The sequence below is a fragment of the Homarus americanus genome, unplaced genomic scaffold, assembly GCF_018991925.1.
Source record: "Homarus americanus isolate GMGI-L3 unplaced genomic scaffold, GMGI_Hamer_2.0 scaffold25827, whole genome shotgun sequence".
Classification (NCBI taxonomy): domain Eukaryota; kingdom Metazoa; phylum Arthropoda; class Malacostraca; order Decapoda; family Nephropidae; genus Homarus; species Homarus americanus.
The window spans coordinates 10,836,282-10,908,370 of NW_024738300.1; the positions used below are offsets into that span (position 1 = coordinate 10,836,282).

General features: G+C 42.6%; 2 protein-coding genes and 1 non-coding gene across 5 annotated transcripts; 2 read left to right on the forward strand and 1 right to left on the reverse strand.

The window, feature by feature from the left end:
- The first annotated feature begins 3,662 nt into the window (after window positions 1-3,662).
- Window positions 3,663-34,993, forward strand: LOC121873859. 3 transcript variants are annotated; one of them, XM_042377666.1, is made up of 13 exons: window positions 3,663-3,746; window positions 21,316-21,366; window positions 24,386-24,579; window positions 24,734-24,791; window positions 26,234-26,381; window positions 26,916-27,013; window positions 27,633-27,731; window positions 28,152-28,236; window positions 28,813-28,909; window positions 29,504-29,673; window positions 30,994-31,151; window positions 32,001-32,112; window positions 33,160-34,993. In XM_042377666.1, exons 1-13 carry the CDS (start codon window positions 3,736-3,738, stop codon window positions 34,576-34,578), a joined length of 2,700 nt encoding a protein of 899 aa, XP_042233600.1. In that variant the 5' UTR covers window positions 3,663-3,735; the 3' UTR covers window positions 34,579-34,993. The 3 variants fall into 3 exon arrangements, with proteins under 3 accessions (XP_042233600.1, XP_042233602.1, XP_042233601.1); XM_042377668.1 differs by lacking the exon at window positions 3,663-3,746 and adding an exon at window positions 10,999-11,167; XM_042377667.1 differs by lacking the exons at window positions 3,663-3,746; window positions 21,316-21,366 and adding an exon at window positions 22,749-22,864.
- Trnae-uuc lies at window positions 5,265-5,336 on the reverse strand. Its single transcript has one exon. It is a non-coding gene; the product is annotated as a tRNA-Glu (tRNA).
- A 2,197-nt stretch (window positions 34,994-37,190) lies between the features above and the next one.
- LOC121873860 (protein O-linked-mannose beta-1,2-N-acetylglucosaminyltransferase 1-like) lies at window positions 37,191-45,879 on the forward strand. The gene is made up of 16 exons (XM_042377669.1): window positions 37,191-37,225; window positions 39,295-39,486; window positions 39,719-39,912; window positions 40,327-40,454; window positions 40,679-40,772; window positions 41,136-41,364; window positions 41,499-41,629; window positions 41,971-42,041; window positions 42,667-42,772; window positions 43,041-43,198; window positions 43,352-43,550; window positions 43,733-43,923; window positions 44,176-44,290; window positions 44,731-44,802; window positions 45,192-45,301; window positions 45,627-45,879. The coding sequence occupies exons 2-16, from the start codon at window positions 39,297-39,299 to the stop codon at window positions 45,781-45,783; spliced, it is 2,145 nt and encodes a 714-aa protein (XP_042233603.1). The 5' UTR covers window positions 37,191-37,225; window positions 39,295-39,296; the 3' UTR covers window positions 45,784-45,879.
- The last annotated feature ends 26,210 nt before the right edge of the window (window positions 45,880-72,089 follow it).

Sequence of the window (72,089 nt, forward strand, 5' to 3'; positions counted from 1 at the left end):
TATGGTGCCTCGTGTTTCATACCAGCTGGATTCGGTAAAATGCTACTGACATCCACATAATCGGCACGGGCAGTTCCTAATGGTATGATCACGGCGACATCAGCTCGATGAACAGGCTTTGTGTGAAATATAACATAGTCTAGGACTACTTTTAGTGTCCTTATGGCATGATCGGTAACGTTCCCTGGTCCCACGCTGTAGGTCGAGGGTTCGAGTCCTGGCTGGTGAGGTCGTTGATTATATATATATATATATATATATATATATATATATATATATATATATATATATATATATTTTTTTTTTTTTTTTTTTTTTGCCAAAAAGAACCGAGGGGAGAAATTCCTTTAAGTAGACAAATAATTATCTTTTACTGCAAAATAATCAATGTGTGGCTTTGAGAAATTATCCCTAGATATCTAAAGTTTTGTCAATAACCTACTGGCTATATATAATTTTATTTTATTTAATAATCTGGTGTTATCCCACAATATCATGTAGGCGCAAAAGGATTAATGTTTTTGCCATTCCCCAACTGCTCGGCGTTGCCACCGTCGTTGCAGAGGATAAAAAATTTAACAGGGAGCAAACCTTCCTTCTCTAGTACCTGTAATGCATTAGAATTATTGGTAGTAACCAGCGCCTCAAGTGGCAGGTGAGAGTACCTACCGCGGAAATGTAACAAAGTGTCAGTCTGCAGTGCGATAAACTTTTTTCGTGTTTCCTAAAAAGTGGCCATGGCATTCTTTAATCCTTAACATTTGCTGCAGTAATACAAAATTTCTAGCACATCAGGAGCAACAATAAATGAAAGTAGTGGAGTGAATTTATCACAATATGGAAACATAACTGGTGCATATTCTTCGTTGTTTTTAGTCTGGTTCCATCTACCAGACTACAGGTAGTAGGCAGCTACCAAACAGGGAGGTACTTTCGCTTGGGAAGATATTGGAAGCAAAATGTATTGTCTAATGGTAGACCCTGCAGTCATATGGCATCACAAAAATTGTGACCAAGTCCCAGGTTGCTGATCTGACTTTCTGCCTCATTTACACACAATTGCAGGGTCTCAGTTGTTTTTCTTACTTTGACAACGCAACATACATACTGTGTATCATTTCTCACTCTTGAGTTTTTTTAATTTTTGTATTTATTTATGGTTATTATTATTTGTATTATTATTTTATTTTTAGTTTTTATATTACAATTTTCGCCCCAGGCCCTGATGTGGGTCAGTTAACCATGGGCGCACCCAGAAATTGAGTAGGGGGGGGTTTCCAAATTACTGAGAAGTCTGGCGAGCGTAGCGAGCCCTTTCAGCCCATTCCTTCCTCGAGAATCTAAATCTTGAGTACAAGTATATTATTTCAAATGTTATCGCGTAACTTTCGGTATGGTAACGTTAACCACTGTGTGGCAGAGGATATCGCTACGACAGAAGAACATTAACTGTACAGGAAGTGAGGGAGTGTTTGCAGGAAATTACAGTAATCAAAATGCTTGGGAATCTTCGAGAGGTTAGTTTGTTATGGTATACTTTTATACTTTTCTTAAAGTGTCTTGTTGACTGGAAACGACCAGTGGGAAGTAATGGACGCTAACTGGAACTTCTGCCGATTTTTTGCTTCAATTGTCTACGTTTTGGAGGAATTCTGGGTTACTTTAGGTCAAGTTTGTTGTCGGTTGATTACTTAATGTGGCAATGTTCTACTATAATATCTGACTCAGCTCTTACGCTTTTATAGCGATATGTTGTTGTTATGATATTGTGATTTTCTGTTAAACTTTCGTCATATTGTTAACGCGAGCTGTGAAACAACAAATACCAAGCTATCACATGTGAAACGACTAATTTGATTTCTAAATTTATTCCTACAGTAATCAGATCACAGATGAGGCTCACATCATCTTGGACAATACGTTTTGATAGGTCAGTCTCTCGGAAATCACAAGACAAATAAATGAGGCGACTTGTAAATATCAACGTTGTTTGTTCTGTGTAGCCTACTCACCGTAACTTTCTAAACTTTACTTAACTTAACAATTCTAAATAGGCTGATTTTTACTTTTAACGTTTTTTATCTGTTGGCAAATAATAAGAACTGATGATCTCACAATCAAGCTTAGAGTTGTGAACGCGTCTTCCACTATTGACTACTCTCACACGCAGTGAGTTTGTCTTAAATAATTTGTAATTTCACCGTCTCCGTGTCCGCAGAGGCACGATTGGACAAACACTGAGCATATTAAAATTTGTATGATTGCCATGTACAGCACAGTGTTTTGGATATACTGTATGTAGTAAAACCACTACCCTGGACGTCATAGTATCGATTAGTGGTATACAAACTGTGAATCCGTCATCCAGAGTTAACGTAAGTAGGAAATATAATTGTTTCCACCTGTTATAAGACTGCCTACCAATGATGAATATATATAGAAATGTATATCTCTGTTTACCGGTACCGGCCTAAACTTAATATTTCACTGTTTCTGGTGAATACTGTCTATACGGTATACAGTAGTTATTTAAAAAAAATAAGTCTCATATGAAGATTGGCCCTTCGTACCTTATTTCACCTTAAGATTAACCACCGTAACCCTAACCTATCCTAATTGCCTTCGCCCCCTCCCCGCCCCGTAACCTAAGGAGGTTTAATCATCGGGTGGGGGGCTAATTTTCGTATGCTCAAAAATCAAATATTACGTGTTCCCGCCCGGCCCAAACACTACTGATAGACTTATTCACTGTATTATACACCTACAAGATACGGTGCTAATAATTTTAAAGTACACCGCCCTTCCCTCCCCGATTCTGACTACAGGTACAGTTTGTTGAAATTTTTTATTTGTATTTTGTTCATAGTAATTCATGTCGACGATGTACACAGTTCGTATAACTCTTATTTGTTATTCTTATTATTGTTATTAATCTGATAACTCTATTCTGCTTTATCAGTTTACCTTATTGTTGATATTTATCAATTAATCTTGTTATGGTCTATCAGTGAATCATTTTACTACAATTTATTCATTATCCTAATTATTGTTATCTTAATCAGTTTTTCCTGTTACAATTATCATTTCAGTCATTTTTAGTTATCATATATATGAGCCAGTTATCATTTTTAGTTATGTGTTGCGAATTATCATTTATTTCCTTTACGATTTATCAACGATTCCAATTATTACGGATTATCAGTTATTCCTATTACTACAAGGGGAAAAAGTTAAGAATATAGACACAACAGGAACGCGCTTCACTGAGTAACACGAAGCGGACAGTGCGTGTGCAAAAGTCACCTTCACAAATCCTCCGCTACAGTCTACACTTTTAAGTACTGTTAACTGTGATTACCTGGGGTGTGTCTGAATTTTGAATGTTGGTTTAAAGTGTCCGTGAAAAGTGTGTGATTTTGTGTATGTTTGTGTGTGTGTGCCTGTGCATTTTGGTGTGTGTGTGTGTGTGTGTGTGTGTTCAATTCGTAACAGTAGTATCCATAGATATTTTTGGGGGGTTAATTCCCACAGCTTATATTATTTATTGTCAGCGAATCCCAGATAAAGAAAAGCCAGTTAGACTTATTTTAATGTTTTGGTATTTTTATCTGAATCGCTTTACAGCTGTGTGTGTATTTTTTTTTATCAGTGATGTTGCCAGCGGTACGACACTCACTTGGACGGGACGGGTCAGCCTCAGCCAGCCAGCTCCTCATCATTACCTGCCCAGCCACCATGGAGCATAGGTGAGTCGACCAGCCCTCCTTAACATAGGAAAATATATCCTCTTCCATTTATTTTTTGGTGATTCACACATTTTTCTAGAGGGAATTATTATTATTATTATTGGTGTGTTAAGTTATATTTATGTACATACACTGAAACTGATATACTTGTCATAAATTCATATTATTTAACGTAAAGTGTTGTGCTTAAATTGTAGGAAAAAAAACTTTTATTGTGTATTAATAGCTCCCACGTCAGGTACTGGGTGAGACTTGTACCCGTGTCTCGTTTTTTCACCGTTTGAAAATACAAGAAAAAAAAATCGATAGCTTGAGAGGTCGTCGCCAAACTTGTTATTAGAGTAGTCTTCAGTAACTTGTACACGTGTATTATTTTTAGGGTTAGGTGTGTTGTGGGATAGATAGACTGTAACCAACCCTAACCTACTCCCAACCAAACCTACTCCCAACCAAACCTACTTTTAACTTAACCAAACCTACTTCTATCCTATCCGATCCGACTCTAGCCTAACATAACTTACTTCTGACTTGACCTGACCTACTTCTAGCGACCTAACTTTCTTCTAACCTAACCTAACCATTACATTAGTCTTGATGCTCTGTAAGACGAGGTTACATGAGAATTATCGCCCAGTCCTTGAATAATTTGATTGAAATATCCCTTGGGCCCATTTGATCAGGTACCGAGAGGTCACCGAGGTCACTGATCAAGGTCACAGGTCACCAGATACAGAATACACAGGTTGGGTTTACGGTGTTTCCGGTCGGTGTCTTCTGGCTGTGTCCCCCCCGTCCCTTCCTCCTTCATGTAGTTACTGTTGTCTCTCCTTCCTTACTTACTCCGTCATTTTCCTTCCCTCCTCTCTTCTCTCTCCCGCTCCTTCTTCTTTCCCTTCCCTCCCTCCGTTCTTTCTTCTTTACTCCCTTCCTTCCTGCCGTCCTTCCTTCTTTACTCCCGTCCTTCCTTCTATCCTTCCTTCCTTCCCCATGTAACATACAGTTAATATTAATGTTGTAAATAATATATTACTGCGCCTTAACATTTCACATCTCCCAGTGCGGATCACCTGAAGTTTAGGCACCCCCAACTTATTTCACTAGATGATTAAAACACTCACGCTACCTGGAGGGGGTTAGGTTAGGTTCGTATGGGTGCTTAATCTTCAGGTGATCCTTAAGACCCGTATGCTGAGAGAGTATATACACGAATCATCAGCTATTTTACGTGTTTTCCAGCTTTTGTTTACTGTGTGTGTGACGGAGACATGTTAGCGGTGACATATTGTTTGTTTACACGCGTCTCAATCATCACCTGAAGAAACTATTTGACATTTTGATTTAGAGGTTACCTCCTTGTGAGCGAGTGTAGCGGCCCTGGTGTGTGGGCGTGGACCGTGGGGTGACGTGGGCTATGTGCAGTGGGGTGAACCCAGGAGACCAAGGTACTAACAATGTACCCAAAATACATATAAACGTATTCACTGTTCAGTTGTACTAAATCCGAATTCTGAAAATTAATTCCCATGCCGGGAATCGAACCCGGGCCTCCTGGGTGAAAGCCAGGTATCCTAGCCACTAGACCACATGGGATATTTAAATGAAGGTCTTTTTGGTTAGATTAAACATTATGACAACATCGGTGAGCTTATGTTGCAGTGTTATATAGCGTTAAGTAAGAATTAACTTGTTTTGATGGATTCAGCTACGTCATGTTGTTTACTCCGAGGGTTGACTGCAGCGTTATGTTGATGATTGGCTGTAATGCTCGGTCATTGTTGAGGAGGCAGACTTATGTTACCTCAGTACGGTACACATTATGCTATATTCCAGGAGTGACTGTCTTATGCTAGGTTAAGGTAAGTTGTATTGTGTTGGGGTTAAGGTCGACCAGTAGGGATACTGTGGTCGACCAGGATGGCTATAGTAGGGTGTGGTGTGTTGGGTTAAAGTAGACCAGGATGGCTATAGTAGGGTGTAGTGTGTTGGGTTAAAGTAGACCGGGATGGCTATAGTAGGGTGTAGTGTGTTGGGTTAAAGTAGACCAGGATGGCTATAGTCGAGTGTGGTGGTTAAAGTCGACCATGATGGGTTTAGTAGGACAATGCACCCAGGCGGACGTTTATCATGGCATTGAGTGTCAATTACCCAGAGTCTGTATACCGCCCCTCACAACACCCATACAACACCCTCACAACTTCCGCCCAGGTGTTGTACTTCCGTTGTTACCTGTAATATATATCATTCTCTTCTTATTCATCCGGGAACAACAATACCGATATAGGGGCGTGGAGTCTTACCGATACTGGACGTTTATATAATATATATCTCTTAGCTGCAGGTTTCTGTGTTATAACCGACCAAATTAATGAGTGACTTTCAGATGCGAAATTACACTACGCAAACATGTTAGAATCACTGCTGTTTGTTTTGTGTCATTGTCTAGTATGCATAGAGACGTGTCTGCCATTGTAGTCATCAGAGGGACAATGCTGCTATTAAGTGAAAAAAAATACTAATTTAGAGCCAGAGCTGAAATATTGGAACATTTAGGAGAGATTAATTTACTACCACTACAGAAAGAACGTTATATTTACAAGGCATAAATATACAAAAGTACCACTGCTAAAAATTGGAATATTTAGAAGACCCTAAATTTACTAATAGCGTAAAAGTATGGGAACTTTTACAGGAATTTACGAACGCTGGTGAAAATATTGACACGACTGGTACGCAATATTGTCTAGGACTCTAGGTACATAAGTGTTGGAAACGAAAAGGAAATGCGTTAGAAGTCTGTATATTATCTGTTTCTCTTGTGTGGAATTTCCCGCGGAAATGGCTGAGGATGGCAACTGTGTGTGTGTGTGTGTGTGTGTGTCCACCTGGTTGAACAGTAAAAAAATCGACAAGAAAAAGATGACGAGAAACTGTGAAAAGATAAGAAAAGATTACCATGTGTTGCCATTCATTAGATGACAAAGGAGTGTTGACTTGATAACCAACCCGTGTACAAGGTCGACTGTCTTTCTTATCTCGTAATTACTGGAAATAATGACAGCTGCCTAACGATATTGTCTGTGGGAAATATGGCATCATGTTAATGTTAGTGTTTAAGAAATGAGACTGATATTATAATGAGTTGGGGGGGAATGTTTATGGTTTAAGACAATGTACTGGTAAACAAAACCTTTTCCTTTGTCTCCGTTGTCTTAAGTTTTAGTTTCTTTCCTTAAATTATCGTTACATTTTATTCCTTTACTTGAATCATCGAAAGATTTTCCCCGTTTACACCTACTTTGTGTTTGTTTCTCTATTATGTAATTTCCAATACATAGATTATTATCGTAAGATTTTTTCCCACGTCACTTTGTAAATTGAAAGGGAAACAATTGATATAGCCAGAGTAATTCAACTCCAAAGTGAAAGACGGCAATGTTAACACGATTGAGTCTGTTGTGTGAAGGTATTGGGTACAACACAACTCTGATATATTGAAAGAAAGTGTGTGTGTGTGATTGGGGCCACGTTCCCGGCAGAGGTTAGCAGATCTGATCGTCTGCGTCCGTCCGTCAGTGGGTCGTGATGAACTGGACGCTTTGTGAAGGTCTTGACCTCTGTCTGGTTTGTTGCTTGTTATCATATTGTGTGTGTGTGTGTGTGTAGTGCATTTGTTTGTAGATGTGTGTCAATGATCAGCCATATCGATGAACTATCATAAGTCTAATGTCATTGGTTAACAGCAGTGATGACGTATGAATGGACTCGCCTTTCTCTGGTCTAGCTGTGTCATTGGTCAACTGTGTTAATGATGCAGAAAAATGTATTCTAACTTTCCCGTATTGTGGTGCATAACTAATTGTCAGCTCTGGTGATGTGGCAAGATGGAGATGTGTTTTCATTGGTCTAAGGTACTGACGACGTAGCAAAGTCATCCTGTTTCATGGGTCAGAGGTTCTGATGACGTAGAAGCCACCCTGTGTCATTGGTCAAAATTAGTGATTATAAACAAATACCGTACTATCATTGGTCAAAGGTACTGATGACGTAAGAGAGTCATCCTGTATCATTGGTCAGCAGGTGGTCAACAGTAATCATGATAGGGCAGTGGTGGCGTAGGGGGAATGGACACGTGGCGCACCTGGTAGACATAAAGGCCGGAAGATAGGGCTACTTAAGGCTGGTATTATGTGGTCAGTAACATCACAAGGCTGGTTAGTACTCCGTCATTATCGTAAACAAGGACGTTACTCAACACTACTGAAGGAGGGAGTTGGTTATGTTGTAGTGCTGGCGGGCGGTCACCACAGTAACTCCCAGCGGCTCATCGTAGTAATTATCTTCCTTTACCATGTTTTGCCCACGACGCTTCACTCCTCCAGGGTGGTCACGACACGAGAGCCTCCAGTCCTCCCTATCATTAAGTACATCTTATGTCCTCACTCTTCCCTGTATCTCCTCCTCTGTTGTTCTCTCCTTAAGGTATTGCTCCACCTACCCCAGCCATGGTCCAACTGGTCATAATAATATTTATCATTATTCACATTACTGTTATTGTTTGGTGTGTGTGTGTAGGTCGGCTGGACAGTCAGTCATATCCCAACAAAGGCATGAAAGGGAGGATGATTTGGTGTAATAATTAGTCAAGGTAACCAGGTATTGTGTTGTGTGCTGGTTGTTGTCAGTGTTTGGTCAGTCGGCCTGGGATAAACAAACTACTCACATCCGGACACACAAACATAGTAAAGTTGATAAAGTTGGGGTTTAATTAAAGAATAAGGAGTCAAGGTTACCCACCAGGTGCACAGGTAATTGACGTTATTGTTCTAATGGTCATTGGTACACCTTGAAAGTATACGTGTGTTGGGATTAAAAGAAGGACTTAGATGTCAAGGTAAGCCAAGTATTTACCTGGGTATAAACTGCTTCGTATTTTGCCCCTAAACGAGTTGGTGTGCGTACCTGTATACTTGCATCTGGACCTGTATTTGTATAAGTACCTGCACCTGTAGTTGTACCTGTCCCTGTACCTTGACTTGTATTTGAATCTGAACTTATTTATGATTCAGTACGTGTCTATCCATATACTGTACCTGTAGCTGCACCTGTACTTGTTGCTGTACCTGCACGGTTATTCGTACCACAGATCTTATTAAATTAGTCAAACGAGATTCAATTTACAACAGGACAGGTACAGTAGCAGTGACGGGCCATCATGATCTCACGTGTTTTGGTACCACTCCTTGAGACAACTCCCACTCCCCTTTTACGGCAACCCTCCCCTCTCCACCTCCTCCCTTCCCACTCCCAAACAAGGGCCACAACCCACTCCATTTCCCCACGTACGTCTCGCCCACACGACCAGGACGTTGGCGACATCCTGTGAGGGCCAGACACACGGGTGTAGGTCAAATGGGCCCCTGAACCTTGATAAACCTATCCATTAGGGTTGGGGCCTGTTCGGACTCTCTCTCTCATATGATTTAACCCCGTAACTGGTTGGTCTGACCTCTGGGTGTCAGGTGGTGTGAAGACGGATAGGTTATAGATTTGTTTTTCGTGGGCAAAGGGCTAAAGATGGCTCAGTTAGTGTTTACATTCGCCGTCGATATTCATTTGTTTTCACAGATTTGTTTAGATTCGACTCACACATTAAGGACTATGACGGGTTTGTTCTGATTCACCCACATTCTGATCAACCCGAAATCTGATCCACCCACATTATGATACACCCACATTCTGATCAACCCGAAATCTGTTCCACCCACATTCTGATCCACCCACATTCTGATCCACCCACATTATGATACACCCACATTCTGATCAACCCGAAATCTGTTCCACCCACATTATGATACGCCCACATTCTTTTCCACCATAAATCTGTTCCGCACAGATTTTAACACTTATGCAAATCCTGAAGGACATTTTGGGTGGTGTACAGGGTGAGAGTGAAAGGATATTACCCGAAGGATGGTATGTAGGACGCGACAGACGGCGTAGAAGAAGGAAGAACAAGTGAAAGTTTAGGAGAAGGAAGAGAAAGAGATGGCGGGGAAGGAGGAGGAAGACGAATGGGTGGAGAGGGAAGAAGACGAAGGGATGGGGAAAGAGGAGGAGGAGGAGGAAGATGCTAATGAAAGAGAATGTTGTGAAGTAGAAGGATGAGGGGGATAAGGAGGAGGTGGTTGTGAGGATGAATGAGGAGGAGGAGGAGGAATGAGGAAGAAGGAGGAGGTGGTGATGAAGGAGAGATTTCAACGAATGATTGCAATATCGTGTCTTTCTTTCACGATCAAATTTCTTATAGAGTGGGGGGGGGGGTGGTGAATCTCCCCTGTGGTCGTCCCTCAACCCCCTCTACCCCATCAACCCCCTCTACCCCATCAACCCTTCTGAGAGCTGTTGTTATTGTGGTGTGTATTGGTCACCACGGCTTCATCACGCCACCCACCCACCCACCTATCCGCACGCCGCCACGCATTCTCCTGTCGCAATCATAGAGCCGTTAGCTGGCAGTTGGGACTGAGTGAGGTAGAGGAAGGGAGGAGGCATGACCACAGCCCCCGGGGAGAGAGAAAGAGAGAGGGGGGGGGGAGGAGGATATACACAACCACAGAGTCTTGTAAGTGGTTTAAGAGAGTGTATTACCACCACTGTATCATCACAAGTTCATATATCCATCCGTCTTGCCTCGTCCCTGATCGTAGCCAGAGTCTCATTTTCATGTGAGTGGAGGGATTTTCTTGAAACTTGAGCAAGAATATCGGTTCCTCCCCTCCCCACTCCCCTCCATCGGGTAACTGAGACAACGGGAGTGTATTATGTGTTTGGGTTGAGGTAGAGACGGTAGAGGAACAAAGGCAGGTGACTTTACGGTAGTTCTTAAGTGCAGGTGTGTGTGTGTGTGTGGTGAGAGGGGAAGAGGGCATAGTCCTTATAGGTTCTGACGCAGTTAATTGTTTACCGTCGCGTCGCCTCTCTACCGGATGACTCACCACCACCATCACCACCTCACACGGGGGCTGACATTCACACACCTCTATGTTCACTCTTTCTCACCCTCTGCCTCCACCAACCACGGCCTCTCTTCTTCATCTTAAGTAGACTAGTTATCATCTACTTTCTACTTCTACCTTTAATTAATGCAACATCCACCTCATCCTAAGTAGATGTCCCCTGTTTTCTACTTCTACCCTTAACCAATATAGCATCCACTTTCTACTACTCAGCTGACACACTGTATAGCATCTGAGTATACGACGACCACGACGGTCTATACTTTCTATCTGTAGATGGCTCTCCTGGACCCCAGCAGTGGCCACAGAGAGCCAGGCAGCAGCAGCGGGAGTAGAGCCAGAACTAGTATACCCGGCCAGTTCTCACAAGACGATTTCACACAGCACAGGAGTCAGTTTTTTGAGGTGCTATAAATACGCCAGGTGACTTTCAACCGTCTCTTATAGCCTGACGTTAGTTTCAGTGCGGGGGGCATTGGTATGTTTCCTGGTGATTTTATTAATGGTGTGTGTGTGTGTGTGCGCGCGTGTGTGTGTGTGTGTGGAATTAGCGGATCTCATGAAAATTAGACATTCCAGTTTATTTCACCCGAAGATTAACCTCACCTGACCTAACCTAACTTATTTTACCCTGCCCTAACTCTCCCTTAAATATAGCATTAGGGTGATTAATCTTCAGGTCAAATAAGCTGTGAGGGAGGGGCTAATCTTCAGGTGCTCCAAGTTAGGTGTTGACTATAAAGTGTGATGTGTGTGTGCGTCATTGTCTTATCGTGGGAATTATGTTCACCGTGTTTCTTAAGTGTTGTAATAAATAAAAGGAATTATCAAATCTATTTACACTTAATATTATTTGAATGATAATTACGTCTTAGAAATAATATTAAAGTATATATTTATTAAGATATTTCAATGTTTGTTTGTTTTTTATATTGAGCAAGACAGTCTATTGCACTATAAGGACAATAGCTAAGACAACATTTAGTCCCGTTGTCAATAAGATTATTTTATGATAACAAAATTCAACTAAACAAACATGGTAATAGACCTTTAGTGACGTCATTCCTCTTTATTAACCAATCAGCGTGTCAGGTATAGTGCTTAGAGACCCCCTTTATAACGTTAATATTAACCAATCAGCGTGTAAGAAACTGGAATGAAGTTTTATTACGTCATCCCTTTATGTGACCAACGAGCGAACGTGTTGCCCTTAGCATATAAACATGAACTGTAAATGTTAATAATAGTTTTTGTGTATTTTCTAAGGCACGTAGTTGTGATACTGTACCCCAAACCTTGTCGAAAATAACAATGTGTATGTATGTATATAAGTGTGTGTGTATGTATGTATGTATGTATGTATGTGTGTGTGTGTGAGTGTACGTATGTATGTGGGTAGGTGTGGGTGTTTAAAGAAGACACTACAAACTTCTGTTTTACACACACACACTCACACGTTTCCAGTAAGTGCCAAGGAAGTGACTAATGGTTTCAGTAATGTTGGCTGAATCCCTGATGATACATTGGACTAGTAAGGGCTTAACTTAATGCCCTGAAAACTCAAGTAAATAAGTGTTGAGTACATTGTGACGATAGCCCTTTGAGTACAATGTCACGATAGCCCATTGAGTACAGTGTCACGATAGTTCCTTGAGTATATTGTGACGATAACCCCTTGAGTACATTTTAATAGTCCTTTGAGTACATTGTGGTAGCTCCTTCAGTACATTGTGACTATAACCCCTTGAGTACATTGTGAACTTTAATGAAGAGAAGTGTTCAACTGCTTAAGACATCGTACTACAAGTTGTCTTATTCACTGGACTAAATCATCGTACTCAAGTGGACTAAATCATTGCACTCAAGGGGGGTAACACATCGTACTCAAGGGGGGGTAAGACATCGTACTCAAGGGGGTGGTAAGACATCGTACTCAAGGGGGGGTAACACATCGTACTCAAGGGGATTTAATAGTCTTATTCATTGGGCTTATTCATAGTACTCAAGGGGGTAAGACATGGTACTCTAGGGGTTGAATATGTCAGGAAAACTGTATATAACAATTTATTTTCGAGAGCTCTTGCGCCAGACGAACATATACGCCCGTGCTGGAAGAGGCTGTGACAAGACTAAACTTTCGGTCTGTCTTATCTTGTCTGGAGAGAAAGTTATGTGTGTGTGTGTGTGTGTGTGTGTGTGTGTGTGTGTGTGTGTGTGTGTGTGTGTGTGTGTGTGTGTGTGTGTGTGTGCGTTTGCTGGCACACTTATTGACTACTTTTCTGGCTGGTGTGAACTCCGAGAAAGAATCGACTCGTGAAGGGAGGATGAAGGAAGGAGGGAGGGAGGGAGGGAAGGAGGTACTTGGCAAGGAGGTAAGAAGGGGTGGGGGAGGGGGTGAGGTACTAGGTAGGAGGGATAAGTACTAGGCAGGGAGAGGGAGGGAGGTACCCGATAAATGGTTGCCAGGAGATAAAGAAGATGAGACCAGGAGGGAAAGTGAGGCAAGAAGAGTAAGGGGTAAGAGTAAGGGGGGGTCAAGTGAGGGCAAAGAAGTAGGGGGAGGGGGGGCACGTGAGGCAAGAGAAGTAGGGGAGGGGGGCAAGTGAGGCAAGAAGTAGGGAGGGGGCAAGTGAGGCAAGAAGTGGGGGAGGGGGAAGTCAGAGAAGTGGGGGAGGGGGGCAAGTGAGGCAAGAGAAGTAGGGGAGGGGTGAAGTGAGGCAAGAGAAGTAGGGGAGGGGGCACGTGAGGCAAGAGAAGTGGGGGAGGGGGCAAGTGAGGCAAGAGAAGTAGGGGGGCAAGTGGAGGCAAAGAAGTGGGGAGGGCACGTGGGGCAGAAGTAGGGAGGGGAGTGGGGCAAGAGAAGTAGGGGAGGGTGGGCAAGTGGGGAGGCAAAGAGGCAAGAGAAGGGCAAGTGAGGCAGAGAAGTAAGGGAGGGGGCACGTGAGGCAAGAGAAGTAGGGGAGGGGGTCAAGTGAGGCAAGAGAAGTTATGGGGGGACCAGGTATGAGCTCGTGGCCGGGGGCTAGGATGAGAGGGAGGATGGACACCAGGTAAGTCCAGGTAGGGAATTTAAGGTCGGTCCAACAGGTAGCAGGGACCCCAGATCTCGTTGACCTTGGCAAGACGCGTTGACACTGAGGAGCTCCGTCAAGGTCAAGCTCACGAGAATTCTTGGGACCGTTGTTATTTATTGACCGTCCTAAAGAATTGATCTGCTGGGAGCCTTATGGGGAGGGGGTAAGAGGGAAGGGAGGAGAGGGAATGAGAGGGAAGAGGGGTGGTGAGAGGGTAGGGAGGAGAGGGAATGAGAGGGAAGGGGGCGAGAGAAAAGGGGGTGGTGGTGAGGGGGCGAGACGGGATTTGGGGTTTTTAAGTGAGGGAATTTGTGGTTATCTTTTTTTTTATAAGTTAAGGATTTTGTTGTATTAAACCTATATATCAGGAAGCTGTTCTCTTGTCTGTTTGTCTGTTTTTATTCAGGTGGGTTTGTCTTCTTCCCCCCCCCCCAAAAAAAAAAAATTCAATCTTATGAATAATATGAAGTGAGTTTTTTATTCTTTATTGTTTTCTTCTCTTGTGTCATTTTCTTTAGTTGTCGTGTCATTTTCTCCACCTATCGTGTCATCTGTGTCATTTTCTTCACCACCTGTCGTGTCAGCACTCGAATCTCCTCATCTTTGCACCTGATATGTCATGGGTCGACTTGGGTGAGAGAGAGAGAGTGAGTGAAAGTGTGGTGTTGGGTCTTAGAGAGAGAGAGGTAATGACTTCTACAGAGAGAGAGAGAGAGAGAGAGAGAGAGAGAGAGAGGGAGAGGTAATGACTTCTACAGAGAGAGAGGGAGAGAGATATTAACTACTACAGGAAGAGAAAGTAATCTGCACTACAGTTAAGGAAAGAGAATGACTTACTGTCTAGAAAGTCAGATGCCGTCCACTACAATAAGAAAGTAAAGTACTGTCTCCTTAGTGAAAGTAATACCCGACACTTACAACTCACTCACTTAATTACTTACTTAACTTAACGGACTTAACCTCACCTAACCATTGGAACTGGGCCCCAATAGTAATGCTTTAGTTATGTTAGATTGGGAACTTATTTAGTACTGGGGCCCATTAGAACTGGGTCCCTTTAGCACGGGACCCCATTTCTAATGCTTAGGTTTCGTTAGGAATGGAATTGTTAGGAGTGTGACCCATTAAAACTAGGACCTATTAACTCTCGCCATTAGATTTGGGACCTATTAGCTTGACCCAACATCCATTGCTATGTTAGGATTGAGAGTTTGAGACTATTGGTACTGGGACCCAATAGGACTTAGCCCCATAACACAACATCCTTTACCAACACACACACTTGGTATTATTCACCCTCTGCACAAACAGGTTCCTTCCACGGCGCACTACTTACACTCAACGGCTTGTACCTGGAGAAGGGGGAGGGAGGGACGGACAGAGGGGTCATTCACGTTCAATGTCAAGGAGGCGTCCGTTCATCCTGCGTCGTCCTGAAGGTGAAGGGCGTCCTGTCTGACTCCTGGAGGTGAGGACGCCCGCAGGTAGTCAGTCCCTCAATAGGAGTCCCAAGTCCCGTCATTTTCACGGTTCACTGACACACAATACACTTCCAGCCCAAGAAGGGAACAGGCGTGTCACTGGATGGCTTAGGGTGACGTCATCTCCTTGTTCCGTGTTATTGGATGGATTTTTGTGACGTCATCTCCTTGTTCCGTGTTATTGGGTGGATTTTAGGGACGTCATCTCGTTATTATCTATCACTGGACGGTTTATAGCGACGTCAGCTCCTTAGTCTGTGTTGCTGGGTAGATTTTAGTGAAGTCACCTCGTTATTCCGTGTCATTTGGTGTTTTTCGTGACGTCAGTTCAGTGTTCCCTATTGTTGGATGGATTTAAGTGACATCATTTCAGTGTTACACGTGCCAATGGACGGGATTTATCGGAAATCGTGTAGGCCAGCACGAGCGAACACCAGCGCTTGTAGTTCATCAACACCTCGCAGTAACACACTAATTAAGGCTTGTTTTTATTACGTCATGGTCCTACTGCGCCAGACGACTGTTCGCTCGCCTTCCTCCTCCACCAACTTACCTCCTACCTTCTCTCGCTCCTTCCTTCCTCCCTCCCTGTTTACCTCTTTCTCCCCACCTCTCCCTCCTTCCCTACTCACCTCTTTCTCTCCTTCCCACATGCCCTGTCAAGTTCTTTTCATTCTCCCTCCCCTCCCCCCTCCCTCCTCCCTCCCTCCCCCTCCCTCACCTCCCGCCTCTTCTCTCCCTCCCCCCCTCCCTCCCTCCCTCACCCTACCCCCCTCCTTCTCTCCCTCCCCCTCCCTCCCCCCTCCCTCTCCCTCCCTCACCTATCCCCTCCTTCTCTCCCTCTCCCCCCCCCTCCTCTCCCTCTCTCTACCCTTGGGTCATTGGCTCAGGTTCCTCTATGTGGGGCTGCTGGACTAGCCTGTCTTATGATTGTGGTGTACGTCCTCCCTCCTCCCCCCTCCTCCTGCTCCCCTCCCCTCCCCTCCCTCCTGTCCCCCTCCCTCCTCCTCCCCCCCTCCCTTGTCCTCATCTCATCCTTGTGTCTTTCGTCACTGCCTCGTTATCTGTCATTCCTCCTTGTCTCCTTTATCTTCGTTTTCCTATGTCATCATCTGTCATGTCAGGCCTTTCTTATACCATCATCTGTGTGTGTGTGTGTGTGTGTGTGTGTGTGTGTGTGTGTGTAATAATGTGTGTGTGTGTGTGTGTGTGTGTGTGTGTGTGTGTGTGTCAGTATTACTCGGGTCATTCACACATATATCCAGGTCACTAATCAGGGGATTACCCTAACTACACCCCTTCCTCCCCCCTCTCCTCCCCCTCCTACATCTGCCTCCTACACCCTCCTCCCCCCTCCTACACTCTTTCCTCCCCCTCCCTACCCCCTCCCCCCTTCACCTCTCCTTCCTCTCCCTCTCTACCTCCCTCATCTTGTTGTCGCATCCATTCTCGCTATCACACTTACACTTTCACAATCATTCACACTATTACACACTATTACACACACTATTACTACACACTGTTACACACTATTACACAGTCAAAAGAATGGAGGAGACTGCAGCTGGCCCATACTAGGCAGTCCCGTTTACAACCCAGCCCCTATTGCTTATATATCCGTCCAACTCACTTTCACTCTCACTATAACACTCACTATAAAGCTCACTTTCGCTCACTTAACACACTCACTATAACACACTCACTATAACACACTCACTTTCACTCACTATAACACACACTATAACACTCACTTTCACTCACTATAACACACTCACTTTCACTCACTATAACACACACTATAACACTCACTTTCACTCACTATAACATGCTCACTATAACACACTCACTATAAGACACTCACTTTCACTCGTAAACGTAGTAATTTGGGGGCCATGGCCTAGTGAACCCTAACCCTGACTACCCCTAACCTAATGATATGGGAGGTGAGGAGGTACTGAGAGAAGAAGGAAGGAAGAGAAGTAAGGAGGTACAGAAGAAGGAAGGAAGAGAAGTAAGGAGGTACAGAAGAAGGAAGGAAGAGAAGTAAGGAGGTACAGAAGAAGGAAGGAAGAGAAGTAAGGAGGTACAGAAGAAGGAAGGAAGAGAAGTAAGGAGGTACAGAAGAAGGAAGGAAGGGAGGAGGTAAGGAGGTACAGAAGAAGGAAGGAAGAGAAGTAAGGAGGTACAGCAGAAGGAAGGAAGAGAAGTAAGGAGGTACAGAAGAAGGAATAAAGGCTAAGGTCGATGAGTTAGTATTGTGGTCAGGGTTTATGAATGCGTGGTCAAAGGTTCTGACACTCACAAGGTTTTACCCCGAGTTGAGACCACAGGCAGCTGGTGAGAACATTCTTGGGATAGGGGTAAAGAGGGGGGGGGGCAGGGGGGTAGTGTTGGGGGTTGGCAGGGGGGTAGTGTTGGGGGGCAGGGAGGTAGTGTTGGGGGGGGATTTGTTATCAGTACAGTATTCACACAAGCAGGTAAATATGGCCGTGAAAATGATGATGATGAGTTATACCTGATAGTGTCATTATTCGTATTACTGTTATTCGTGGAAAATGTCCGTAAAAACAATGAAGATGATGATGATGATGAGTTATCTGATAGTGTCATTATTTGTATTACTATTATCCATGTTATTAAGACTTATTAATACTAAAAAAAATGAATAGTTTAGTTTACAAGTAGGAAGTAATAATTTCAAGTAGAAGGAGTTATCAGCTTTTGTTAGGTGATAAGGCCATCAATGTGTGTTATCTATCAAAAGACTTAGTTATCAGTGTGAGAGACAGACACACGGACACAACCAGATATTTGTCTTTCTACGATGTTAATTGATTTTTTTCTCCGTTAGTGAGGCAGAAAGATAGTCAGTAGTTGATTAGGTTAGGTTAGGTTAGACTAGGACAGGTTAGGTTAGATTAGGTCAGGTTAGGTTAATTTATGATTCGTATAGATCAATTTAATCCTCACATATCACTGTATACAACCTTTATTGACGTGTTTTTTAAAGCCTGGCCATGAAAATATTGGAACCTGTTCTTTGTTTATGTCGGTGAGGGAACCAGTCCGCACCGCAGGTCCTTGCTCCGCTCTAGGCTGAGAGTGGTGAGGGGGTGGGGGCGAGAGTGGTGTGGTGGTGAGAGGGAGTGGGAGGGTGGGGGCGAGTGGTGAGGGGTGGGAGGGTGGGGGGCGAGTGGTGAGGGGGAGGGTGGGGGGTGGGGGCAGAGTGGTGAGGTGGGAGGGTGGGGGCAGTGGTGAGAGGGGTGGGAGGGTGGGGGCGAGTGGTGGGAGTGGGAGGGTGGGGGCGAGTGGTGAGAGGAGGGTGAGAGTGGGAAGGGGGAGTTGAACAAGTTGTAATAAGAACAATTCATTTAGACAGACAGAGAGGTTAGGTTAGGCTAGTTAGGTTAGGTCAGGTCAGGTTAGCAATCGGGTGGTTAATCTGATGGTGAAATAAACTGACGGGGGGGGGTGGGAGCAAATAACGAATGAAGTGCAGGGGGACCTCGTGAGTGTGTTGATTATGTTATTATATTGAGTGTGTTTACATCTGCTCAGGTGGTCATCAGTAAAGGGCCTCAGTACTCATTTACGGACTTATTTCCAACACACAACGGAACAAGTCAGAGTAGTTGTCCCTCACTTTATTTCACCTGAAGGTTAATCAGGACCAATGGGGTGTGAGGGGTAGAGGGAGTGGGGGGCAGGAGCAAGGCGTGGGGGTAGACTGGTAGAGGGAGTGGGGGGCAGGAGCAAGGCGTGGGGGTAGACTGGTAGAGGGAGTGGGGGGAGGGGGCAGAAGCAAGGTGTGTGGGGGGCGGGGTCGCCATCCCTACCAGGATACGCCCGAGGGAAGGCCCGGTTGAGACTCCCACCTCCTGCCGGCCTAACCCAGGCTGTCTGTGACTAGTTAAATGGGCTCCAGCTTAACCTAAACTCACCTAAACTAAGCTGACCTAACCTAACCTGAACTGATCTGCCTGACTTCATCTAACGTATCCTAACCTTAGGAATGGGACCCAGAGAGTGAGGGAGTTAAGTACCTGGAATTTAGATGGTTTTAAAGGTGATGGTGGTGGAGGAGGAGGTGGTGGAGTGGGTATCAAGTGGTGGAGGTGGAGTTGGTGACAGGGTAACACGTGAAGGTCACCCCCAGAAGCGAGACACAACTAAGTGACTCTCACCAAACATAATCCATAACATCACCACAGATTCACTCGGTTATTTGGCTCAATAAATCTAACCTTGATTACACGTCGGCCAAGATATAATTATAATAATACCTAAAACTCAACAATGTTATATAATTGGTTAGTTGGATTATACGTTTCCAAGGTAAAATAATTGTAATCATAACCGACCCCCACAAAAAAAATAGAGAGAAAAATAATAACACAGGATTTAAACTTATTTGTAAAGTGAGAAAAAATATGATAGAACATAATTTTATTCTCTCGAGGAACATTTGGTCCACTTGTATGAACATTACAAATGAAGAGTAAAGTGACCTCCTATTCATTCTCAGGGTCATCCAAGGTGTTGATAATGACCTTTGACCCGAATCTCACACCTATACAGTTTGGGATTACTTAAAATTATAATAATCATATAGCATATACTGCAGTACATAAAGTAAACTACATTATATCACATAACAACAGACGATATACTGCGTAAGGGCAAAAAGTTGAGGGTACCTGAGACTTGCCCAACAGCACATTCAGATTATAACCGGATTGACTCGTCCTGATCGTATAAAAAAAACTATCACGTAATCCAGTCCCTTGTTTGTGAATCTTGTGGGTCAAGAGTAGATTTTTGTCGTGATAGGGAATTCTTAATAGTTTCTCTCCCAGGTGTTCAGATTTCCCCTTACCAGTGTATAATGTAGGTAATTATTCAGTAAAAGTTCTCATTAAAATTCAAGTTAATTTAGCATGTACAGTGGAGGGATATAAACATTAGCTAGCAGTAAGTTCATTGAAGCATGGATAGCCCTAGCAAGCAGCCTTTTAAAAGCAGCTGACTTCGGATCACGTGAAGAGTAAGCACACCCAGCTTATTTTTACCTGATGATTAAACACCCTATTATTAACTTAATCTAACCCCCAGGTAGCGTTAAGGTGTTTAATCATCAGGTGAAATAAACTGGGGTGGTTAATCTTCAGGTGATTCCTTAATTCCCAAGGTGTTCTTAAACGGTGGATGGGTGACTAATCAAATGACGAAACAGAAAAAAAATCCACCTGTTTGAAATAACTTATTTTTTTTCTTGTGTTTGTGTATTAATAGCCAGTGTTTTTCTTGTTTTTATTTATTTATTTTTTTTTTTATGTTTTTTAATTAACTTCGTCGTAGTAACAACCTGAGTGTGAGACTGTGAGTGTAACTGGCACAAGACATTTTATACACTGCATCACCTCGGGGGCACGTAATTGGGGCTTGAAAATTGCATCGATATGTTTGATAATATCTTACTTGTACTTGAGGGTGCATTCAGGAGCCGGTGCATGACCAGTACTTTCCAACAGTACTTGCCCAAGCGACTAACGAGCCGATCAGTGGTGAAGAGGATAAAAGAAACGAAATCTAGAGGGAAACAGTTAGGCGGGCTTGGAATTTCAACGCATTTACTTAGATTTTTCTCTTCACTATCTCTAAATTAGCCACAAACATGACTCAAGTACCTGACATGATTTATATTGACAAAGTAACGTTCACTATTTATAAATTAGTCACGTTTACAGGTTATGCCCTACTAGTTTATGCCAGATATGGACAGGTGTCGAGGGAATTTTGGTCGTAACTGTATATGCTCAGGGCCTGTCAAGTGCGCATCAGCATCAGAGAACAGACAGACCACCTGACCTGCTATTAAGTTGACAAGTGGCACAGAGGATAAATAAGCCAGTTAATATGTAAAAGCATTCATATTGTTGTTATTTCCTTACTGTTTTCTATGACTGTTGGAGTAACTATAGTAAATGTATTCTTACAGGCGAAGTATGGGCGTTCTCCTCTTGGTGCTGTTGTACGCGGCCTCCACCAGGTAAGTTTTTATTCATGTTTTGGGAAAGTGTTTTTGTCGACCTCTATGATGATGCTAGGGTGCGGTGGCCCAGTGGATACAACGCTCACCGCCAATTCTAAGGTTCACAGGTTTGTATCGGACACACTGTATAGAGAAGACTTGAGGAATTTAATATATCTACACTGTCGACTTATACCTAATTTCACACCGATGAAGGACACGTGATAACACACGAGTTTTGTGGCTTGAATGACAAAAAAAAGTTCTATCAGCCATCCATTACATTTGATGATTTATATCTTAAAATCATGATGAATTTGGCCTCCCTCTCCCATTTTTTTTACGAATATAAACGCCCTCATTGCATTAACTTAACCGAACACGTCATTGCCAGGCTTATATATTCTATGTCAGTCGTAACTCCTAAATCTATTCATTTGTACTTATATTCCTCTCGCCAGCATCAAGTTTATTTATACATATATTCTACGGCAAGGATAGATTATTTTATTTATTAGTACGGTATGAGGTCATCCACTGACTTGTGTGTTGTGGAGTGTGCGTTACTGAGGGAAGAGCCGTGTGTGTGTGTGTGTGTTTGTAAGTTGCCAGGTGTTTGAAGTCCTCACCACACCTGGGTCTCAGCTCAGGGCTCGGTCACCAACAGTCGCTTACATCTGCAAGCACACCCACGTTTACACATACACCCTTGTTTACACATACACCCTCGTTTACACACACACACACACACCCACGTTTACACATACACCCTTGTTTACACATACACCCTCGTTTACACATACACCAATGTTTACAAGTACACCCACACTTACAAATTACAATACAGGTACACCTACACTTACAGGTACATCCACGTCTACAAGTACACCCACTAGATAAACTTAAAGTCAGGAAGTACAGGATAATTTTAGACCTACGTCTTTTACAGCGGCGGTGTTCACATTGAGATAAGTTTGTGTATGTTTTAGTAAATTACGCCCATTGTTTGATAACATGTCTCTTCATGCCAGTTTGTACATATTTTCTGTTTCGTAAAGTATTAAACGGTAATTTAATCTGAATATGTTGCGTTCAAACTGCATTAATTATGATATATATTAAAGTAGAAACATTTGATAGAATACACTGTATTTGGTGAATTAATCGTCATTGTCAATATAAGAAGATTAATGCATCTCTGGCAACATCCCGGCAGCCCTTATCACAACATTGAGAAATTAACTGTGGAAGACATAAAATATTCATTCCTTTCTATGACTGCAAAACACATGTAGAGTCAAATAAAGATTGGCTTAAACATGTAAAGACTATTCTGTGTATAAGGAATTTCAATAACCGTATACAAACATTAATTTATCCTTATATGTTCAATTTTGGTACGAGTTCGCGTCCTGTATGCAAACACTTGTTGCCCCCGGACTGCAGCCTATCCTTGTTGTGGCACCATTCGTCATCATCGTTAATCATACAGCTGTTAAGACGTGTAATGCAGTATGTGAGTAAATCCAAGACTCTCTTTGTCATCTGCGCTGTCTATACATTTATTCATCAACCTTTTCTGATTGAGGTTTATCTTTTTCCTTTCGTTATCGTTTGTAATATTTTCGTGACATATCTTTTATTAATTCTCCCCTACTTATTCATTATTATTTTTGTTTATTGACGAGGACACTGTAAGTTGTTGGTTACCAGAGCCATTTGATGGTTTTGTTACATCAAACGTCACCAACTGTTATTTTGCTCGGCACAGTTTGTTTATTTACCCGTAAGAGTAAAAGATGTGTTGCCCGTGTTAATTTAAATGGTCATTTATTTACGTATCAACCTGTGATGCTTGGTAGGGTCACATTGGGATAACACCTTTCCCAGGCGTGTCCCAAAAGACTGGAACCCAGGAAATAGTTTGCATTGTCCTTAAAATTTTCCAATAATGATGAAAATAATACTAAAATGCATGTAAACAAACAAATACTCTCCTTCCAGAGCAGGACTTTGTGTTCATCACAGCGAGACTAAAGTTTACTAGTTTTGATTGAACATAACTAGTTAAAGTCTCTGTGTATTTTTATCGTATTTTTGGATGTTTTATTTGGGTTGCAGCCTGAGGTTACCCCAACCAATTTTGATGTATTCTCACATCTTCACTGTCCATGAATATTCAGCCTAGGAACCTTCAAGAATCTGAACCTTGGTTTTGTTATCACATAGAAATAAAGGCAGTATATATCTGATGTAGCTTTCTGCCTCACACTATTTTGTGTTTACTGTATTTATATTATCATGTGTTGAATATGCCCTCGGGGAGCTTTGGAGCCACTGTAATTACTGAGGGCTGCAGTAAATGCTCCAAGCTTACCCAGCCAATGCCATATGCTTTTTTTTTATTAGTGAAAACTTGTATATTTTAATGGTAGTAGTACTGCAGTCATACTTGTTATTATAGTTCGCATTTCGCTATAATCACTAAAAGCAGTAGGAAGCTTAAACCACAATACTGTAATTTGGCTTGTACAAAAATCAACAGTCAGGTGATATGATATTTTGTACACTTGTACAGTATAATGATCACAAAGAAAGGGTAAGGTGACTCAGGTTCATAGAGGGTGCATTAAATGACCTCTGTATATATATATAATATTAATAATAACAATAATAATAACAAACAATAATGATAACAATGCAGGTAATAATAAAATCCTTTTTTTATAAAGGGTTAAAATGACCAGCTTATATCGTTGACATAGTAGTAGATGACACTGTCCTTATCTCACTCATGTATTGCCCCCTATACTGTCTACTGTACCTTATGTGATAATTGTGAACACATTTTGTTTAAGTGGATGACATTGTAGGTAATTACAGTGTAATGTTTACTGAATATGAATACGTATATAGATTAAAAAAAACTAATTTTGATAGTCAATACAGCAATTTCTCATGGAAAATAATTTGTCGTGGATTTTTTTCCATTCAGCTCGCTAATTTCCTAAATATCATTTTAATTTCCCATGTGCAGGGCTGCTAAGACATACACCATCACCACCACCTGGAACGGGGGAGCCATCGACCATAAGCCCGTGCAGTTGACGCTCTCCCCCAGCAGCGACCAGCAGTACCTGGAGTTGAGTATTGATGCCCCCTTCTTCAACGACCCCCCATCGCCCCCAGGACCTGCAGGACAAGCATTCTATGGACTTTGGAATTATGAAGGTCCGTGATACATGAATTAGCTCAGTATAAGTTGATTGACTATAAGTTAAGGAAATAATGTACTGTTCACTACGAGTTTTGTCTATTATAAATTAATGTATTGGAGTTTTATCTAGTATGTTGCTGACCTCTTCCTTTGTCTCTCCTTGGACAGTGGTGGAGGCGTTCTTCCTTAACGATGACAACCAGTACTTGGAGGTGGAGGTGTGCCCGTGAGTATACTGTACTATACTTGCCAGGGCCTACATGACCTGGCAGAGTACAGAGATATATTATGAAGTTTTATGGGTTCAGAAGTGTTGGTACTATCCTGTTTTTAGGATGGATGTGTGTGTGTGTGTGTGTGTGTGTGTGTGTGTGTGTGTGTGTGTGTGTGGGTGGGTGATGATGTTTATCATTGGCTATGGGCTGAAAAATTTGTATGTCGATCCAACTTGGAACTTCAGAGCTTAAACGTTGAGTAATACGACATTGTGGTTGGCTGGAAAGGTATCCATGTTCTGTACTCACCAGAATTGTTGAGAGGTCAGGTAGGTGTCCCAAGATGGCTTAGTGCTGATTTTTGGGGACCATAGATACATTAATCTTTTTCTGCAACACATTAGGATTAGCTCTCACTTATTTTACCTTAAGTTTAACCTAAGCTAATCATAAGCTTATATACAATACACATGACATCACCTCACAATCACATCACAGTGGCGATGAGTCTGATGGGGATGGGGTCAGGTGATGTGATTGTGAGGTGATGTCATGTGCACTGTATATAATAAGTTTATATAGTGATGAATGTGCCAGTACTGTACTTGTCTGTAACTTTACTTAAGAAGGGGACGGTTGTTGCTGAAACTGTTTGGAATAAACATTTTGTCTGCCGTCGTGGGTTTCTTCTCACATGATCTCTTAAACTTGGATCACTTGTAACCCCTTACAATGCTGTTGTTGTCAGATATTTAGTATGGACAGCTATTACTGACATTGGTATTCATGTTCTCAAGGTCATGGTGTTTTATTAGGATATTCAGGTAGTCTTAAGGTGGGTTGGCAATAGGCAGTGCATCCAGCTGTAAAACATATTTTAAATTGACCTGATGGCAACTTTCATTATCTGGTGTCACTGGATAACAAAGGTTGTAACAAAACAGATCAACCACCTTAACTGATAGTGGTAGAAATGGTAAATTAAAAGAAATATGCCATCAGGTAATCACAATATTATTATGTTTAAAAAATTTCTAAATACAGTACATAGTCATAACTTGAAGCAAGAGGTCACGTTTCTTGACCTCTGGTTACCTCTAAATACCTAAGCAAAATAGTGATGTTCTCCTCAGCCAGGGACATCATACAGTACTGTATTTTGAATTAATTTAATGCCTCCAGTATGAATACAGTAACTAATAAAAATGTAGCCTTGAGATTGAAACATCATAACCTAAGCTTGTGTAATGCCTTTTACACAAATAATGTTTACAATGTTGAGGTTGCAACAACATTTTATGAGTTTATTGTTTGCTTGTACAGTACAAATGTTTGCAATTTTGTCATGAGTACAAAAACATTATATATAGTGTGTGTGTGTGTGTGTCTATATATGTACAGTATTTTAATTGTGTGCTAGAACAGGATGTAACATGTCCCATACTTTTTACAGGTGGGGGCAACACATTGTACTGATGTTGAGTGAACAGAGGGTCACTATCCGTCACTCGTTGCCTCTGGAGGTCACCACCCAGAGGAACCCCACAACCAAATCCTGGACTGGCCTGGCCAAGATTCCCATCACCTATTTACCTCCTACAGTAGGTTGATTCACTACCTCCCTTTATCCCTTTATCAAACTTCTCATACAGTATTGATATTGAAAAGCTGCATATTTGTAACAGCCAGATCTGAGACACTTTTGGTTGAGGTCTTTGTGAGGGAGTGTTATGTTATAAGGGGTGAGGTGCCCAAATGAATGCAATGCTCATTTGCCCGAAGGGTAGTTGGTGCATGACTGGGGTATCCCCAGTCCACTCAGATGTAATTAGGTAGCTAACTCTACAATTTGGTAATGAAGGGAGGCAAGTGAAGTGCCAGCTGCACATACTCTGTATTCTGAAGGCTTAGTATTTATTGTGTTGTATTTACACTGCCCCTAATAGGTCATCAGGTGTCTGAGACCAACTTTCACTAGTGTTGTAGTTACTTGGTGTTTGTGTTGTTGAGCTATCTGATGTTAGTTTTATGATTTATTTTGTGTTTGAAGGAGTGTTCGTATTACAGGAATTACAGCAGGACATTTACCAGTTTGCCAGTTTGTTATTGCACACTAACTAACCTTCATATTGCAGGTGACAAAGTTCAATGCATACGCTATCCATGGATCAGGCAAGGACCGAATGTACGAGAGCCTCTACCCAGCTCCGGAAAATGCATCCAACCCAGACTTGTGTGTATACCAGGCCTCTTAGTGTTGCACATATGGATAGGTAGATAGATAAATTTAGCTTGGCTTGTGCATATGCCAGTCCAAATACCTATCTACTTGTTTCTATATATATGGATAGATAGATATATTTACTTGCACTTGTGTTCTGTATATGGTCCTCCTGATTAACTACTTATTATGTAAAGGGATGGAAAGATAGAAGTAGATTTACCTGTACTGTATCATCCTCCAGGGTAACCACTTGCTGCTACTGGTATGGTAGATTTTTTCTTACTGAGGACTCGTAATTAAAATGTTGATTTCTATCTGTTATAGGCACTTTCTTATTCCTCTGGCAGAATAAAAGATACTGTATATTATAACTGCACATGTCCATAGGTAGAGGTGGGTAGATTTTTTTACAGGATAATTTTTATGGGAAACTAGATTGGCATATTGTTCTTTCATTAAAAAAGATATATTATATATGGGTTAAATATCCTTCTGTCTCAATAAATATAATAATGAAAGGGTAGGACAACATTTAGGTATAGTAATTAAGGTCAAAATTTTTAACTTAAAAAAAAGCATTCCCATCAGAGGATTTTAGGACTGTAGCAACATTTCTTTACCCTTCCAGCCATGCCCTCCAGTACTTCCAGCCAATCAACATGTCAGAACTACTCCCAGACCAACCCAATGCTCCCATGAGTGAACTCTGGGAAGATGCTCTGCAGGGGTGAGTAACACTTACCATGGTGTGAGATACCTTGATGGGGTGATGGTGATAGGTACCATAATGTGAAAGACAGTGTTAGTTGCCATGGTGGAGACAATAATACAGCCATATTCCATCATGGGAGAGATAGAATAAAAATTTATTTATAAATATGGCGCCAATTATGAGGTGCTTGGAAGAGGTGGGTGGAGGGCAGATGTATCCTCAAACTTTCATGCTTTAAATACAGTGACTTATCCCTTGAATATAATGATACTGCACTCAAGGGTTAATCTGAAATTTTTGACCCATCCCTTCCATTTGTTGAATAAGGTGAATTATTCAACATTGGTATGACTCAAGTTAGATGGTGTTTTGAAGGTGCTATATTATGCTTTGCCTTAAACTCATAACGTTGTAACAAAAGGAATATTTTTACAGAGTGTTCCCGTACAATATTACAACAACATGGAACAACTTGCCTGTGCCCAACACTCCAGTCCAGTTTACTCTCCAGGGCTTCCAGGTGTGTATGTGAGAGAATGAGAAAGAGATGAATATCATGCTGGTTTGGTGGTTCTCTAATTCCCATAGATAATCACAGTTCCATTTGGGTTAGTATTGGTTGAGTGATTAACCCTCCAAGGATAGTCAAACCCACTAAATTGTAATTTTCTTGGCTACTAAGCAGTTGAGCTTGGTCTCCTGTGAGCATTCCATGGAACAATTTCCTTAGCACTGAAGAAGGCTGTCATCCAGGAACAAACTGATAATTGCTGGGTAGGAGGGAGCATTGTGCAGTCTAGATCAGAAAGCATTGTGTCAATTAGTAGCTTTATGTGTGATTCTTTTGTGTAGTAGGAAGCGAGAGTGATAAAATAAAAGATAACTTCGGTCATGATGTGGAAGTTGAACATTAGTTTACTATACAACTGGTAAGATACTTAAAAAGGAACCAATAAAAGTGAATGATAGGAGAATTTAGTCATTTTCACTTCAGCCATCGTGAGCTGAAATGGAAAAGACTAAGTTAAGTAGATCCAAGAGTGAGAAAGTGGTTGGAGAATGGGTGCATAGTTACTATCACTTTGTGAGCTTACAGGCTGGAGTGGAGTTGAACGTGACGGCTCCCTTTTACAACGACCCTGCCCCTAATGGTACTGCAGGCCAGCCATTCTATGGTCTGTGGGATTATGAAGGTAAGTCTCTCTCTCTCTCTCTCTCTCTCTCTCTCTCTCTCTCTCTCTCTCTCTTTTACAAAATCCTCACCACAAAATACACTTGTTGACATTATGGCACTTTCACTCATATATAATGATGATATTGTAATGTTACTCACAGTAATAATGGCCATGCACTATAGCCATGGTGTAATAAGGTTGAAAACAATAACAATCCTAATATTTAGATAAAATACCTTACTTTAATTATAGTACAGTGTATGTATTGACCAAACCATTGAAGACATTAAGTTGGTACACACATGAGAAGTCATTATGGTATGGCACGCCAAAAATTCAAAAAATTCTAAATTAGCCTATAATTAATAAATATCATAACTCACACCTATAACATTTACTAGTGCTCTGTCTATCATGTACAGAGCAATTTGACATGATTAAGGTATTTTATGACTCGAGAGAACTAGACTATGTACTGGTATTATGTATTAATGCCCTACTGCATATGAACAAGATGGCTCTTTAAAATACTGTACGTACTTTGACAATTGCAGATGATGAAATTTGAATTTTGTTTTTTGGTGACATGTTGTGAAGAGTTTTTCTATGCAGTGGTGGAGATGTTCTTCCTAAACGACAACGACGAGTACCTGGAGGTGGAGTTGGGACCCTGGGGCGAACACCTTCTGCTTCTCTTAAAGGGAGAAAGGAATACCATCAAGCACTCCCTCCCTCTTGATTTCCTTGTCACAGAGAGAACCATGCCCATTGAAAATAAGCCAGTGAGTATACCCCTATGGAAGGCTGTTTAATGTGCCCCATGGAAGGTGGTTTAACATTCCCCATGAGAGATGGTTTAATGTACCCCATGTGAGTTAGTTTAACATACCCAATGAGAGGTATTGGAAGTAGTTTTATCCCATGGGAGGTAATTTGGTGATGGGTGTACAGTATTACACTTGGTGGGCATCTGTTCATGACATACATTCATTCTTTCTTGAGTCTACTTAACTCTAGGTGTAGCATTTAGTGAGTGAGATTCATGTACACCAAATAGATGTTCCATTACCTGCTTGGCTAAAATTCTAAACACTTAAGAAGCCATATTAACTTGTAGGTGCTCATGAAAATTAGTTCCTACTCTTGCTAAGAGGCTTCAGACTTATATACTAGTTATGCATTCCAGTTCCTGATTAATTAAAGTTGTAAACACAATAGAAACCATATTAAGTAATGGATTTCAGTGGTAGACTTAATATTAATTCTTCTTTGATGCCTTGAGATGTCTATAAATGGTGTGATACCACTTGAAATCTGTGTGTGTGTGTGTGTGTGTATATAGAGTAGACATTTCTGGTAAACCTGTGGACTCAAACATGTTGGGGAAAGGTTTATCACCCCAGTGTCTCTCTCTCTCTCTTAGGGTATATTCAGGAAGAAAAGGAGACAGAAAGATAAAGTTAAAGTTAAAGAGTAAGAGAGAGAGAAAAAAAGAAAGAAAATTTTGAAAAATTTATTAAGCATTACATCTCTCAGTTTCTACAATTAAACTTTTGGAAATTCAGAATAATCTTTGTGGGTAATACTGTTGTATATAATATACTATAGGACTAGCCGTGTGTCTGTCTGTCTGTTCTGGGCAGCCGAAATGGCACAATTGTTTTTCATCAAACTTGGTGAAAAAATCGCAAAAAATTTGTAGAGTGGAGCAAACCTGGTCCTATGTCGATGGTTTCTTTAGGAAGGCATTAATTAACCATTTTATTTACAATGGAAAACGATGCAAGTCTACAGACTTGGCGCACCCTAATTAACCATGCAAGTCTACGGACTTGGCGAACCCTCATTCGCTGTGCGCTGTCACGAGCGTTCATACTTTCACAAGGGCACGAAGGGCCCGTGATCACTTGCATTAAGCTATAAGATATGCTGTAAAAGGGTAACACCTTTGTTCAATATAACTGTTATGGGAATGAATGAGTGAATGAAGGGAGAGGCTGTGTTCACATTTGATTCCATCTGCATTACATCATACAGTAATGGGAAAAGACTTGTAAGGAGGAAGAAGAAGGAATGCTTATTTTATCCTGTTATTTCTTTAGGGTATATGGAAAGGGTCAGCCATGATCCCCCCAGGTTACTTCCCACCCAATGTGACGCGCATGAATGCGTACGCCATCCACGGTGTAGATGATGCCAGGGACTACCAGGCCCTCCATCCCGCCCCCAACAATGACCCAGACTACCCTCAGCCCGACTTGTGAGTTATCTTCCTCACCCTTATCCTGTTTTCTGTCCTTTCCTTCCTCTTCTCCATTCTTTTTATTCCCTTCCTTTAGTCTTCCATTGTTTCTTTTCAGGTCCTTCTCACTCTGTATTTCTCATTGTATTTCTCCTGGTCTATTGTTTCCTCTCTGTCTGTCTGTCTCATATCCACCTCTTCATGTCATTTTGAATAAGCACTATTTTCTATAGCATCACTCTTCCTAAGGGTTGTATGTCAGTACATTAACCTAAGTTAAGCTACTTTATCCTTTACTCAGCTGAAAATCCATAGCTTGGTCCAATTGTTCCCTAATTCAATGTGTTAATTTCTGATTTGCCCTGTTGGGACTTGAATTTTGGAGCAAATAATGAGAAAATTCTTTAATATGAGACAAATCTGATCACTAGGAGATAGACTCCGGTTTAATTTACCTTAAGATTACCCACCCTAATCCAAGCCTAAACTAACCCCCCAGGTGGCAATGTGTTTAATCATCAGGTGAAATAAGCTGGGTTTCTAATCTTCAGGTCATCTTACAAATTAATCCTCATTATAAAGTAAAAAAAAAGATATTGCAGTATGTTGAATATTTCTGATACTTTTTTGTATATCAGGGCTTACAATTTTTAGTCATATTAAAAGATGGTTAGTGTTAGGATGAGCCTTTCTACATTGTGGTGTGTCACTTGTGTAGTACTGTATTGTGTGATATACTCAGTAGTGATCCTTGTCTAGTGTACTTTATACTCAACCTTTTGTAGTTCACTCAGTACTTATCCTTGTGTAATTTACTATGTACTTATTCTTGTGTAGCTTATGCAGTGTTTCTTCCTATGTCCACAGCCACCGACTCAGTCTCTTCAGGGCCATCGACTTTGAGTTCCAATTGTCGAACAACAGTGAATATTCAGATGTGTGGCTGGACGCGATGGCCTCCAGTAGCACCACGATCTCGGTGGGTTCTGGACACAAGGCCCTGCTGGTGGCACTCCTGTCGTTGACGGTGGTGGGGGCAGCATGGTTCGCGGGGAGCTGGTGAGGGGCCCCTCCCCGTGTGGTGGTGGTGATGGTGGTGGTAGTGTAGAGGGAGGCGAATGTTGATGATGAAGATGGTAGGTGGTGGGTGTTATGGTCTGCCTGTGGTTTTTAATCCAACTGTTTTATATGCATCATTGAGACTTGGCTTTGTATTCCATTGAGTATATCTTTTTGCTCTCACACACACACGTACGTACGTTTATGTTCCTTTTCCTTTCTGTAATAAAAGCTTTTATAAAATGACCCACATCCCCCATGTCACTGTATGTAGTAAGGCATTTCTGTCCATTATTTATCGTAAGCAAGCCATTTGGCGGCTTTACTTTTCCAATAAGCCATTATTAAAAAGTCAGTAACTTACAGTAGAGTTTCAGTGATGCAATTATTTGTGTTTATCGTAATTATATGTCTTTTGTGTCTAATAAGTGACAAACCTCAACAGTATTTTAGTTCTAAGCTAGTCTTATAGTTCCTAATTTCTTTTGATATTGATGCTAACAACTAAACCATAGTACTGCCTGATATTACAAGATATTATGTTATATGGCTAAGGTTTGCATGCATATTATCATGGCTAACATAGGTTTGCCTGCACCTTATTGAGGTTAGGGTAGGTTGGATTAGGCTTGCATGAACATTACCAAAGTAGAAGGTACGGGAAACAAATCTAATGTTGCAGGTTCTTGGAAGATATTAATATGTGCAATGTCTCTGTTTTCAGAGTTAACAAGAAGATGATTAACCAACTTCACTAATTCTATAAGTAAACTCATTTACTAACAACAGTGATTCTGGTTATGTATACAACAAATGTGACAAGTATTTTGTGTATCTACCCAATTGATATTGTTGAAATATATGACTGATTAAGATTTACTTATTTTTTCATGTGTGACAAGTTTTGTTAGACTTAATGAAATAGATATATAAAGACACACTATATTATGTTTTGCTGAATGTGCAGCCGGAGTTTGAGACTGAGGCGGCGATGGAAACTGTAACACTTTTGGGGCTAGCTGAAACTACGCCCGAACCAACTCCAACCCCAACAACACCTCCCCAACAAGAGGAGGAACCTGTGAACAAGACTGTATTCAGGCAAGATGCAGCAACAATAAGAAGAAGGCATCGGCCTCAGCCTCAGAGGGTGTTGAGCACTGATATCCGTGGCCAGCGTCGGGATGAGGATCACCTGTCTACACAGACATCTCGTCAAGGACCTCGTCCAGTACCAACACCCCAACGTGTCACGTCCGGTATTGACCAGTTCCAGCGTCGTCGGCTGCAGCAGCCTGGAGTTCAGCCCCCAAGTCAAAGTCTCACAGAGGGCCAACAAATCACACCTCAAAATGAGCAGGAATCTGGTCAGGTGTTCCAGGATAAAAGATTTTCACAACATCAACAAACTGAAATCCCCCAAAAGTTCTCTCAAGGTGATCCACATTTCCAAGAAGAAAGATTCCCGCAGCAGACACCTCAGTTCCAGGATCAAAGGCAGTCTTCTCAAGGGGAATCACCATCCCATGACCAGAGATTCTCACAACAAGCACCGAATTTGCAAAATGAAAGACCCCGTGAAGAGCACCCAGAGATACCCAACCAACATTTCCAGCAACAGGTCCCTGACCGTAGATTCCAGCTACAAGGTCAACAGGCCCCTAACCAAAGAGTCCAACAAGAAGGTCAACAGGTCCCTGACCAAAGATTCCAGCTACAAGGTCAACAGGTCCCTGACCAACGATTCCAGCAACAAGGTCAACAGGTCCAGGACCAGAGATTCCAGCAACAAGGTCAACAGGTCCATGACCAGAGATTCCAGCAACAAGGTCAACAGGTCCAGGACCAGAGATTCCAGCAACAAGGTCAACAGGTCCAGGACCAGAGATTCCAGCAACAAGGTCAACAGGTCCATGATCAGAGATTCCAGCAACAAGGTCAACAGGTCCAGGACCAGAGATTCCAGCAACAAGATCAACAGGTCCAGGACCAGAGATTCCAGCAACAAGGTCAACAGGTCCAGGACCAGAGATTCCAGCAACAAGGTCAACAGGTCATTGATCAGACTGATAGTGTTCTAGGCTCAGAACCAAGTCTAACCACACTTCCAGAGATTGACTTGGAAACAGACACCACTATCCCTGATGTGGAAGCTGCTATGGAAACTTTGGCTGAGCAAACTGCTGCCTTACCACCCCCGCACCCTGTCTGTTTTGAACCAGGCCTGGTGGTTGACCAAAGTCGGTGCTACGTATTCCATGAGTGTGTGCTGGAGGATGGTGTTTGGCAGATGTATTCTTGGAGGTGCCAAAGAGGACATGTGTACGACCCCATCAATGTGGCTTGTGTCCGTGGAAGGTGCCAGAGGCGGCGTAGAGGAAGGTAAAGCCATTGGTCATGTTTATGTCTGCAGAGGTTGAATGATGAGACAGCTGTAATGTGATGATGAGAATTGGATTGAATATTACAGTACAGAGTTTGTATTGAAGACAGTTAAAAAAATTACTCATTAAAGTGCCTGAATTTTTTTGTGTGGGTTGAAGTGCCTGATTTTGTCTCAAAGTGCCTGACTTTATGATTGTATCTTTTTGTGTATGTCTATGTGAGAGTGGAAGCGAGGATGTTTAAAATAGTGTAAAATGTGTGTCAAATACATATTAGAAGGCTTTAATTCACTGTTCTTTATCTTGATAATGATGTCGAAATAATGGAAATAAGAAATACAAGGTAGAGGAACCCTTGTTATTTTTGTTCTTGAGTGAACAGGTTGTTATATGTTACAATAAAAGTGTGATACTGTAGTGTAATTTTATACCCGAAGAGACAACACTGCACTCATATCATTGTTTAATCAGACACATCAACCATGAAGATTGGGATTCATTACCGTAGGGATTCGCCTATACAAGTACAAGTAAGTTTAATACAACCCCCAATCCAGATTCACGTAGCTTAACATAATGGATTTTTCACCAAATTGGTGCTGCAAGAATGTGTCTGAATCACTTCAACTGTGACAAGATTTGAAATTTCTGTAAGAACACTATAAATAAGGCATCTGAGTACAGTATTTTGTAAATTATTCTAAGTTGCCTTGTGCTGATCTCATTAGTAAAGGAAAATCGGTAAGGACTAAGTTTGATGCTTATGAGGTCAAATAAGCCCCAACCTGTATATACTCTTAGACTTAATAGGCCCCATTCCTCATAGGCCAAAGACCTAATAAGCCCAATGCATAATAGGCCCAGTCCACATAGCAGATGCTTGTTTAATTCTTCAATTACTCAGTGCAATTTTCAAGGGAGTCCTCCCTAAAGTAGTTTTTGTGAAAATCCTGTGTAAAATCGGTAAATACTTTAGTGTACCGGTATACGTACTCATATCAGCACATAAAGCAACGTGAGTACAGTATACAATACTGAACAAATTACATTTGTATAGCACACAAATCCTGGTACAGCATACAGTATTTTTTGTTTTGTTTTTGCATTATTTTTGGAGACTGCACCTTCATTAAATGTGCCTCTACCTTCTGACCCCAAGCTTAAGTCCTAATACAGGTAGGTCCTGGTTTTGGTAGATCCTAGTCCTATTAGGTCCCAGTACTCATAAGCCCAAAATTTAGTAGATCCAAGTCTTAATTGGACTCAGTTTTATTAGACTCCAGTTCCAAAAGACCCACGTTCATAGATCCTAACCTAGGCATTAGCAACATTCCTGCCGTTATGTCCTGCAGGGCTCGCTATCAGAGGTTAGTTATTGTTATCTTGATGCTTGAAAAGAAAAGGTCACAATTCGAAATTTACTTGTCTGTCATTACCGGAAAATGTTATATACGTTGTATTCTAATATATCTTGCCAACATTCTGGCGACTAAAAAAAAAAAATCTAAAAATAGCCTCCTACATCATCCAGCACGGCTGTGTTTGTGAGGCGCCTAAGTGTGTGTGTGTACAGTTTTGCTAAATATTAAGTTAACGAATAAATAAAAATACTAGTTACATTTGTCCAGCACTCTAGAGCATTGTCACCATAAATAGTGTTTACACATACACTTACGTCCTTATGGTTTGGTCATCTTTTCCTTGTGTGTACGTGTCAGTGTGTTGCTACTTTTGGGTCTCGTGTTTGTGTGAGGAGGAGAGAGTGTTTTGAATACTTTTTTGTAATGTGTGGTGGTGTGATGAGGCGAAGGAGGAAGTGTGTTGTAATGTGTGGTAAGGTGGCAGAGGACGAAGGCGTGAGTATGCTTATATATATGGTGAGGCGAAGTGTGGTAGTGAGGAAGGCGGAGGGAGTGTTTGTGTAGTAAGTAGGCAGCCAGCAGGACACTGTTAGCACATCGTGAAGAACAAACAAGCTAACACTTAAACAAGACCAGTCGAGGTATTGTAGCGAAGGATGGCAACTGATGTGACTGGGTGTATTATTTTCATATCTTGTAAGTGGTCGTCTGGTGAGCAGCGGTCCCTTATGTCGTTTGAGAGAGGATTATCAGGCATTGAATGTCTGATATTGAGTTGCTTTGGCTGGCTAGTGATACAAGAGCACAAGCCGTGGATATAGTAAACACTGAAATCGACAACAATCTCAGAAGTGCGAATGATGAGAGGAAAGTAAATAATGAATGTACAGTGAATCAATAAGATGTTGACCAGGAAACTGTGGGAATATATTTACTTTTACTGTTATCCTCTTCACCACAGATCGGCTCGTTTGCCGCTTGGGCGATCGGTCACATCTCTGTTACGCACTGTTGGCAAGTACTAGGCATGTACTGGCTCTCTGTCACGCACTGTTGGCAAGTAATGGGCATGCACCAGCTCCTGAATGTACCTGAACCTGCTCCAGTGTTGGTCAAGTCTGGCTTTGAAAGAACTCAAACTCGGTGCCGTCACAACACTTTCTAGCAGATTGTTCCAAGAGTTCACAACTCTCACTCCGAAAAAGTTTGCCCTCACAGTTTTCTGGACTTGCGACTTCTTCAATCTTGAGCTGTGACCCCTTGTGGGGCGAGCGTCCGCCAGCTCCAAGTAAGGACACTCGACTGAGTAGTGCCCCTCGAGATGCTTATACACCTCAATTAGGTTGTGAGGGTTCAAGGAGTGGGTAGGGGTAACTGCAGTGCACTTGTGGCAGTGTGTGTGTTCTACAGAATCCCGCATAATGTCCTGAGCTAACCAATACTAAAGTATCTTTTGTAGCAAATAAACTTAACCTGACCAAATATCCTGAGTCAACTTAATCTAACGAAATCTAAATTAACCCAAATGCCTAGACTTTTCTCACTTAATCCAAGATAACCTAACCAAACGGGGTTAACCAGAACTTGAAGAAACATGATCTGAAGAGGCTTGTTTAGTGTGAAATTGTCTAGTGTGATGTCAGTTCACCTCCGGTATAGACAATGTCGGTATATAGTGTATCTACAGTAGATAGTGTTTATATACAATGTACCTAAACAGTCTAGGTATGCAGTGTACCTAATGTAGGACTACAATATACCTAAACACTGTAGGTATAAATGTACCTAAACAGTGTTGATAAACAGTTTACCTAGACAGTGTAGGTATACGGTGTACCTATAAAGAGTAGGTATAGTGCACCTAGACAGTGTAGGTATGCACTGTACCTAGACTGTAGGTATGCACTGTACCAAGACAGTGTAGGTATGCATTGTACCTAGACAGTGTGGGTATGCACTGTACCTAGACAGTGTAGGTATGTACTGTACCTAGACAGTGTAGGTATGCACTGTACCTAGACAGTGTAGGTATTGCACTGTACCTAGACAGTGTTGGTATGTACTATACCTAGACAGTGTAGGTATGTACTGTACCTAGACAGTGTAGGTATGCATTGTACCTAGACAGTGTAGGTATTGCACTGTACCTAGACAGTGTTGGTATGTACTATACCTAGACAGTGTAGGTATGCATTGTACCTAGACAGTGTAGGTATTGCACTGTACCTAGACAGTGTTGGTATGTACTATACCTAGACAGTGTAGGTATTCCACTGTACCTAGACAGTGTAGGTATGTACTGTACCTAGACAGTGTAGGTATGCACTGTACCTAGACAGTGTAGGTATTGCACTGTACCTAGACAGTGTTGGTATGTACTATACCTAGACAGTGTAGGTATGTACTGTACCTAGACAGTGTAGGTATGCATTGTACCTAGACAGTGTAGGTATTGCACTGTACCTAGACAGTGTTGGTATGTACTATACCTAGACAGTGTAGGTATGTACTATACCTAGATAGTGCTGGTATACAGTCTACCAAGACGGATTTGTTTTCAAGCAGTACAATTACTCCCGTGCTTCACGCACCAGTTCATCTCTATTGCTTCAGGAGGTACCAAGGGTTCCAGTCACCACTCCCTCTTATTCTTAAATAATCGTTGCTAATTAGTGGTGAAGTGGAGGGCGAACGGCGTTCCCTCACTTTTTACCTCTGTGACAGCTTGGCACTTTCAAATATATATATACAGTATATATATTTAACGTGTACAGTAAGTACCGCCCTATTCTTCCTATGACTGGCGAGAAACCGTCAACCTGTGGGCCAGAGACATATAAGGCTACAACTGTTAGCTAGATACCGCAGTGACAATTAGTATATCAGTGTTAAACCCTCTATATGTCCGTCCTTCCGACCATCCCTCCAACCAACCCTCCGACGACTCGCTTCTCCAGACAGATATGGTGTGGTGGCTCGTCTTGGGTTGGTAAACTATAATACTGTACCGTATATTTTTCCTACTACTCTTTGTATGCTGTATTATACATGCTGTTATATACACACTAATTCATACATGCTGTTATATACACACTAATTCATAAATGCTGTTATATACGCACTAATTTACGTTTTTTTCTGTTCTCTTCACTAAGGATGTTCTTAGCAAGGAAGTACAGGGGTGGTTAAAAAGTCCCTGTTCACATTTTATACGTAGAACAAGGTAGATAACCCTATTGTTCATTATTAGAAGTGCACAGGGACTTCTCGATCACGTCTATCCTGTGCTTTTGTGTGTCTTTTTAGCTGGGCCAAAAGCTCGGTAACTCATCAACGTATTCCTGACTTTCTCTCCAGATATGATGACGAGGAGGCGCAGGTTCCCTTTGGCAGAGTGTTCACGGTGTCTTGTATCATCGTCGTCTTCAAGGCCGTGGTGGACGATGTTCAGAGTGACAGTACCACCACCACCACCACCACTAACACCTGTAACCTTTCCAGTGGTGGTGGTGGTAGTCGTGTTGCAGCTGGTGGTGATGGTGACGGCAGGTAGGTAATAGTGGTATGGGTGGTAGTGATGGTGTTAGTGTGAGGAGAGGGAGGGATGAAAGAGGATAGAGAGGATTATTCACCATTTCTATTCACTCACTGTATATAATAATGTCTTCGTCACCCCACAATACACCATCAGTCTTAAAGGGGATTTAAATGCAACAGAGAAAAGTAAGCAATAGAGTATTTATTTATATTTTCTTCTCTTTCTCTCTCTCATTCTCAACAGCAGGAAGAACATTACCACCCCAGCCTCCACGTCAGTCACCACCACCACCACCAGGAGCACCATCATCACCAGCAGGAGGAGGACATTCATCACCATTAACAACCCAGACAGGTGTGGCGGCAGCGTCCGACTACCTGCATATCAGCGTGACGTCATCTGCTCACCTGTTGCTTGTTACTGTCAACTCTGAAGTGGTAGGTTATCTATCTTTCTATCTATCTATCTATCTATCAATCTATCTATCTAAATATTTGTTCTCTGGTAAGGTTCAGTGTCAGAGTTCAAAGGAGGCATGACACACAGACACACACACACACACACACACACACACACACATGGTGAAAATATGAGTAATTAAATCCTGACCTAGAACTTTTGTAAATAGATAATTAGATAAATAAATTACTATTATAAGTTGATTCTGAATACCTCCCTGAGTGACCACTGTATGACCCTGTATGTTTTCGACCACTGCATGACCCTGTATGTTCTTGACCCCTATATGACCCTGTATGTTCTTGACCCCTGTATGACCCTGTATGTTCTTGACACCAAAATACCCCTAACTGACCACCTGTTTGACCCTGTATGTGGCGGTGGTGGTACAGGTAGCGGAGGTGAAGACTTTGAGTGCTGACATAGGCACCAGCAAGGAGAGTTACACCCCGTGGGAGTTGTCCTCTGGCATACACCTCCTAGTGTTACACCCTCAACACGGCAGAGTAATGATGAACAGGTGAGGCAGTGAATAATGATAATTAAATGATAATTGTAATGATAATTGTAAAATGAATAATAATAATAATAATAATAATCATAATAATGGTAACGTTATTGCACGAGGTTTCTTGGTTCGTGTGTGTGTGTGTGTGTGTGTGTGTGTGTGTGTGTGTGTGTGTGTGTGTGTGTGTGTGTGTGTGAGCTAGAGTCTCCGTATTCACCCTGAGTTCCCCCCTACAGGGTATTGACGACGACGCTCTTTGGTTCATCCTACGAGGTACCGAGTATCCTTACCTCCGTCACCCCTGGTCATCTCGTCGTTATATCTATCAAGGTAAGGTTAGGTTAGGTTATGTCTGTTATTGTCTGTAGGTCACTGTTTTTGTCTGTAGGTCACTGTTATTGTCTGTAAGTCACTGTTTTTCTCTAGGTCACTGTTATTGTCTGTAGGTCACTGTTTTTGTCTGTAGGTCACTGTTATTGTCTGTAAGTCACTGTTTTTCTCTAGGTCACTGTTATTGTCTGTAGGTCACTGTTTTTGTCTGTAGGTCACTGTTATTGTCTGTAAGTCACTGTTTTTCTCTAAGTCACTGTTATTGTCTGTAGGTCACTGTTTTTGTCTGTAGGTCACTGTTATTGTCTGTAAGTCACTGTTATAGATCACATTCTCTCTCTCTCACTGTACCAACACCCTTAGAACGACGCGGCCAAGAACCTGACACCACGCTCTAGGACTATGCTGGCCAGGTTCGGTCTCCACACGGTAATATCCCTGGAGGAGCGAGACTCCCTGGCCTGGGTGGGTACTCTCGGGGGGCCGACCTGGGGCGAGGCGAAGACCATGGGCATGCTAGAGGAGTTGCCCTGGGAGACCTTGTGGGCGTCAGGGGTCGTCCTCGACGTGATGGTGCCTCGGACAGTGGAGGGTGAGTGTTGGTGGTGAGGTGAAGTTGTATAGGGTAGAGAGAGTGAGAGAGAGTGAGAGAGTCAAGGGTGTCTAAGTGAGGAAAAAAAATCCACTCCAGAGATCAACAGGTTTTAGCCATAAGTCTTCCCCCAGCAGATAGTTCCTGCATGACAGAGGATGACCCGCGGGAGGCAGCTAGGGCGGCTTTCTGCAGGCTGTATGATGGCTACGGTGACCTGTGTTCCTGCCCTGATCCCGCCCCGCTGACCTACCACGCCCCGGAGGTAGGTCACTTAACATAAAACCCACGAAAAATAGATTTAGATTGATACTTCCCTTGTGGTCATAATAATCACGTTTTTTAGTAAATTTGTCGGATCAACTGGAAATTAGCCCTCCCCCCCTCCTCCAGCTCATTTCACCTGTAAATTAGGTTATGTTATGTAAGGTTAGGTTAGGTTAGCATTAGGGTGGTTAATCATATGGTAAAATTAGCTGGGGGCGAATCTTCAGGTGATTGGATTCTTCTTTAGTTTACCCTGATTTATATCAACATAGTATTAATGATCGTCAAAGTTAAGAACATTTACAGGAATTCATCTACTCATGAAAGCGTCATCCACAGCTGGAGGACAGCGCCATCCTGGACGTGCCTCTCTTGTTGTTGGCCGGTAACCGCCCCACTTACCTCTACAGGTAATAAAGGTCTTGTGTCTATATACCAAGTAAACAACATACGCTGCCTTAATGTTACTTTTATTCATTAGCTTCTCATGACAACCTGTTTTGTCATCATGCATGGCGAACGTTGGGGAACGGCGTTTCCTCACCTTTTTCCTCTCTGATAGATTAGCACTTTCGAACATTTTTTGTACAATGTATCAGTTCCGTTCTAATCTTCAATGCAAAGGTTGCTCCCCCCCCCCTCCCAATCCCCTTCCTATCACCAGTAAGGCGTCGTCAACCTATGGGCAAGAGACAAACAGGCTTACAACTGCCAACTAGATACCGTAGTGGTCAATTTATAGTAGAAGACATGATTAAATTTTTCTTCTGATACGTTCAGACAAATGTAAGACGAATTTCATCTATGAGACGTTTGGTGCATTTTACCCATAACTGAGATATCGGCCCCAGAACTTTTGTTCAATTGCTAACATACACACCAGGTCCTTTTCGCATTCGGTCTCTGTTAACGCTGTTTCTTCCCACTTTATATTATGACGTCTTTCGACGAATAATAAACTGTCATCGTTAATAATTACAGGTACTTCTCTTGGCCAATCATAAACTGGTGACGTTATCATGAATGGTGTTACAGGAGCCTGCTGACGTTGTTGAGGCAGCCTGGAGGGTCGCTGGAGAGGATCTTGGTGCTGGTGGATGGCTACCACCCGGAGGTGACAAGCCTGCTAGACTTACTGCAGGTGAGAGTGCGAGTTGCAAGTCAAATGGACCCCTGTATTAGTAGATCCTAATTAGGGCTAGTTACGATTAGGAATGAGGTCCAATCCTAATGGTTAGATTAGACTTGGTAGAAGTTTATTAGGATTATGTCCAATTAGGGGAAGGCCCTATTAGATTTAGGGCCCATTTGACCAGTCACTATGAGAAAAATAAAAAGAGAAATGGATAAATGCATAGAAATGGTGACTCCCTCAAGACCCTGCCCCTCACCACCCAGGTCTCCCGCAGGTGCAGTACCAGGAGCGATCATCCGTGGGTGTGACTATTGGAGCCAAGATCTCCGACCAGTACCGTCACGGCCTCACCCTCATATTCAATCGCTTTCCCAATGCTTCCAAGGCCATACTTCTGGAGGAGGACCTGCTCGCCTCCCCAGACTTCTTTAGGTAAGTCGTCGAGAAGTTCCGAATTATGATGGGTGTTGATAGTATGTGAACACCGGTTACTATTGCTCCCAGGACAGCTTTTACTACCACTACTGAACTGCAATTTGTTACTACTTCTGATGTTATTACAACTACTACTTGCCTCTTCCCCAGCTATTTCAACCAGACGGGGTGGCTGCTGGAGGCTGACCCATCCTTGGGTTGTGTGAGTGGGTGGAATGACCTGGGCAGCCTACATGTGGCCCGTGACCCTCGCCTGCTGCGTCGTGTGGAGGTGTTCACTGGTCTAGGCTGGATGGTCAGTGCTGCCACCGCCTCCCAACTCTTGCACATGTGGCCATCCCATGACAAGGTGACTCATGCAAGGGTTCTCTCTCTTTTATTTAGTCTAATTAGAGATTAAATCCTTCAGGACTTAGATACAGATTGTATCAGAGTGTAGTTAATTGCTGTTGCTCTTGAACAAAACTATATCACCAATGTAACACCACTATAATTGTATCAACACTGTATATGTTTCACCACTGTTTCCAGGACCACGATTGGGACATATGGATGCGGTTGCCTGGGGTGCTGGGAGGGAGGGAGTGCGTGGTTCCTGACGTGAGCCGCACCTTCCACATTGGAATCATGGGGTCACACGCCTCCATTCTCCTCCATGCTGCCTTTTTCGCCGCCAAGCCCGTGCCTGTCTCCACCCACGTGCACCTCCTCCACGTTGACAGGTGAGGTGTGTGTGTGAGAGAGAGAGAGAGAGAGAGAGAGAGAGAGAGAGAGAGACTATGAGTGTGTGTGTGTGTGTATTAATAATGTACTCGTGTGTATGTATGTGTATTTGTTAAATGTATACACATAAATATTCTGTACGATGTTATAAAGTATACAACTTTACATACTGTAGATAACTATCAAGGATTTTGTTAAGTGGGATTCTGTCCAGTGAGATTTTGGTACAATGGAATCTTATGTTCCTCCAGGATAACGAGGATGGAGTACGAGGAGGACTTGTACAGGGTGCTAGAGGAGGACCCCCTCATTCTCAAGTCACAGCTGCACCCCTGCCATCCTCAGTATCTCCCACGTAACCTTACCGTCAGTAGCTCACACCTCTGTGACCCATTGTTACTGCTACTAGTGATGTAATAATAATAATACTAATATAATAATAATACAAAATTAATATCTATTATTAGTATTACTATTATTGTCATTATTGTTATTATTATTAATCTACTGTAATTCTAATATGAAAGGATGCAGAGTCTAAAAAATAAAGCTGTGAATGGGTACTTGAATTTAGTTGGGGAAGCAAAGGCAGTTAAGTACAATATCCTATTATTCAGTGTGCTATATCCGCACTGCCCCTAGAGGGACACCAGACCAATGAGACCTATATTAATTCATAATTGCGTGTAATAATTGCCAGTAAATAACAAAGAAAGAACGTTTTGCTGATTAAAACTTAACTGGAGGCAAAATATGTTGTAGAGTAGTAATTATGAATAGTGTACAAAAGAGTAGTTTCCCCACAGGAGCGTCCGGTAATGGTGTTCATAGAGATGAGCTCCCAAGATGACTACTATGCCTGGCAGTTCTTCGCCAGGGTGAGTAAATATACACTCTTGTTTGTGGGTGAATCATTTGTTGTTGTTGATGAGTTCCTAGTTCATGGGTCAGCCGCTAATATATGGTTAGTGCTGTGCCTAAGACCTAGCCTCTCTCTTTAGTGACTTAAATATCCCCAAGTGACCTTTGATCGTGGAGATGAAGAACTTAGTGCTATTGGAACACTTATAGGTTCAATCTTGTTGCAGTAAGACTTTTGTAGCATATGAATTTGACTTTGGTTCTGTTGGGATAAATTACCTCAAACCAACTTGAATTTTCCTACCAAGTATTAAACCTCAGACCCCAGTTGGTTCTTGCTAGCGGCTGCGAAACTACCACAACACCTCTCTTCCTTTCCATGTGATCATTGACCTCTTCTCTACAGTGCCTAGGGATGTGGGACCTGGACACTCGGAGTCACCACCGAGGGCTCTTTCGGTTCTTCTTCTACGAGACGGAGGTGTTTGTGGTAGGTTACCCCTTCAGCGACTACAGGTGAGTGATTTCACCCCCTCCCTCCCCCTCCACACCTTACCCCTTAACACTGTAAAATCTTCGCCTGTGTGAGCCTACTGTGCGCTGAATGGTCTTTGCTCACCAGGATGTCAGCTAGGTTTCACCCCATTACTTGTTAAGATAAATTTGAGTTACACTATATTAAATGAGCTGTTTTGGTAATGTTGTCATGTTGACTTTGAATATAGGCTAGCTTGTTTTTTCTCATCATTTTAAAAGTACTTGGAAAATGTACGTTTGATAAATGTTCAGAATGTGTGTGAATGTGTGTGTATGTGTGTTGACTTGACGTTCCCCTCTGCAGTTACCTGAAGCCTCCCTGGGCGAGTCTGTTGGCCGTGAACACCAGCAAAGATCTGGATGCCCTCAATCTGATAAACTTTACAAATCGCGTCCGCTTCAGGAGGCCGGAGCTGGAGCGCCTTGTACCCTACCACGACATTCCTGTACCTCACTTTTAAAACCCAATATTACATTTACCTTAAGGACATGTTTTAACCACTCATCGGGTGTTACTGACGATATTTAGGTGGGTATTTATAAACACTACTTCCAAACACGCTGATTTAGTAAACCTTACCCTAAACAAAGAGTTGAGAGTCCTAAGCCTAACTGAAAATGTAAAATTCATTTTTTTCTTTTATACGGAGATTAGCCCACCCGGGCACAGGTTACTGACCCACATCGCGGCCTGGGGGGCGAAAATGTAATAATAATAATAATAATAATAACAATAATAATAATAATAATAATATTATTATTATTAATAATAACAATAATAATAATAATAATAATAATAATAATAATTCATAGTAAATAAAATTTATAATACAAAATACTAAATTGAAAATAAAATAATAAAGATAATTATAATAACAACACTGAAAAAAATAATAAAGAACCATAAATAAATACAAAATTAAAAAAAAAGATCAAAAGTGAGAAATAATATATGTATGTTGTGTAGTCAATAGTATAGAAACAATTGAGACTGCAAGTGTGTAAATGAGGCAGCAAGTCAGATGAGCAACCTGGGACTTGGTCACAATTTTCTCGATGCCTCTGGCAGCAGGGTCTGGTCTGCCATTAGACGATACATTGTCTTCCCAGGCGGTAGTACCTCCCTGTTCGGTAGCTAACTACTACCTGTTATACGTAGCTAAAACACAACAAACAATGCCCAATTTAAGCATTAAAATTAGATTCTTAAGTAGATACGTTCATTTAGTACCAGTAAGGAGACAAAATTTCCAGTAGATTTGTTTGCACGGGTATATTATATTTACGAATCATTCACACACACACGGGCTCCAGTAAATAAGTATTGTGCCAAGTTTGAACCAATAAATCGTTTAATAAGTATCTTATTTCCAAAATTGTTCTTATTTTTTTCTTCATATTCTGTTGTGTATGTTATTTTTTTAAATCACGGAAAATTGGAAAAATAATCACAAATTCGCCATAAAAATTCGAAAAGTTCCTCCAGTCTTGGTAGGTCCCCTTAAGATTTCAGGAAAAATCTTAGTTGACTTCACACATTAACATTTCAATTAGACTTCATAATTATATTTGTTTTAATTTTAATATATTCTTATTGTAGAACTGTAAAACAAAATAAAGTAGAGATAGATAAATTGATATATTTGTTGGACCAAGCGGTTGTACACCATTTCCTCACTAACCTCCAATATGATCATTATTCGACATCAAACATCTAAATATTAGTTAAAAAGGAATACCACAGAAATTTTTATCACAAACTACTGATATGGAGAAAAGAATATTTAATAATTAAACAAAATAAAATGTTTCCCGTGATAAGTAGTTTAATTTACTGCTTTTTTTCCTGTCCCACGGAAGGTTAAAACTTAGAAGGAGGCAACCAATTGTAGTGAACGGTGATCCCGAGTGACGGTACTGTAAACAAACGGAATAACAGAGCGCTGAGTTGCAACACTGTTTCTTCAAGGTGACGGTCGCCAAACGCAGGACAATAGTAAGTGGTGCAGTTATTATATATGTGTACAGTATTGGGTGGCAAGCGAGCGGACCCTGGATTCGATCCCCGGGCAAGTTTCTTGACGCCATTTGCCTCTTATTCAACGTAATCGGGAACCTGGATATTAATCGATTTGCGGATCGTGTTTCGGGGTAATGGTTAGCCAGCGCAGTTGACGAGTTGTCTGTTTTTATCGGACTATTACTTGACACTGGGTCATGTAACTTGTTAATTAGGGTGTGGTTGTGTTGGCAACAGCTTCTGTGCCTTAAATTCACGCCGAGGTGGTTCTAGGGCCGGCCATCCTCGTGACACTAGGCACAACCATTATTATTATTATATTCAAGCAGTAAATATCATGGTGAAGGTGGGTAAATTTGCCTTTCCAGCGCAAATTTATATTTTCGAGTATTTTAACTGAGCAAAATTGATTTAGAAAGGAAAAATGATGTAGAGAAGCTATATTTGGTTTGGGAATTTTGAGTGAAAGGGCCTTAGAGGGCCAAAGAAATTTGTACATCTACTTTCTTGATCTTGAAAAAGCTGTTAATAAGATAAGTCACATTAACTTATAGATAATTTGGACAAAATAGGCATTAATGAAGGATAGATTAGAATTTTAATGAATTTTTACTGTCAACAAGGGGGCTGCAGTATTAGTAAATAATGAACTTACAGTTAGACAGGGAGTAAGACGAGGCTGTTCTATCTCCAACATTGTACAGTACAGTATAATGTATATTCAGAATTCTTAATGGAAGTTATAATTGATAATGGAGCACTAAAAGTTAATAGTAAAGTAATATAAAATAAATCATATGCAGATGATACTTCATTTATCACAGATAATGATGAGACGTTACAAAAACTCGTTAACAGGTTGGTGGGAAAAGGTGAAAAATATGGGTTTAAGAGTTGGTGCTGTAAAGGCTAAAGTAATGGCTGTTTCCAAATTGGGAATAAATCATAGAATGAAAATTATGGTAGGTAACAACGAACTTAAACAAATGGAAAATTTTGTGTATTTGGGAATTAGCATTAGCTGTTATGGTATATGTATGGAAGAAATCACAACAAAAATAGGGCAAGCAAAAACACCATTTAATAATCTTCATGACATTGAAAAGAGACCACTAACTTAAATTTGAGAAAAAGGCTGCTGACGGGCTTTATATTTTAAGGACTTTTTCATGGTATTCCTCCCACTGTAACTTATTCTTAGCATTCTCCTATAACGCCACAGTTCAAAGATCCACTATATATTAGTTATCCTTAAATATAGTTTTCTGTGAAATGTTGACAATGTGAGAATGGGAAGCTGCATTTACCCGAATACTTTGTATATTTCTTATCGCAGTGTATACAAGAGGAATTTTTTTATGGTGTATGAGGGAGTTGGTGGCTTTATTTACAGATATTTGACTGTTTTTTCTCAGTAGAACTCGGCCATATTTACCAAGTGCTGAGAATATTAGTTGTCTTATTCCGGTACGTTTACAAATTAAAAATACACGTAAAACGCATTTATAAATATATCCTCGAGAACGTTCTCAATAATTATGTATAATTGGTGCGGAAATATCAGTCAAATAATAACGAAATTACCAAAAATTTGTGTTTGTACGAACGTGTAGTTATTGGAGTAGGATGAACGTACACAGGCCCAGGAGTGGGATGAACGTACACAGGCCCAGGAGTGGGATGAACGGAAATTGTCGGGACATCCACTAGATGTCTCTTGCATGCTGGAAAAATCGATGAAGGCTTTCGCGCGGAATTTGATTTTGAGGAACACTTCCCTGACTTTGACGAGTAAAAATTCTTCAATTTTTCTATTAGAGTTGCTATAAGATTCGAGCTACAGAGATTTTCTTGCAAGTCTATGTATTATTTAAGTATGAGCTGTATTGAGGGGGTTATTAGTGTATATTGTAAATTTATACAAGTAACACCAATTAATCAATCTGCTAATACAAAGTAAAAAGAATAATACATCAGTTTTAACTTCTCGTATGACGCTCATTACTCACCATACATAAACGATTTAATTATACTGATGTTATTCTTATACAAAAGTTAACTGTATGTATAGATTCAAGTCAAGTATTAGGGCACAAAAACCACAAGAATATCAACAGTAAGGTTATGTAAACCTAATTCACTAAATGTTAGAGGGACGGGAAAATGAAGTGTCAAAATTCTGTTATCACTATGCCAATTAGACTAAGAGGAGCTAGGACCAGTCTTAGATGTGCTTACGATAAATATTCATCGTAATGGATGATATAAGAGTTACCCAACTGGTTGACTCTAAAAAAAAAGCATCCAAATATGGCATTTAAATTACAGACTCGACGTTAACTAGATACGTCCGATAGCCAGGACAGAATTAATATAATATTAGATAGATTCCTTATGTATATTTTATCGCCTGACTGATACTTATTTAACGTGTGTATTTAAGATTGCGTTAAAGTGTGATTTTAATGTTACCTTGGAGTTTCAGCTCACATCAGTGAGATACAGAAGCTAAAACAACTAGCTGTGCATACTTTGTGGGAAACAGTATGAGACCATGGACGATAAATTTTGGTATATGGGGGCTGTCACTAGTCACAAGTAAAATTTCAGAGCATATCGACCCCCACATGCACAGACAGTTGTTTTAGCTACTGTACATTCTTCCATCTTCAGTTACGAGCAATATTCATCGTACGAACTTCAGAGAATCTGTTCGCTGGAACGGATTCATTTCGCTAATTGAGCGGGGGAAAGTTTGTTTGGAATAGGATAGCGTATTAATTTTTAGTCTGTTGCTACAGACCCGCGTCCGGCTCTCAATAAATTTTGTTCGAGTGACGGACACATCATAGTACTGGATATATAACACTTAGACAAGGAACACGAACCAACTACTCTAACCTAACCATCCTAACCTACCCAACCTAACCATCCTCACCCAACCCAACCCACTCAAGCCACCCAACCTTACCATCCTCACCTAACCCACTCAACCTAACCATCCTCACCCAACCCACCCAACCTAACCCACTCAAGCCACCCAACCTTACCATCCTCACCTAACCCACTCAACCTAACCATCCTCACCTTACCATCCTCACCTAACCTAACCATCCTCACTTAACCCACCCGACCTAACCATCCTCACTTAACCCACCCGACCTAACCATCCTCACTTAACCCACCCAACCTAACCATCCTTACTTAACCCACCCAACCCACCCAATCCAGCCTAACTAACCCTAACCCAACCCAACTAACCCTAACCCAACCCACCCCACCCTAACCAACTTACCCTAAACTTAACCTAACCTAACTTAAATATGTACCACAAATTAACTGGGATAGGGATAAAAAAAAATGTGTCTCCTCAACACCTCCAGATTAGTATTTACATGTTTCAAGTTTACGAGGCAGTGATTTGTGGGCTAACACACACACACACACACACACACACACACACACACACACACACACACACTAATATCTTACCTTCCTTGTGTCTGTCCAGGCGTCTCTGTCTCCGGGCATGTGGATGTAACCAAACAAGATCTCAGGCGAGTTCAGTAATCATTATTTTCCCTTTGTATTTGGGGGAATTTGGCTCGTTTGTGTCTGTGGCGGCGGGGGAGAGGAGGGAGTCTGGTTTATAGAGTAGTTGAGGGGTGTTTTTGGTGTGGTGGCACTGACATGTGTGATGATAGGTCAGGGTCAGGGAGACGACCTTGCCGTTTTGTGTCAGGTTTTTATTCAGGCTTCCACGCCCTTAATGCAGGAGACATAAAGACAAGCATGAACTTAGCTTGGGTACTGTAAACGCTTCTGCGCTTCACCTTGTACAGGATTTAAGGGGGTGCCCAATAAACTAGTCCCCTCTGGGACAATCTGTAATCTGTGTCAGGTTAACGCGGTCAGTTCCTCATCGGGCCGACCTTCACCCGTCCTTCTTTCGAGTAATGATAGACAGTATATAATTATGTATGTATTGTTGTATTTTTCATACACCAATTGCGAGGACGTGTATGTAGATGTGCTGTATGATTCTGCCTAATTGACAGTTGCTTATCGTGAGGGTTAACTTGATGGTTAACGTTACAGATAAGGGACGGGTAGTCTGTCATACCGACGTGTGAGGAGGGAGGTGGCTGCGTCTCCTGTGCATCGCTATCTTGTTGTTAAATATTTAGGTGATTTTATTCGGGTTATAAAGCTGTCCACGATGAAGACAGCTTAATTTTTTTTTCTTCACAAGTCAGGTCGCCACGTTTTTTCTTACACACTAAATGGAAGGAGCTTGAAGCGCCCTCTCATCAAATTTATGTCGATGATTTTTTATTATTCTGTTTTGTTTATTGTTGTGTTGAGTGTACGATGTAGGAGGTTGGAACAAAACACTCCTCGCCCAACAGTGGCAGGAGGGGGAAGTGGGAAGTGTGGCTGGTGTGATGTGTTACACTTTACAGGAGGCAGGAAGAGTGTTCTATGCTGGTAGCCTATGACAAGGATTTTATCACGAGGTTGTTTGAAACTTTATATAATATATTGATTTGTTATTACCAGTTCTAATACCTTCGAGGCGAGTTATAATTATTTGGATACGTTATAACCTATGTGATACAATTTTTAACATGTTGGACACAGCATCTAGTTTGCTGGACACAACTTCTGATATGTTAGATACGAGATAAAACACATCGTGAGGTTATAGAGTGAATTATACTTATGTTACTGTAGTCTGTTGGAGGTAGATGCGGGCAGGAAGGAACTAAAGGTAGATGTACGAGCAAGAAGCACCTCTCCTCCTCCTCCTCCAAGGTCGTTAGGTGACCAGTCCTTAAAAAGAGTAAGAATTATTTATCACAGCGGGTGTGGCAGCCAAGTGGTTACCGCCTTTACTTTTGGAGGTGAGGGCGGTCGAGTTGTTTCCTTGCTTACGGTAAGTCTTTAGCTGTGTGCCGTAACCTTAAGGAAAATAGATTGAGTTTAGGGAGACTTTCTTCGTGTGGTTTATTTCTTACTGTGGGAATTAGTTTAGTTGGTGTGGCTACCTTTAGTGTAGTTCAGGGCCAGAACTGTACAACATATTCCAGGAATGGTGTTAACTAATACACCACGGAGTATTGTTTCAGGCGCTTATAATCAAAGTTTCTGGCGATGAGGCTTAACATTGTATTAACTTTATCGCTCGGAGCTCTACATTAATTTAGTGTATTGAACCTTATAACCTCTCCAAGATCCTTCTCTCTCAAGTCTGATAAATAATCATCTCCTCGACATCTTAGACTCGCATATAACATTTATCTACATTGAATTTTCCACGTCTCTGATTACTTTGTTAACTTGTCTAAATCCCCTTGAATGTATTTACCATCTTCTCTAGTGCGGCCCACCTTCCTAATTTTGTACCGACGGCAAATATTTTTTTTTTATGCTAAACTTGTTTTATTTATGAAGAGACCTAACCTAACCCAACCTAATCGGCTAAGACTGAAGTTAAAGACATTGAGAAGTAATGAAGACATCTGGTTATGAGTCATGGCTCCCTTGTCCTCCTCACCACCGTTTGTCTCCTTTACATTTTTTTGTTTCTTATACATTAAAATAATTCCTTCGGCTGTATATTAGCCTTGTGTATAAGTAATATTGTTTTTGGGGTCGTGTTTATTTCATATTTTCCCTATGTTTTTTTTTTTTTTACACATTTTGTATAATCCCCTGAACATTTTTTGTTGGTTTACGTAATCTTATACTGTAACTATTTCTCTCTCGTTTAATTTAGCCAGTTAGTTGTTTTTATCATCCATGTTGATGCTTACTTGACTGTTATCTTCTTGTGTCACCGCACCCTGCGACCTGATCCTCCTGCGGTCCCGTTACTCTCTCCTGAGGGAACTGAGTGTCTCGTAGTCTACCCTGAAGTGTTGTTTTTCCCATACTCACTGAATTTATTACCCAGATTATATATAAGGGCTACGTCCCCCACCTCTTGCTCACACACACTACTACTACTACTTTTTTGGGGGGGGGGGGGCCTCCAGCCTCCCCCAATAGCCACACCTTCGCCACCATTTTATTACCTTAATATTAAGTATCCTAATACATAAGTAGCTATCCTATCTGTGTTGAATTAGTTGAGCCGCAGATCTATGCGGCATTCAGTGACTGTAGCCTCATAGTCAATATCTGCAGCAGTTGTCGGGATTGGGGCAGAAGCTCTCGTTCCCCTGAGGCAGAGCAAAGCCGACTGAAGGAGAGAGAGAAAGACAGTCGACATCTCATCCAGGCTGTAACGTAACTTCTGGGCTGCTGCTTCTGTTCAGAGATCACCTCCGCGAGTCTGGCGTAGAAACATCTTGCACTTGGTCCCATCCCACCAGAGGTTGTGAACACTAGAGGAGTGAAGCTGCCTTGATCAACGTTTTGAATTCTCTCCCCATATGCCCTTCTCTTGTCGTTCTCGTTCCTCCTATGTGCAGCATCGAGAGCTAGGTTACGGTGACATGCGGCCATGGGATCAAAAATCCTGATGTCGAAGAAAGCTTGCTGTCCCCACGTCCAGAATCCTCGAGCACTGACGTCCACACGGGGTTCATTAGATGTGTTTGAAGTCCTGTGTTGGAAGATCTCGCCATCCAATGGAAGGAGGGTCGGTTCTACCATGACATCCCGGCAGATTTCCTTCAACATATTTGCGGTGAGGTCCCTTACCTCGTCATGCCTCATGCATATGAAGCCCCCTTTCTTGCATACCATGGCGTGATCGCCATCATAGGAAGAGCCACACACGCATTGGGAGGGCAAACCTTCTACTGGCCGACCGTACCTTAGAGCAATGGCATCTGTAAATTCTTGTTTATTAAGACTGAAACCATTTGCCCTTATCGGTAACGTAGTTAACCAGTTCGAGGCGCCCACCTCCTGCGCTATAGCTACTTTTTTTTTCAAATTTTCTGGTACCAGCAGCAACAGTTGCTGCAACTTATCATTTTGGCAGTGCTGTTGATCTCTCGTAATGGACCTACGAATCTTATTTACTTCACTGGTATCCACCTCCCCTGTTGCATTCTGGGCTATTATGTGGTCTGTGAGGGCTGCCGTGAGCTTAAGTGAATTTTGATGTTCAGTGGCAGCAATCTCCTCTGGATTGGTTAGTCCCATCCCTCCCAGTCTTGGTGGAAGTGCAAGAAGTGCTCTTTCTGCTGGGGTTAAGTCAGGGTGTTTCACTAATTTAGGAATGAAATTGACACTGATAACTTCTTCCAGAGGGTGGAGGAGGGGTTCGATATCAGGGATAGTACGCATCAGGTAGTTCCAACGATGCTTGACTCCATGGGCGAATGCAGCAAAGGCCGCATGTGGCTCTACTACTACTACTACTACTACTTTGCTGTCACTCGGGATCGAGTATGACGATCATCCAGCTATGATGCAATGATATGCGTTATTAGGCTTGTCACCTACTGTAGGTTGGTGAATTTTGAGGTGACTAAAGAGGCCGATACGGGAACCGCAGCGTCGTTCACATTCGTTGCACATGGGAAGGACCACTGCTCGATATACGTACAGTTTTGTAAATAATTTCAGCTCCCTACAGCTGAGGACACGGTTTCGGAGTCTGTCAAAGGCTTGAGATGCACATCTGATCCGATGCTGAATCTCTTCGTCAATGTCTGCGGTGGTGGACAGGTTGGGAGCCGAGATACCAAAAGTGGGTAACATTAGAGAGTGTAGTACCGTAAAGCTGGATGGATGGTGGAGGTGTGTCTGACCCAGGGGCAGGTTGAAAGAGAATCTGAGTCTTACGTACATTCACCTCAAGGTCGAAGTGTGCATATGCATCTGCATAGGTGTTCAGGATCTCCTGTAGGCCCTGCTCAGAGTGAGCAACTAGGGTGAGTTCGTCTGCATACTGAAGTTCAGTAATGGAAGCTGCCGACACCTTTGTTCTTGCCGGAGTCGTCTTATGTTGAAAAGACCCCCCCCCTTTACCCGGTACTCGATGTTCACCCCGCTGGCTAAATGGGTACTGGCACGAGTAAGGAAGGCAGCCAAGAAAATGAAAAAGAGAGTTGGTGCCAGTACACATCCTTGTTTAACCCTTGTTTGGATGGGGAAGAACTCAGACTGGGTGCTGTTGTACAGGACACTTCCGTTCATGCCACCGTGGAGTTGCCTCACAATGGCAATGAATTTGGTGGACAGCCAAATTGGCTGAGGGTCCACAAGAGAGCTTCCCTGTCGACTTGAGTTGAAGGCCTTAGCTAGGTCGATGAAAGCCAAATACAGGTCACGGCGCTGTTCTCTGCACTTATCCTGTATTTGACGGGCCTGCAAAGATCATGTCAGTGGTGCCATCTGATGGTCTCAAGCCACATTGAGATTCTGGGAGAAAGTTTTCTGCCTCAGGGAGAAGTCTGTTTAGGTGGACTCGGGCGATAATCTTGCCAGTTACGGAGAGCAGCGAGATCCCGCGGTAGTTGCCACAGTCTGACCGGTCTCTCTTGTTCTTATAAATATTGATGATGGAGGTGTCTTTAAGAGCTTAGGGGTATTTCCTCCTTTTCCCATATATTCTTCCGGAGAGAGTGGCGACTGCTGGTAAGCAGACTTCCTCCTGTTTTATACACCTCGGCCGGGATTCCATCAGGCCCTTAGGCTTTGTTATTTTTCATCTGTTTGATGGCGGTATCTACCTCATCCAGGGATGGAGGATAGCTGAGATGTATCAGCTCTGGATGCTGAGCGACCTGCTGGATAGTCAGGACATCCACTTCGGTGTTTCGGTTGAACAGTGAGTGGTAGTGTTCTTTCCAGCGCTGAAGGAGGCCTTCATCGTCCTTAATTATGAAATTACTGTCGGATGAGCGGAGGGGGCTGTGCCATGAGTGATTGACCCATAAAATGTTTTAGTGGAATTGAAAAATTAGCGCATCTTGTGCTGATCTGCAATTTTTTTTGTGTGACATGGTTGATTTTTAAACCAATCGTTTTTTCGATTGTGAAGTTCCCGTCCGGCTGCTGCTTTCTTGTTGCGGAAGGTATCAGCTTTGGTCCGAGACTGAGGGTTCACCAGTCGCGAAAAGCTGCACGTTTATCACCGATCACTGATTGCCGGGTCATTTTCATCAAACCAGTCCTGGTGTACTCTTTCGATCTGGCCGAGGGTCTCTCTGCAGGCTTTTGTCATGACAGCAGTTTAGAATATCCCGTTTGGCACTGGGATTTGCGTTATTTGCTTTTGGGATGATTATCAACCCATGTTCGAGCTGCTCTCTGAAAGCATGTGCTACCACTGGGTCCTCCAGACGATTAGTGCTAAACCCTTCTGGAGGCTTGCTGCCTTCGCCGTTTTGGGGTGACGTAAAGTGAGAGCTTGGCTCTGACAAGCCGATGATCAATGTCACAGTGGTCTGAGCCACGCATGGCACGGGTGATGACATCTCAGCGATCTCTTTCCGACAATGATGTAGTCAATAAGATGCCAGTGTTTGGATTGTGGGTGTTGCCACGAATTCTTGAACTTGTTGGCCTGCCTAAACAAGGTATTGGTGATAGTGAGGTTGTGTGCAGCACATATGCTGAGGAGGAGTAGACCGTTGGGATTACACTTGCCTAGCCCATTTCTCCTATACCCTGCCAATGTTAACATCTCTGCTAACCTGGCATTGGCCACCAAGCAGAGCACTACCTTGTCTTCTGGGGATAGAGTGTACCGTCATCGGCATAAAAGGCCTCCTTGATGTCATCCTCTGCATCCAGTGTTGGGGCATATGCACTGATGAAAAAGGCATGATGTGAGTGATTCAGTGGGACTCGAAACGTCATTGATCCCAATAGGTATTTCAGTTAGTCCATGTAGGATGCGTTGGCGGATGGCAAAGCCAACTCCATAAATGCGGTTTCTCTCCTTAGCAGGCTTACCCTTCCAGAAGAAGGTATAGCCAGACCCAGTTCTGTGAGGTGACCCTCATCTGGGAGCCGGGACCCACTAATGGCTGCTTTGTCGATGTTATACCTAGCCAGCTCTTTTGCCACAAGGGCAGTTCTTCTTCCAGGATGCTTATTTGTGTCAGTATCCAGAAGGGCCCTGACATTCCATGCAGTGACCATAAGAGGTTGTATAGTTTGTTTTGCTTTGGATTTGTGATTTTTATTGTGTTTTCGACCGTGGATGACCTCACTGAGTGCGGTTGCTCAGTCAGGTTGGGATTTTAAGCAGGCTATGTTTAGGGCACCTTTTCTAGCCTTTTTCCCATGTGGGATGAGCAGAGTGGCTCCTCGAAAGAGCTGCTCAGTCGCACAGACAGGGCCGGATTGCACTGCTGCCTAGATTCCAGTGCCTAAACGACCATCTTATCTGCTCCGCCCATGTGCAGAGTTGGGACTAGAGACTCCAGGCAGTTATCTCTGCTTGTCCCCGTCGCCACTCGTCCGTCGCCATAGGACTTTTGGGGGTATAGGGGTTTTGATGATGATAGGTATGATGAGCTGGATGATGGCTGCACATGAGTTGATTTATGAGGTGAGACAGGAGCGCAGGCTGCAACCACACATCTTGGATTTCTTTTTCCCTGATCCAATGGTGCAAGTGTTACAACGACTGGGGAGAGGGAGAGTTGCAATGGACTGCCGATAGCCCAGTCTGTTGGGCTTCGCCTTAGTAGCCTGTCCATCAGTGTTCTTGTCCGTCGGTGTAGTCGTTGGGTTTCCACGGTGGTCACCTCTTACGCCTATACCGTCGTTGGGGCCTTGGTGGAGCTCTGTAAGCATTTCTGCCTGATGCAGGGCTCCACAGCAGATTTTTCTTTTCGATTTACTCCCGTAGCCTTATACCTACCAAGGTTAATCTGCAAGCGGGGCAATGGTTGATAGGCGCCAGAACATGCCCACATGCCAGTGGGCCTATGCGCCGTCCCTCTGGGGCCCACTGCTACTCCGAGATCCCCTGCTGGTCTAGCCTTTGTGAGCGATATAATAAATTTTTTGTACACCTGGATAACCTACTCTTTTACGTGGTAATGTTGTTGTTGGAGGTCTCTCCTTGTACTGGGTGAGGAGTCTCTTACAAAAATAATGTTGAATTGACTCAGACCTCCTTAGGAACATCAAAGCACTCATGTGTATGTAGTAGTCTTAAGCCGTTCTCTTATAAATAGATTCAAGACAACTACTAGCCTTGTTTAACTTGTGAATATGATAAAAAAAACCCAGTTTGTTTTATATAATAGGTTAAACCATAAATAAATCCATGACAGATTCTCCAGATGCACGGTGCAGATAGATCTAAAACATACAGTCTCTATTTATTTTGACAAGTAATGTGAATAAGACGAAAAGCACTTTTGTAATATATATATATATATATATATATATATATATATATATATGTAGAAGAAGCCTGAAGCAGACCTTTCTTTTTAATAGAAGTAGGACACTTTTTTTATTTAATTTTAACATGTATAGTGAATATGTTATGAAACACCTGGTACACTTAAGAGGCTTTAAACCAACACTTATTTTCTGAATAGAACTAAGACACATATTTTCCCTCTTGTATAATGTAGACTTAATGTGGAGCTGTCAAATGTAGTCAAGAGGTGATGGTGGAGGTGCCCTCCCCCTCACACACACACTCATTACACCCTCCCGAGTCCTCAGTGTTACACACTACACGCTAACTACTCCAAAATACTCTAAAAAACAGATTTGGCCAAGCAAAAATCCTAAACACGAATTAAGGATCGGGATAAAAAAGATGAGATAAAAAGACTAGGGGGGCGATGAAAAATATTTTTGTATTTTTTGTGGAAACTTTTGGACTTCACAGGGGGACATAAGGACCTGCTTTAATGGAAATCTTCATGTAGGTTTTCTCATTAATTATGCCGGTAATTCTGATGAAAGATCAAATGTTGCCACAGCTTAAATAACTCCTTGTGTGGCGTGTAACTCCCTCCATCACACTCGTGTCTTATTCATTAATTCTTTCTTCATTACTCTAGCGTAAACTTTAATGAAATATGAGTTTTATATTTGAAATAGAATGACTTAAGATTTATTTAACGTTTCAATGATTTAAAGCTTTGAGATATGTAGATAGTTTTAAAAGCTTACTTATTGAATTTGAAATTTGAATTACTAAGAAATATTATTTTTTGTTAAATGAAGTATTTTTTTTAAGATTTCAGTATGTAGTGGTTTTAAGTTGTCTGCGTCGTGGGTTGAGTGTTTGTGTCGTGGGTTGAGTGTTTGTGTCGTGGGTTGAGTGTTTGTGTCGTGGGTTGAGTGTTTGTGTCGTGGGTTGAGTGTTTGTGTCGGGTAGAGTGTGTCGTGGGTTGAGTGTTTGTGTCGGGTGAGGTTTGTGTCGTGGGTTGAGTGTTTGTGTCGGTGGTGTTTGTGTCGGTTGAGTGTTTGTGTCGTGGGTTGAGTGTTTGTGTCGTGGGTAGAGTGTTTGTGTCGTGGGTAGAGTGTTTTTTGTGTCGTGTTTGTGTCGTGGGTTGAGTGTTTGTGTCGGTGGATTGAGTGTTTGTGTCGTGGGTTGAGTGTTTGTGTCGGTTGAGTGTTTGTGGTGGGTTGAGTGTTTGTGTCGTGGGTGCAGTGTTTGTGTCGTGGGTTCGTGTTTGTGTCGTGGGTTGAGTGTTTGTGTTGCATGAGTGTTTGTGTCGTGGGACTACTAATCACAATGGGTCAGTGACCTATTGGGCCCCAGTACCACTTGAACCCAACCTAACCTGATGATTCATTTGGGGTTGTCAATCGTACTCAGCTAATTCATTGTACTCATGGTATGCTTATACTCAATGGGTTAAATTAATCACCCAGCAAATTCAATGCGGGGTTAAGTTAACCTACTCAACTAGCTAACTCACTGTACTCAAAGAGGTTAAGTCAATCGTACCACCTAGCTAAATGCACCAGTGGGGGCGTCATTCTCAAGGGTTAAGTTAATCGTACTCAGGTAATTCATTGTACTTAAGGGTGGTGGCGTCATACTCAATTGGTTAAGTTAATCGTATTCAGCTAATCCGTCGTACTCAAGGGGTCGACACCAGTTAGAGGACAAGATTAACGTATTAAGGCAGAATCATTGAGCTGACTGACTGTTGAGTTGACTGTTGGATTGACTGTTAGACTGACTGTTGGATTGACTGTTAGACTGACTGTTGAGTTGACTGTTGGATTGACTGTTAGATTGACTGTTGGATTGACTGTTGAACTGACTGTTAGACTGACTGTTGGACTGACTGTTGAGCTGACTGTTGAACTGACTGTTAGACTGACTGTTGGACTGACTGGACTGACTGTGTAATCAAGTGACTGTGTTGGTGAATTTCATAAAATGAAAGTAAATTTTAGTTAGCTCTCGTGGAAACGCTTCAGTACGGGAGGGAAACCTGAGAGGAAAACACGGGAAGAAAACACGGGGAGAAAACGCGAGAAGAAAACACGAGACGGAAACACGGGGAGTTAACGGGAGATGAAAACACAAGGAAAACACGGAAGCACAGAAGAAAACACAGAGAGGAAAATACAGGCGAAACACGGGGCAACCAACAATCTCATGAAATAAGTATAAAAACAAAAAAAAAAACAGGTTGCTGACTATACCAAACCCAAAACCCCAGAGTAGTGTCTTTATTTACATTTTTTTTTTGCAAACCCTAATTAAAAAACCGTATAAAAAGCTGAATTGATCCCGTTGCCCTCTCGTTCCGCGATTTCAGCAATACTGCTAATTTCACCACTTGAGTGACAAAGGATCTCGACTGGACCATTGTACGCAAATACAGAAAACGCGGGAAAAAAAAGAGGAGATGTTTCACTTTGTTTTCAATTGCAAAAAAACCCAAACAAAATGGAGTGGTCGCGGAAGGCGTTGGAGAGTACCCAGCCAGCGACTATGAGAGGGACCGTTCAAGTACCACCCACATCAATACACATGCACACTCTTTCTCTCCCATCAACACTACCCTCTCTTTCCTCCCCCCTCTCCTTCCCTCACCCCATCCCTCCCCCTTTTCCCCTCCCCTCCTCTCCCCTCCCTCCCTCTCTCTAATGCGATTCTCACTTTTATTATTATTTTGTTTAATTTTTTATTATTTTTATTTCGATTTTTTGGCGTAAATTTCCAGTGTCTCGAGGGAACATTTGTCTTGGCCTCTTAATATGACTGGTGGCTGGGTGGGTCTTGGTTCATAAACGTTCACAGAGGTTCATGAAGTGTCAGGGAGATTCGTCGTGGTACTAAAAGGTTCATAGTGTGTTATAGGTTCATATAGGTTCACAGAGGATTTATAGAGGTTCACATAGGTTCACAGATGTCCATAAAGGTTCATAGAGGGTTCAGAGGTTCATAGGGGTTCACAGAGGTCCATAAAGCTTCACAAAGGTTCACAGAGGTTCATAGAGGTTCACAGAGGTTCATAGAGGTTCACAGAGCTCCATAAAGCTTCAGAGGTTCATAGAGGTTCATACACTGGATTCCTCTAAACTGATTGACTGAAGCTGGAACACAACACTAATATTCCTTCCTCCCCATCCCTCCCCTCCTCCCCCCCCAAAAAAAAATAACAGTGATATTAACTACAGAAACGTTCATTTAGCGCCAGTTAAGAGACGAAATAAACACACACTAACTACATTTCCAAGGTTTTCTGTTGATTAAGTTTATCTCTTAACTGTTTTAAGTGTGTGTGTGTGTGTGTGTGTGTGTGTGTGTGTGTGTGTGTGTGGCTACGGTCGTTTTATTGTGATTTAGACAGAAGGGATAAAGCCGTCTGATGATGGTCTTGTTGTCAACTGTTCTTGGTCAAATCGCCTTACTGTTTACTAATTGCATACCGATATATCAACACTGCCTGCACGGTCTATGTACACCGTATACCTACCGTGGTCTATATACATGCTGAACTGTATACTGTATACTTGTATAGATTCTTTACACATGCTGAATTAGCTATAAACTTATGTATGACGATTTTTCTGAATATCTATCTATCCATTCATTCATTAACTCATTCATTCATTCCTTATTTATCTATCTATCTATCTATCTATCTATCTATCTATCTATCTATCTATCTATACATATCTATCTATCTACAGTTTTCAGCATTATCTATGTATTTTGAATTAAGTTAACAAACATGGACACATTCTCAAAGTTTTCACACAAGAATCATCATGTCCTTCGTGCGAACCATTGAGTATCTGTATCTTCCCTCCCCTACCCTCTATCCCTTTCCCCCTACCCTCCCCCTACCTTCCCCCTACCCTCCCCTCTCCCTCTCCTCCCCTCCCTCCGATTTTATGCTATTCAGTGTTAAAACAATCAGGGATCTCTCCGGCCCTGGGAAAAAAATGATCCCTGAGAGGGTTTGAGGGCGTGGTGGGTTGAGTCACAGGTGTGTGTGTGGTGGTGAGGGTACACAGTGGTGGGTGGTGGTGAGGTGACACAGTGGTGGGTGGTGGTGAGCTGACACAGTGGGTGGGTGGTGGTGAGGTGACACAGTGTGGGTGGTGGTGAGGCTGACACAGTGGGTGTGGTGGTGAGGGTGACACATGTGGGTGGGTGGTGGTGAGGGTGACACAGTGGGTGGGTGGTGGTGGGGTGACACAGTGGGTGTGTGGTGGTGAGGTGACACAAGTGGGTGGGTGGTGGTGAGGTACAGTGGTGGGTGGTGGTGAGGGTGACACAGTGGGTGGTGGTGAGGCTGACTCAGTGGGTGGTGGTGAGGCTGACATAGTGGGTGGTGGTGGGGGTGACGCAGTGGGGTGGGTGGTGGTGGGTGACACAGTGGGTGGGTGGTGAGGTGACACAGTGGGTGGGTGGTGGTGGTGACACAGTGGGTGTGGTGGTGGTGAGGGTGACACAGTGGGTGGGTGGTGGTGAGGGTGACACAGTGGGTGTGTGGTGGTGACACAGTGGTGGGTGGTGGGGTGACACAGTGGGTGTGTGGTGGTGGGGTGACAGTGGGTGGATGGTGGTGAGGGTGACACAGTGGGTGGGTGGTGGTGAGGATGACACAGTGGGTGTGTGGTGAGCTGACATAGTGGGTGGGTGGTGAGGCTGACAGTGGGTGGGTGGTGGTGAGGAGATGACACAGTGGGTGGGTGGTGGTGAGGTGACACAGTGGGTGGATGGTGGTGAGGTGACACACAGTGGGTGGGTGGTGAGGCTGACCAGTGGGTGGGTGGTAGTGAGGGTGACACAGTGGGTGGTGGTGGTGAGGCTGACACAGTGGGTGGTAGTGAGGGTGACACAGTGGGTGGGTGGTGAGGCTGACATAGTGGGTCGTGTTGAGGCTGACACAATGGGTGAGTGGGTGGTGAGGGTGACACAGTGGGTGGGTGGTGAGGGTGACACAAACGGGAGTGTTGTGAGGCAGTGTATGAGTGAGCGATGTTAGATGTAATATTTAGTTGTATTTATGTATAGTTGTGTGTAAGCGTTGGTATATATTTAGATTAGCTAAGATATATGTATACTTGTGTGTGTGTGTGTGTGTGTGTAAAAGAGAGAGAACTTTAAAACAATAGCCAGAGAGAGAGAGAGAGAGAGAGAGAGAGAGAGAGAGAGAGACATTAGCATCAAGACAGTACACTATCTCACCATTATACAGAGCCACCATCCATCTCGTCCTGCACAACAACCTGGACAAAAGTAAAGAAACAAAGAACTCCAATTATTTTCAGAGTCGAGGGGGAAAAAACGCGGGGAAAAAACGCGGGAAAAAAACAAAGCTCGAAGCACACGCTATAAAAAACTCGCGAAAAATCCGCCAATCTTTTGAAAGCGAGGAAAATACAATATAAAAATTGAATTGACATTTGGGGGGAGGGCAAAAATCCACGCAGTTTTGGGAATCAAAGGGTTGAGGGGAGGTGGGTGAGGGTACTGGAGGGGGCGGTGAGGGTACACACCTGACCTCTCTCCCTTACACACCTGACCTCTCTCCCTCACACACCTGACCTCTCTCCCTCACACACCTGACCTCTCTCCCTCACACACCTGACCTCTCTCCCTTACCCCTCCATGCCTATGTATCTCCCTAACACCTCTCACTAGAGTCACTACCTATAAGCCTCCTCTCTATCCTCTACCACCCCTCCCTCCCTCCACAACTCTTTCACTCCCTCTGTGTGTGTGTGTGTGTGTGTGTGTGTGTGTGTGTCATGAGTATTTATTGAATTCTTCACTCTCACAGTCAAGTCCGTATTTTTACCTCTAACCATGAAATTGTGTATTTTATCTATGAATTATTTATCTTGTATTATTTTTTAGTGTTGATTGAAAGCAGTTTAAAATTTGGGTTTTTAAATGAGTGACATTGTGGCCATCAGACCTGTGTTGTAATTAACGTTATTTCTCCTTTTATAATTTTTTTGTTTTGTTTTTAACGTTATGAACAAGAGTAACTCGCCAATATTACTTAATAGGTGAAGCGCGTGAACGAAATATTGTGAAGCACTCTCTCACTCTACATGAAGCTGCGTAGTTAGTTAGTTAGTGGAGGTAAAAAGCGCCACACTCATGGAAATTTCTTCATCTATCGGTTTTTTTTTTCGTTTTTTTTTTATCACTTACGACTGTTTTTTCTTCCTATGGTGTGAGGAGGCTGGGCTGGTGAAGGTCTCTTGATTATTAGCATTGGGCAGTTGTTCCATGATGGTGCAGGCGTATTCGGTGGTGTACAAGGTGTGGTGGATAAGGTGTGGTGTATAAGGAGTGGTGAACAAGGTGTGAACAATGTGTGGTATACAAGGTGTGGTGAACAAAGTGTGTTGTATAAGGTGTGGCGAACAAGGTGGTGAACAAGTCCTCCCCTCCCCTCACCCCACAAGTCCTTCCCTCACCCCACAACCCCTTTCCTCACCCCAAAACTCTTCCCCTCACCCCACAAGTCCTTCCCTCACCCCACAACTCCTTCCTTCACCCCACAAGTCCTTCCCTCACCCCAAAACACCTCCCCTCACCACACAACACCTCCCGTCACCCCACAGCTCCTCCCCTCACTCTAGGTCGGGGAGTCACAGGATGCCGCCATTGTCTTGAGGGAAAGAGGGGAGACGCGTGTCGCCCTACGAGGGGCTCCGGAGACCGTTGGTAATTAGAAGAGGAGACAGGAAGGCGTTAACGACCTAACTACTCGGGGCTGGCGTCAACTACCCTCTTGTGGGGGCGTGGGCTCAGGCCTTAACTACCGCCCGCTAAGTAATCCATGTCTGCTTAGTATTGTTGGGATTCTGATTTTATTTTTTATTTCGGATTGAAGATAAGAATTCGGGGTCGGAAATTAGAATTCTGATTAGTAGGTGAACTCTGATTTTGATTAGAATTTACCACACACACGCACACACACACACACACACACACACACACACACACACACACACACATAGCGGTATACACGAGTGAAAACCGAATCCCCACAACGCTTCACAAGCATCAGTTCAAGGTGGATGTACAGATCCGTTCAGAAGTTCGTGGTACACTGGAGGTGAAGGGTACATAGTCTGTTGTACCCTTCTTGGACAACAGGTCACAACGCCGACCCGCCCACCAACACACACACTGGAACTGGCAACGGAGCAGTGTGATTCGAACGAATTCTCATCAAAAGGAGATGGGAAGGATATTGATATGAATATCCTGCTGACGAGAGAAGAAAACTGTAGTGATAGGAGTATCCATTCGAATATCAAAATACAATAGGGAAATTGGTTTCGAATGAAACCCATAAGAAGTAGGTGAACAGAGCTCATATAATATCAAGAGTCTTCAATGTATTCATTACTTGAAGTTTTTCGTAAAATTGTTTAGCTATATATACAGTATGTGGTGTGTGTGTGTGTGTGTATTTCACCGCTGATGAGAGTGATCAGAAGCTCCACCAAGCCAACATGAATCGGAGAGACGAGAAGTTGGTGCTCAGAGGTCACATATCACTCTCCGTGATAATGGTCTCTCCATACGGGGTGTGGCACATGAAGTTGGCCTGTCCCCCACAACAGTGGTGAAGTGGATAAGAGGAGAGCTGTAACCTTAACGACTTGGGTAAGTTTAACTCAGCCAAGGAGCGGACCATAGCAGCATTGATGAATGAAGGATGACCACCCTGGCAGATGACGTTGTACTGTTGCCGTTAATTACACAAGGCGATTGTTGCCATTAATTGTTTTCGAATCACTGCTGCCGTTAATCACACGTAAGACGATTACAAATTTTTTCAGGGTCGAGACAAATCGCGATATATGCGATTTTGTTAAAAATCACAGTGTCGGTACTCCTGGGCATGCTAATTCGGAATCTATTATCGACAGTTCGATTGCGGAATAATTAGTGGTCGTAATGACAATGTATATTGACATTGCAGGTGTGGAAACCATGTACATAGACAGTGCATGTATACGAACAATGGTAAACAGTGTGTCCACCAAGGACACCCAGTAGACACACCATCTGCTTATTTTCACTCTGCTCCACCTACAGGTCACTGCATTTATGTAGATTATCTGTATGTCTAAGTCCATGTTTTAGTACTGTGACTTTCTCGGGGGACGCTGTAAACACAAACATCAATGGATTATGTAAACACCCTATATATACAACGTGGGTTTCCCTCCATGTTCATGTTTTTCTTCACCACCAAACCCAACACCCTGAACCCGAACCCTTTACGTAGGAAATAACGGAGTCATCTTTGAGAGTAATGAAACCTAATGCCCAATTACTCTTACTTACGACAGCTTATTATACACTTACAAATTCAGGTGTGTTGAGGATACCCATTAGATAGACTCGATGACATTCTTTTGTCACTTTAAAGTTAGTTTCACTTAATCCGTTATGTGCCACCTTGTGTCTCCATATGAAAGGGAGATGATCATATAAACCTTTGGGGATTTAGGTGATAACTTAGTTTAAGGATAGAACGTATACCTGAGACAGAAATTATAATAATAATAATAATAATAATGAAATACTCTTAAACGAGCGTAAAACCTTCTGTAATATATATATATATATATATATATATATATATATATATATATATATATATATATATATATATATATATATATATATATATATATATATATATATATATATATTATCTCACAATAGTAGAGTAACAGAATAATCCCCTACAGAACCTCTCACCTTGACTCCTCCCTCCCTCCTTCTTCTCCAACCTCCTTGATCCTCTATTCCCTCCCCACTTCCCCTCCTCACAAAAAATCTGACTTTGCCGCCGCGCCATCTGGGAGTCCCGGGTAATCCAGAATAAGAAAAGGTGATAAAAAATAATAGAGAAAGAGATGTATCAGAAGGGCCTCAAGGAAGTGAAGAACACCACCGTCTCTTACTCTCTCCCTCTCCCTTTCTCTCTTTATCTCGCTTTCTTTCCCTTTCTCTCTCCCTTCCTTTCTCCCCCTTCTGGCCTTTCGCCTTTACTTCAACTTTTTCTCTCATTCCTGCCTTTCCGTTCAGAGGATGGGTGGATGGGCTGGGGGGAGGGCGGTGGTGGATGGGTGGTGTGGAGAGGGGTGGTGGGTGGGTGGTAGGCCTAAGGGGAATGATAGGCTCATTGGTGGTCGTCGGGGCAGAAGGAAGGCAAAAACCTGTGAGGGAGACTTGGGGAACCAGTGGACAATGATGGAGGGGGAGGTAGATGGGGGGAGGTAGGGAGGAGGGGTTAGGTAGTTGGGGAGGAGGAGGTAGAGGAGGGTAAGTGGGAGGGAGGGATGGGTAGGTGGGGAGGGAGATGGGGAAGGAATTTAATAGGAGAGGAGGATGAAGAGGAGTGGAAGATGGGCTTGAGGAAAAATGTAAAAAGAGGAGGTGCCATTGAGAGAGTGGAAGGCGGGGAGGTGAGGAAGAGAAGAAGGTGGAAGCAGCCCATTACAACCCCCCCCCCCTCCCCACCACCATAATATACACGGCAAGGAGGCAGTTTACAGTACTCCTAACCTAACCTAACCTAACCTAACTTAACTTAAAAAAAATCGTGACATTACAATAAGATAATCAGCTTTGACAAGACTTGGTTAGTTTAGCCTGGGGAAGGAAGGTGCTTGGTGAGATGGCCGGACAAGCACTGGGCAGACGAGGAAATAAGCCTTCTAAAATTACAGTAGACCCCCGTTGAAATGCAATAGTCGGGGAGTAAGAGTCTTAGACCTGTTGCTTTACGAGGGTAACGAATGGACAGTTTAAGCTAGACATGACGCTCCAACCTTGACAGTAAGAAGACATATCGGCTGTGTTGTGGTTCTTATCTGAGACATAATAGCTGATTAGGATTTAAGTAAAAGCTAAATAACGACTCAGGCTTTTGGTGCGGGGAGAATCTTAGCCTTGCTGGACAATTTAGCTGTACATAGAGCGTCTTGTTGGACAATTTGTAGGACTTGTGGGTCAGTTGAGTGAAGGAGCACTTAGTGAAATGAATCTCTTTTATGGGCAGTGGCTGTGTGTGTGTGTGGTGGGAGGGCTCCTGGACGTGTCGTAGGGTCATATTATTCTTTTTGCTTCGCCTTCAAGACCGTCCACTGTGTCCCATTCTAAGACCGTCTGCTGTGTCCAATTCTAAGACCGTCCACTGTGTCCCATTCTAAGACCGTCTGTTGTGTTCCATTCTAAGACCGTCTGCTGTGTCCCATTCTAAGACCGTCTGCTGTGTTCCATTCTAAGACCGTCTGCTGTGTTCCATTCTAAGACCGTCCACTGTGTCCCATTCTAAGACCGTCTGCTGTGTCCAATTCTAAGACCGTCTGCTGTGTCCCATTCTAAGACCGTCTGCTGTGTCCCATTCTAAGACCGTCTGTTGTGTTCCATTCTAAGACCGTCTGCTGTGTCCCATTCTAAGACCGTCTGGTATGTGTCCCATTCTAAGACCGTCTGTTGTGTTCCATTCTAAGACCGTCTGTTGTGTCCCATTCTAAGACCGTCTGTTGTGTCCCATTCTAAGACCGTCTGTTGTGTCCCTTTCTAAGACCGTCTGTTGTGTCCCATTCTAAGACCGTCTGCTGTGTCCCATTCTAAGACCGTGTTGTGTGTCCCTTTCTAAGACCGTCTGCTGTGTCCCATTCTAAGACCGTCTGCTGTGTCCCATTCTAAGACCGTCTGTTGTGTCCCATTCTAAGACCGTCTGCTGTGTCCCATTCTAAGACCGTCTGCTGTGTCCCATTCTAAGACCGTCTGTTGTGTCCCATTCTAAGACCGTCTGCTGTGTCCCATTCTAAGACCGTCTGTTGTGTCTTATTACCCCTATGTTGTCTTGTCTTTAGTGTCCTAATCTAAGGGTTCCCTGGACACAAAGAAGCGATACTTAGGACAGGAGGCGAGTATTAACTCCTTTAAGACCATGATTTAACTACACACACACACACACACACACACACACACACACACACACACACACACACACACACACACACACACACACACACACACACACACACACACAAAACACATATATCCCCTGAAAATTAAATATATAGATACTGAATTAAAAAAAAAATCCTGCTGAGAGACGAACCGTCAAGTAAGTTGGCAGTCTTCGCTTGAGCGGCTCGTGCGCCAATATTTTTCGCGGCACATCGGCTTAATTACACAAAATCCTGTCCGGAGTTTTGCGCCTGATCGGACCCCGCCTGGCCGACGGCATCACGCCAGAAATCCTTCCCGTCGTCGAGCCGAGCCAGACCACGACAGAATGTGTCAGAATATGTCAAAGTATGTGTTAGGAGATGTCAGAATACGGTGAAATACGACAACTTTTTTAGGGGGAAGCAGAAATACGTTTGACTAAGCTAAAAATACAACAGAATCTACTAAAATACGTTAGAATGAGCTGAAATAAGGAAGATTCTACTCAAATACGTCGATGCATGATTAGATGTCAAAAGGCGATGTTACATGACAAAATTAGATGAAATACGCCAGATTACGTCACATTACACTAAAATACACTTAAATGCGACATAACTTGCTAAAATAACGCCAGATCCGCTTCCATTCGCTGATATAAGAGAGAATATGCTTTAATGACGGCCGTAACACAGTAAAAAACACTAATTATACGCAAAATATTATAAAGACGGCCAAGTAGTCAAACAAGACGCCAAAATATAAAAAAAATCGCCTAAAATATAAGAGATCGCCAAAATGCTTAAACACGACGCCAAAATTCTTAAACACGACGCCAAATACTAAACACAAATCTGTAAATGTGATTAAAAAATAGACCAAAATGAGAAGTATCATATATTTTTATTTATTAACTCACGTCTTGAAATACTTATGTAATTATTTAATATTTTATGTAATTTTTTTAAATTACTGTAGTAAGTAAATCAAATGAAACCTGTAGGTAATATTGTTTGTGACTTGTAATGTAATTATTTGTAGGAATTTTATTTATGCATACCTGGACCTCTCGTGTATTGACAGTATCGTAGGGGTGAGTGATTGGTAACGTTGGGTGAGGCTCTGGGTGTGATTGGTAACGTTAGGTGAGGCTCTGGGTGTGATTGGTAATGCTGTTTGAGGCTCTGGGTGTGATTGGTAACGTTGGGTGAGGCTCTGGGTGTGATTGGTAACGTTGGGTGAGGCTCTGGGTGTGATTGGTAACGTTGGGTGAGGCTCTGGGTGTGATTGGTAACGTTGGGTGAGGCTCTGGGTAGTAAGTTACTGGAGGAATGAGGAAGGGGGAGGGATCTGGGGGAGGGGGGATGGGGTGTGTTGGAGGGGAAGGGGTGCGTGGGTAGGGGAGGGGGTGTGTGGGAAGGAAGAGAGGAGGAGGAGAGGTAAGTGGGGAAGGACATGGGAGAAAGAAACAAAGCGATGAGGAAAGGAGGAGGAGGAGACATGATAAAGGAATGAGGAGACAAGATTGAAGAAGGAAGGAGACAGAAGGATGAAGAAGAAAGGAAAGAGGAAGGAAGAAGAGGGGCGTGAATTCCCGGGAGGAGGAGGCGCGGGTGTAATTAGTGAAGTTTAACAACATTGTCACAGGGTGGCGGTGGTGGTGATACCCAGCCTGACCTCTCTGACAACATACACACACACACAACACACACACTCTCCTATCTCGCGTATGAGAGACAAAGGGGAGAGAGAGAGAGTGAGAGAGAGTGAGTGAGAGAGAGAGAGTGTGTGTGTGAGAGAGAGAGAGAGAGAGATTTTTCGCAGTTTAAGAGCTCAGACGACCATTGAAAATTGAAAAAGTTGGACGATGACTTGCTCTGGTGGGGAGGTGGGGAAGGGCCTCAGAGCTCCCCAGATGGTGCCAGGACTCTCCCCCTCCCCCACTCACCTTCTCCCCCCCCGCGAGTGTTTACCACCGGAGAACCCTCAAAAACGACCCCCCCCCCCTCCCTCCTTCCCTCCCAACACGTCCCTGACATGTTACAACACGAATGAACGCCTCTTACCCCACCACCACGACCTTTAGTTTGTTGATACGAATTGACCTTTAAATAACAACAAGAACACGAGACATTGAGGAGTGAAGAGGAAGGAGTAGGAGGAGCCAGGAGGAGGAGGAAGACCCAGTAAACTTGCCTTGAGTTCGGGCAACCTTGGCATCCCTTGGAAATTAGAATTTAATTGAATTTTCAGCTTGAGGGTGCGTGAGCCCAGGAAGGCGTCCCGGCCCGTCAACCTCTCTGCTGCTGCTGGCACGGTGCTCTATCTGGCTTACTCTATCAGGGGTGATCTATCTGGCTTACTCTATCAGG

Bases quoted from the DNA above. Each gene is read 5' to 3' on its own strand.
- LOC121873860 (XM_042377669.1), top strand. From the start codon at position 39,297: ATGATGACGAGGAGGCGCAGGTTCCCTTTGGCAGAGTGTTCACGGTGT. The intron at 41,365-41,498 runs GTGAGTGTTGGT...GTCTTCCCCCAG, and splicing joins GGTGCCTCGGACAGTGGAGG to CAGATAGTTCCTGCATGACA. The intron at 41,630-41,970 runs GTAGGTCACTTA...CGTCATCCACAG, and splicing joins TGACCTACCACGCCCCGGAG to CTGGAGGACAGCGCCATCCT.
- LOC121873859 (XM_042377666.1), top strand. The intron at 28,910-29,503 runs GTAAGTCTCTCT...TTTTCTATGCAG, and splicing joins TGGTCTGTGGGATTATGAAG to TGGTGGAGATGTTCTTCCTA. The intron at 32,113-33,159 runs GTGGGTTCTGGA...CTGAATGTGCAG, and splicing joins CCAGTAGCACCACGATCTCG to CCGGAGTTTGAGACTGAGGC.